At 33.5% G+C, this 72,089-nt stretch overlaps 6 protein-coding genes, 1 long non-coding RNA gene and 2 pseudogenes across 13 annotated transcripts in view; 6 read left to right on the top strand and 3 right to left on the bottom strand.

Moving 5' to 3' along the window:
* The first annotated feature begins 3,930 nt into the window (after window positions 1–3,930).
* LOC123921520 (glycerol kinase-like) lies at window positions 3,931–6,971 on the top strand. The gene is made up of 4 exons (XM_045974103.1): window positions 3,931–4,220; window positions 4,693–4,914; window positions 5,427–6,384; window positions 6,548–6,971. Exons 1-4 carry the CDS (start codon window positions 4,087–4,089, stop codon window positions 6,791–6,793), a joined length of 1,560 nt encoding a protein of 519 aa, XP_045830059.1. The 5' UTR covers window positions 3,931–4,086; the 3' UTR covers window positions 6,794–6,971.
* Window positions 6,972–7,556: 585 nt separating this feature from the next.
* Window positions 7,557–19,296, top strand: LOC123921522. Of its 4 annotated transcripts, none has more exons than XM_045974106.1 (11): window positions 7,557–7,801; window positions 8,096–8,527; window positions 12,226–13,261; window positions 13,538–13,647; window positions 14,942–15,118; window positions 15,713–15,839; window positions 17,163–17,224; window positions 17,500–17,589; window positions 17,974–18,087; window positions 18,185–18,313; window positions 18,889–19,296. In XM_045974106.1, exons 5-11 carry the CDS (start codon window positions 15,116–15,118, stop codon window positions 18,961–18,963), a joined length of 600 nt encoding a protein of 199 aa, XP_045830062.1. In that variant the 5' UTR covers window positions 7,557–7,801; window positions 8,096–8,527; window positions 12,226–13,261; window positions 13,538–13,647; window positions 14,942–15,115; the 3' UTR covers window positions 18,964–19,296. The 4 variants fall into 4 exon arrangements, with proteins under 4 accessions (XP_045830062.1, XP_045830061.1, XP_045830063.1 ...); XM_045974105.1 differs by having other exon boundaries at window positions 8,096–8,415; XM_045974107.1 differs by lacking the exons at window positions 7,557–7,801; window positions 8,096–8,527 and adding an exon at window positions 8,584–12,115.
* Window positions 19,297–19,828: 532 nt separating this feature from the next.
* Window positions 19,829–23,945, top strand: LOC123921983 (annotated as a pseudogene).
* Window positions 23,946–24,191: 246 nt separating this feature from the next.
* Window positions 24,192–27,307, bottom strand: LOC123921984 (glycerol kinase-like). The gene is made up of 4 exons (XM_045974737.1): window positions 26,868–27,307; window positions 26,104–26,307; window positions 24,533–24,745; window positions 24,192–24,405 (listed from the first exon to the last, which is right to left on the bottom strand). Exons 1-4 carry the CDS (start codon window positions 27,002–27,004, stop codon window positions 24,192–24,194), a joined length of 768 nt encoding a protein of 255 aa, XP_045830693.1. The 5' UTR covers window positions 27,005–27,307.
* Window positions 27,308–31,406: 4,099 nt separating this feature from the next.
* On the bottom strand, window positions 31,407–32,397 carry LOC123921985. The gene is made up of 2 exons (XM_045974738.1): window positions 31,947–32,397; window positions 31,407–31,533 (listed from the first exon to the last, which is right to left on the bottom strand). The coding sequence occupies exons 1-2, from the start codon at window positions 32,395–32,397 to the stop codon at window positions 31,499–31,501; spliced, it is 486 nt and encodes a 161-aa protein (XP_045830694.1). The 3' UTR covers window positions 31,407–31,498.
* A 5,386-nt stretch (window positions 32,398–37,783) lies between these two features.
* Window positions 37,784–44,171, top strand: LOC123921525. 2 transcript variants are annotated; one of them, XR_006814116.1, is made up of 5 exons: window positions 37,784–37,907; window positions 38,103–38,255; window positions 39,932–40,071; window positions 40,298–43,685; window positions 43,855–44,171. It is a non-coding gene; the product is annotated as an uncharacterized LOC123921525 (long non-coding RNA). The 2 variants fall into 2 exon arrangements; XR_006814117.1 differs by having other exon boundaries at window positions 40,677–43,685.
* A 721-nt stretch (window positions 44,172–44,892) lies between these two features.
* LOC123921986 lies at window positions 44,893–47,422 on the top strand (annotated as a pseudogene).
* Window positions 47,423–61,164: 13,742 nt separating this feature from the next.
* On the top strand, window positions 61,165–62,155 carry LOC123921526 (VQ motif-containing protein 11). Its single transcript, XM_045974110.1, has one exon. The coding sequence runs from the start codon at window positions 61,329–61,331 to the stop codon at window positions 61,926–61,928; it is 600 nt and encodes a 199-aa protein (XP_045830066.1). The 5' UTR covers window positions 61,165–61,328; the 3' UTR covers window positions 61,929–62,155.
* A 7,464-nt stretch (window positions 62,156–69,619) lies between these two features.
* Window positions 69,620–72,089, bottom strand: part of LOC123921527 (protein REDUCED CHLOROPLAST COVERAGE 3) — an 11,983-nt gene continuing 9,513 nt past the window's right edge. For all 3 annotated transcript variants that reach the window (XM_045974111.1, XM_045974113.1, XM_045974112.1), the window contains 3 exons: window positions 71,961–72,073; window positions 71,792–71,873; window positions 69,620–71,357 (listed from right to left, as the gene is read on the bottom strand). In XM_045974111.1, coding sequence (XP_045830067.1) covers window positions 69,861–71,357; window positions 71,792–71,873; window positions 71,961–72,073 — 1,692 coding nt within the window. In that variant the 3' untranslated portion in view covers window positions 69,620–69,860. The remainder of the gene's footprint in view (window positions 71,358–71,791; window positions 71,874–71,960; window positions 72,074–72,089) is intronic.

The raw sequence follows: 72,089 nt of genomic DNA on the forward strand, positions 1-72,089 counted from the left end.
CTAGGAGATAGAGATGTGAGAGAAGGAGGGAGAGAAAATCTCTTAATTTTGTTGAACTGGAAACAAGGAATGGGGAGTACTTCCCATCCCACTATGCCTCTGTAACATCCTTAAACATATATCGTATTTTCATACTCAAGTAAATTAAACAAAATCAATCTCATAAACAATTGAAAGAAAAATATATACAACATTCAAAATAATATAAAATGAAAAATGAAATAGACAACCTTTCAAAAAATAAAAAAACATAGGAAAATAAATATTATTAAAAAAATGAAAATTATCATGTGGGAGAGATGTAAAAATAGAGAGTGAGAGAGAGTGAGAATCTCTAACTGGTGTAGAATGAGAAATGCAAAACACTTTCCACTCCACTATTAAAAATGATCCTTGACTAATTAAATTTTTATTTGAGAATCGAGTTTATAATTATTTTATATTTATAGGATCACTATATAGTCCCGGTCTCGGTAATGAAAATAAGAGAAAGAATCTATCTCATAATAGTGTAGAACGGGACGGAAAATAATAGTTTTCATCTCGCTATATTCTGTAACATCGTTAAATCTATATCATGCAAAACCTATCTTAATTTTATCGTAAAATTTTAAGACAAATTACTCAAATAATATATCAAAATAAACACATAAATAATATTGAAAAAGAAAATAATCCCGTGCATGACACGGGCTAACATACTAATAAAGTGTTAAACCTCAATTTTTCTAAACAATGTGAAATTTAACTCACACTTGCCACAACACCTTTATCTCGCGCCACTATAACAAGTACTCCCTCCGGACACAAATATAAGAAAAAAAAAACTTCAAATTTTGGACACAAATATAAACAAAAGTCAACTACTTTTAAACTAATTAATACTATTGTTCCTAATATACCCTTGTTTAATCATTTCACTTTTTCAAAAGTTTATGTGATTTCCAAGACATAAATCACTTTTCAAAGGGTAATATAGTAAACTTAACTCATGTTTTGCATTAAATCAAGAAAATTAACTACAGTTAACTAAATTTCGTAAACACCGCGTAAACAGTTATTTTTTCTTATATTTGTGTCCGGAGAGAGTACTCGCTTGATGCATTTATGGAGAGGTGCAATGTTTTTAATTTTAATGTTATCATTTTCATTAATTTTATTTCTAATCTAAATGCGATTTACGAACAAACGAACTTCAATGGGCAGCCGATTGGGAGCACGAGTATGTTGCCAATGTTATTTAAAAGAGAAATGTTATTTCAACACAATATTTTAACAAAAATACATCAAAGTTTCACTTTATGCTTTTTTAATATTTTTTGCAATCTCGATAATTGTGTTGTGAGTGGAGAAAAGTTGTGTCGTATTTTTGTCCGGTCTTTTTGTGTTCATATAACACTAATCTATTTAAAATGGTTGTCATATTCAACCGTATCTTTTTTACTTTCAAATAGCCACATGACATCCAATGTCTAATCCCAGTCTTTTGAATCGATGCTCATAGTTTTGAAACATGAAGTTACAATTGTAGTCTTGTGTGGCCATGTCTTTGGTCCAAAATTACCATCCCCATTACCAAAATTTCTGTAGTGATTGTATAAGTAAAAATTAAACTCTAAAAAGAAACTAGTCATAAATAAAACATACAAAAGAAACTTTTTACTAAAATGTTAAGATCCGCTTTCTTTTTTCTTTTTTTAAAAATAAATAAATTGATATCCGGTCCAAGGGCCGACTAATTTAAGAGGGTCAATCTCACCGTTTATTTGTGAAGCCCTATTTAAAACCAATTTTTTTTGTTCTGTATAGACTAGCCCACCAAAATTGGTACAAAAAAGAATCAAATCCAAAACTTTAAAATGAACGCACTTCAAAACCTCAAGCGAACACCGATACACTAAGTGAGCTTTTATCCAGCTTCTTTAATTTTCTCATTTTATTTATTTTCATATATCATACGAACTTCCTTAACAACAAAGATATATAAAAAAGTTAGAGGAATGCTACATATTACATTCATCTTTTTCAATACACGGGGGTATGTTATATTATATATGATGATAAATATTTGAAGTGATTAGGTTTGGTGATAGATTTAAGTAGTATGTACGAGGTTTTAGGTTCGGTCTTTAGCTTCATTGTAAAAATAAAAATAGACAAAACACACAAAAATTATACTATCATTTTTTTGTTTACAATATTGACAATGAAGATCAAACCTATGACTCAATAAATACTACTCAGATCTCCCACTACTAGACCAAACCAAATGATTTAAAATATACGGAATATATCATTTAATTATTTAAAAAATATATATTATTAAATTCTTTTTGCTTTTTTTTATCATTTTACAAATGTGTGAGCCAAACTAATCGAGCTACTCACTCCCCCGACCCCTTCATATAATTAAATAGTTAACAATTTTTTAATAACAACAACATCAATATTTTACTAAAAATAAAACAATATATAATACCCCTTTTTGTTCAAAAATATATATAATACCCCTTTCTTACTAAAACATTTAGAAAAATATATACTTAAATTTAGGCTTTGTTTAACATGGAAGATTTTAGTGCACAAGTTTTAAATATTATTATAACGAATACAAATTTTATAAAATCTACCGTTGAATTGAAATTTTATATCATATAGATCATCCACAATTTTTTTTAAAAAAAATTAAAAATTATTTAATATGTTATTGAAACTCGTATATTAAATTATTGTCAATTAATCTTGAGAAAATTGTCGAAGCAACTTTGATGGGTTTTTGAGTCCGTGAGGTGAGGTGTGGTCCATGTGAAAAGGGTGGTGACCTGTGAGCCAACTACCTTAACGGTCAATATGAAAATGAAAAAGTAGAGTAACATTAGTAGATAGTTCCTATATATCCTTCCCCAACCAACAACTATGAACTTCAAAGATTGGAATCAGGCAAATTTTCATGGTTTTGTTACTACTTTTATGGTTTTAAATTTTAATAGAGAAAGGAGAACAAATGATCATGACATTCATGCCCACGAAGACAATCAGATTAATTCCAAACGAAGATTTTTATTTTTTATTTTTAAAGTAGTCTAGAAAGAAAATTTTATTTAGGCACAATATATTATGATTATAAGTCTTTAGATATAAAATATATAATTATTTATCCTAATTTTATTCCTATTCATCCGAAAAAATTCAGAATTTAGAGAAACACTTCTACTTTGAACAATTTGAATTACCAGTAGTGATTAAGAATTTATGAAGATAAATATCTCTCTCTAGGTTATGGACAACCAGATAGAGAAAGTCTAACCTAGACACAAACTCAGCACTTTAATGTTAGGCACACTCACATAAAAATAAAAAAATTAAAGAGATATAATTAAATTAATATTGATTGATTTGACTATGTATTTTTCTTTTAATTTATTAAAATCATGTGTGCGTGCCTAAATAAATTTGATTTGTGATTGTGCTTATAGAAGAATGTTTTCAAAGAGATAACATAATCTAAACCACTATGTTTGATTTAGTGATAAGAGGTTAGGATAATATGCTAGAGGTATTGTGTTCGATTTCTAGTCATTTTAAATAAATAAATAAATATAAATAAATGAAAAATTAACATAATCTTTTTTTTGAAGGAAAAAATTAACATAATCTGTTATTTAAGGAAAGATTGTGAAACAAATCATAAAAACGTATATTGATGTTTTTCGGATAAACTCTATAAAACAAATATTTTGTTATTTAAGGAAAGATTGTTTTTTAAGGAAAGATTGTGAAAGAAATCATAATGGCTAAAAACGTATATTGATGATTTTCGGATAAACTCTATAAAACAAATATTGATGTTTTTTGGATAAACTCTATGATCGTCACTTTTAGCTAAAAACGTGGATTGACATCAGCACTCCCAAAAAACAGCATTGATTTAATATTTAAAATCTAATATTAATTAATAACAATCAACCACGATTCTGTCAAAAAAAATAAAAAAATCAACCACTATAAATACAAGGTTCCTAGTTTTGCTGATCAAATCACACTAACACAATTCATTCAGACAACAAAAACAATAACAAAACAAAGATGTCAAAAGAAGATGTTTTCATTGGAGCAATCGATCAAGGAACAAGCAGTAGCAGATTCATAATTTATGACAAATCTGCTAAACCAATTGGATCTCACCAGGTTGAGTTCACTCAATTCTATCCGCAAGCAGGGTAATTATCTCCAATCCATCTTTGTTTTCATTCTAAAGTTTTGTTCTTTTATTGGAAATTTTGATGAATTTTTAATTATGGTCGCGCCCCTCTTTGTTTTCATCGTAAAATTTTGTTCTTTTATTGAAAATTTTGAACCCATCTTTGTTTTCATCGTAAAGTTTTGGTCTTTGTTCGAAAGTTTTGATGTGTTTGTAATTTGGTCAACACCCTTGCTTTGTTTTCATCGGAGTAAACCATCGGTTTGTTGAGGCTCTGTAACGATAGTCTTGAATGTATATGTAATTTTGATAAATTCAAAGACTATCATAGCAATGTCTCTGAGATTATAATAATGATTTACTCTTTTCATTGTGATGTTTTGATGAAACTTTTGTTGGTTTTGTAGCTATTTTCACGCTCCATCTTTGCTTTCATTGTAAGTTTTGTTCATTTATTGAAAATTTTGATGAGTTTGTGTTTGATTTGAAAGGTGGGTTGAACATGATCCAATGGAGATATTGGAGAGTGTGAAGGTTTGTATCACTAAGGCAATAGATAAGGCAACGGCGGATGGATTCAATGTTGATAAAGGTTTGAAGGCTATTGGTCTTACTAATCAAAGAGAGACCACTCTTGTTTGGAGCAAATCCACCGGTGCTCCTCTTCACAATGCTCTTGTTTGGATGGATGTTCGTACGGCCTCTGTCTGCAGGTTCTCTCTCTTTTTTTTTTTTTTTTTTTTTTTTCTTTTCAAATTTTATTTCCTTTCCTGAATTGATGATTGATTTTAGTTACATAAATAATTTCATTATGTTTTCTTGCCTATATAAATGAATCTTTGCATGTTTAAGAGTACAATTCATCGGGCTAGGAGACTATAAAATGCTTACATATACATGGATGCCAAACACAACTTACAATAATTTAAGAAAATGTAAGCGATTGAATTCTACCATGTGTAGATTAATGTGGTGGTAATTCCTTCTTTGAGCCAGAAGGATCTCATATGATTTTATTTCAAATGAACTCATCATTGTAATGTGGTGGTAATTCTATTTTGAGCTATAAGGATCTGTTTGTTCAATGTTTTGATCTCTATCAATCTATAAGTCTTCAGCTTTTGTTGTTAGTTCCATGGTTGATGTTAGTGCACTATTTCATTCCTTTGTTGCCTTTGTTTCCATCATTAGAAATGTCATTGATGTTATTATTATTTTGAAACAGGAGACTTGAAAAGGAGTTATCTGGTGGTAGAACTCACTTTGTAGAGAGTTGTGGTTTGCCTATTAGCACATATTTCAGTGCTTTGAAACTTCTGTGGTTGATGGAAAATGTGGATGCTGTCAAGGAAGCTATAAAGAAAAAGGATGCATTGTTTGGAACCATAGACACTTGGTTGATATGGAACTTAACCGGTGGGGTGAAAGGAGGTTTACACGTTACTGATGTTTCAAATGCATCCCGAACAATGCTGATGAACCTAAAAACCCTAAGCTGGGATGAATCTACCTTGAAAGCACTCGCAATCCCTCATGAAATTTTGCCCAAAATTGTCAGTAATTCTGAGGTCATTGGCAATGTTGCTGCTGGATGGCCAATTCCCGGTATTCCTATTTCTGGATGTTTAGGCGATCAACATGCGGCGATGCTTGGACAAGCCTGCCGTAAAGGTGAAGCGAAAAGTACATATGGAACAGGTGCTTTCATTCTACTGAATACCGGAGAAGGAGTAGTTCAATCAAAGCACGGCCTTTTATCAACTATAGCGTATAAGCTTGGTCCAAATGCTCCAACCAATTATGCTCTCGAAGGATCTGTTGCTATTGCTGGAGCTGCGGTGCAGTGGCTTAGAGACAGTCTTGGTCTCATTTCTAATGCTGCAGAGATAGAGGGTCTGGCATTACAGGTTGAATGCAATGGCGGTGTTTACTTTGTTCCTGCTTTTAATGGACTGTTTGCTCCTTGGTGGCGTGATGATGCTCGCGGTGTTTTAATTGGAATTACGAGGTATACTGGTAAGGGTCACATTGCTAGAGCTGTGCTTGAGAGCATTTGTTTTCAAGTGAAAGATGTCATAGATTCAATGAACAAAGATTCTGGAGCAGATGAATCCAAGAAAGATGAGTTTTTGCTTAGGGTTGATGGTGGAGCAACTGTTAACAATCTGTTGATGCAAACTCAGGTTTGGACTTACCTTGAATTTTGTTCTTTGAAACTCTTTCTTTAATGTAATTCCATATTTTATAACTTTTGACATTGTTTAACATAACCAATGCCTTATTTGATACATAAACTTGGTCTCTTTTCACATAGATAATAGATTTTTTTTTTATAATGTGTTACAGGCGGATTTATTGGCAACTCCAGTGATTAGACCTACTGACATTGAAACCACAGCACTTGGAGCAGCCTATGCAGCTGGATTAGCAGTTGGGGTTTGGAAAGAAGAGTACATTTTTGATTCAAAGGATAAGCTGAAAAATGCAAATATTTTCCGTCCTTTAATGGCTGAGGATTTGAGGAAAAAGAAAGCAGAGTCTTGGTCCAAAGCTGTTAATAGATCTTTTGACTTAGCAGATCTTAGTCTTTGAATGTGCTCTTATGCAACTTTTACATTTTTAATTTCCTCGGTTCTTGGTACACATTTTACTTTTTAGCTTTGGATATGTCAATTATGTATTATAATTGACATTTTGTTTGTAGTTTGTTACATTGTTATAATAATTGACACGGATTTCTGTTACAGTGGAACAAAAATTTGTTTATGAATTTTTCCCACGTTGCTTGGCTTCCTATTCCCGTCTAATAGTGGCTGGAAACTTTTATGATGGAATCAGTTTTTTGTGGAAAAATATTGGTCTTACCCCCACTCTCTAAACACGATATTACTTCCACATGCAGATATAACTGTGCCCTCCTCTCTGTTTAATTGTGTTCTTGGTTCATTTTAATTGAATTTGATAGTTTTGATAGAAATAAAAGTACCGACAAAGAAGGGCTATATTTTTTTATATCGTATGCAGTAGATATTATTTGGAATTCTAAAATCTAATTTTCAAAATATATATTGCTCAAACACTTTTTATAGCAAATTTATCCTGTGGAATGTTATGCCTGAGAAGTGAGAAAGTTATTCCTTGGATTTTTTTTTATAAGCTATTCCTTGGATTAACTTTTGATATCTTGAAACAAACGTGCCCTAATCTAAAGAAGAAAATTTCAAGTGTATGTGTAGTACTAGACACTTAGTCTTGTCACCATTCTCATAAAATATACATCCTATATATATATATATTTCGACAAAAAAATTGTAGATATCTTTGTTTGTCCACTATTGTCTATTATTAAAATCTCCAAACTAGATCAGGTTTTAGCACGAGAAAAAGCCACATATAATTGATCATGTGTAAAATGAATTCTTTTAGTGCAAAGTCAGGAAAATATTTTCTAGAATTTTCTAGATGTTTTAAACGAGATAAATTTGGAGGGTGGGAAAAGAAACCATCGTGTAAAAAATAAGCTTAAGAAGATACAAACCCAACAACATGAGCTTTATGAACCTTCTGCTGTACATGGCTCCAAGTGCTCTCACTCTTCAGGTATGGCTCCCTTTTTCCAGTTTCAATTTCATAACTAATTCAAATTTCTTGGGGGCGTTCAGGGATTGCTGCTGAAATTTTTCTGTTGGATTGGATGGATGGATCCCCTTTAGCTAGTCCTAGGACAGTATTTTCAATTTTTACTGAAATTTTGTCTGCAATTTCATATTTTCGACCTACAGATTTCTGATTTTTACAAGTATCACTTAAATGAGGATAAGCAAATTGATATGCATTTTGCACATTGTCTAAAATTTTATATTTGCTTAAAGAGATATAAATTGACTCATATAGGTACTTGGGAATGCAAAAAGGAGCTGCAGGCTGCAGCAGTTGTAGTTTCAATTCTGATATTTAAAAACCCAGTTTCAGTCACTGGAATGATGGATTATTCTCTCACAGTACTCGGAGTTATACTGTATAGTGGGGAGCCAAAAAGATATATGCTTCAATAACCTTAATTTTTTTAGGCGAATCATTCTATTTTGACTGAGGAAGATCGTGTTAAAATGGAAATGGATCCGGCGAAGGCACCGGTGGATTTTATGACTCTGCAGCTTCATAATTTGGTGTATGAGAAGAGTCACTATCTTAAAGCGATTAAGGCTCATAAGGTATCCTGACATTAAACTTGTGTCTGAGGAAGAATTTTTCTGTGATGCTCTTAAAATATATTAAGGATTCGGTTTTGTCGAAAGATAGTGCTCATAATTTGAGCTATACCAGGTGATAATTAGATATGTTTCTGTGAAATTCTACCTAGTATATTTAGTATTACGTAATTAGATTGATTTTATTTTGGATAACAAGATGATAAATGAAAATAGGGTATGCATTATATGTATCGTGTATAACTGTATATTTAAAAGGGAATGAGATATTGGTTTGCTGGATTTTGGAAAATTATATCATGCTTTGGTGCTTGCCAAAAGATTTGTATTGATAAGGTAGAAGTTACCGCCCTTGTAGTAAGAAAGAATTGTAGGATGCATAGATAGGCTTGTATTAGTTCATATCTATGTTTTGGTAGAATTGTATAAATTTGATCATCTTTAGGGTAAAGTTACTTGATATTTTGTTGTGAAGTTGATAGAGACCAGAGAAACAACAGTAAAAACCAAAGAATAAATGGACACTGAATATGATGAATTGACTGCTTATTGGTATGAAAACTGAGGGAGAATTACAGTAAAGGAAATATCCTTTTCCTGACACAGATCTCTGCTCTTGTAAGAAGCTTACAGACTCGTTTTTTTTTTTTTTTGGTTTACAATGAGCTGGGAATCGAACCCAAAACCTATAGCATACTACCCAAATCCCGCACCACTAGACCAAACCTAGTGGCTTAGAAGCTTACAGACTCTTACTCATAACTAACATTTAGCAAAATACAAGATAAGATCTATTTCCTCTCACTACCCCCCTTATAGTGTGAAACGGTTACAGTCAAGAATCCAAGGAATGCCACATCATCAGGCACCTCAAGGTTTGCTACCCTCCTTCCGTACCCTTCTAGAATATACTATCCACTGCTTGGGCCCACCCTGCTGATTGTGAACGAGATTACTAGCTGCACCCCTATCAATACCTCCTTCTAAACCAATTGCCTTGTCCGCAAGGCAGAACTGAGGAAACTGACTCTGCATAGTAATCATATCTTCCCAAGTAACTTCTTCAGCACTTTTCCCTTTCCATTTGACTAACACTTGTTGCCCCTCCTCTCCCTGTTGTTGCACCGTACGATTAGCCAATAACTGTTCTGGTTCCACCATCTCATTTCCATCACCACTCAAGTTGTCAGGCAACTGTTCTTCCACCTGATACTCACCAACATCTTTCTTTAGCAACGACACATGAAAAAGTTACAGAAGTCGAGACCCCTCTGGTAGCTTAAGTTTGTAGGCTAATGCCCCAATTCTCTCCAGCACTGGATATGGTCCATAGAAACGCGCAGCAAGCTTAGCATTGATCCTAGTCACTACAGACTGCTGACGATGAGCTCTTAACTTCACAAAGACCCACTCCCCTATCTCAAAACCCCTATCCTTCCTTCCCTTGTCTGACAATCCCTTCATACGTTCCTGGGCACGTAGTAAATGCTCACACAATGTTTCAGTGCCTCATCCCTATCCAGCAACTCTCTTTAGACCGCTTCAACTCTAGTTTCTCCTTGCCCCCAACGTGTGATAGTGGGAGGTACTCTTCCATACACAGTTTCAAACGGAGTCCGTCCTGCTGCTGCATGATATGCGGTGTTAAACCAGAATTCCGTCCAATGAACCCACAATAATCATGTCTTTGGTTGGTCCGCAATGAAACATCGTAAATACATTTCTAAGCAACCATTAACAACTTCCGTTTGACCATCCGATTCGGGACTCTATCACTAACGATTGATGCAGGAACTCCATGCAGTCTCACTACTTCTTTGGTGAAAATTTCTGCCACCGTACATGCTGTATAGGGGTGCTTAAGAGGTATAAAGTGACAATACTTCGAGAGCCTATCCACCACAACTAGAATGGCCTCAAATCCTCTTGATTTAGGCAAACCCATGATGAAATCAATCGAAATATCCTCCCAAATTCTGTTTGGAATTGTCAGTGGCTGTAAAAGTCCTCCTGGAGAAGCAGCCAAGTATTTTTGTCTTTGACAAATATCGCACACTATAACAAACTCCTGCACAACATTCTTCATTCCCAGCCAATACAAATTTGCTGCAATTCTCCTATAAGTCCTATAGAAGCCGGAGTGACCTCCTTGAGGTGTTGTGTGAAACTCTTGCAACAGTTTCGCAATTAGGGTGGACTTACTAGAAAGAACCAAACGTCCTTCATAAAACAGCTTACCATGTTTATATTGAAACCCTTGATTACCTTCAGTGCCCAGTTGCAACTTCTGTATAATTTCGAACAGTTTGGCATCTTTATGGACCTTGTCACGTACTACCTGCCACTCCTCCTACACTGGGTAAGAAATCAACGTCTGTAACGTGCTTCCTTCCCCCATTCGTGATAGTGCATCAGCCCCTCTGTTCTCTTTACCCGGCTTATAACGAATTTCAAAATTGTATCCCAGCAGTTTAGCGGCCCAATTTTGTTGTTCAGCAGTCACTATTTTTTGTTCCAGCAGTTGCTTCAAACTTTTCTGATCCGTTGACACAACGAATCTCTTTCCAAGAAGATAAGGCCTCCAATGTTGAATGGCCATCACCACAGCCATCAATTCCTTCTCATAGGCGGATTTTGTCAAATTTGCACCCCCAATGCCTTGCTAAAGTATGCTATGGGTCGCTTCTCTTGCATTAGAATAGCTCCAACACCACATCCTGATGCATCACATTCGATAGTAAACTCTTTAGCAAAATTTGTTAACGCTAGGACTGGAGCTGTTGTGAGTTGCTTCTTCAATGCTTCAAAGCTGTTTGTGCTTCCGGTCCCCATACAAATACATCCTTCTTTGTGAGTTCAGTCAATGGCCGTGCTATCTTCCCGTAATCACTTATGAATTTTCTATAGTAGCCGGTAAGACCAAGAAATCCACGAACTCCTTTCACATTGCTGATTGTTGGCCAATGATTCACACTGACCACCTTGTTAGGGTCTACAGCCACCCCCTCTGCAGATATGAGATGCCCCAAGTATTTCACCTCTTTTTGAGCAAAACCTTTCATGTTGCTGGGTGTTGGCCAATTTAGTCTTCTTTTTCTTCTATCTTGTGCCATCTATAAGAAAACTTGGTTGAGTTAATTTCCTGTTGTCGTGATAGTTTTATGGTTATGGTCTTTAATTGAAATATTAACTTCTCATTTGTGATGCTCTGCATGTCTGCCTGGTAATTACTGTATGCTTCTTGTAGTAGTAACTATCCAAATATCACAACATTGAACCACTGACTACAACAAGTTCAGAGAGAATCATGATAAGTTCAAAAGGGGATAATGTTATTTTAATGGGATTTTGCTCACATATTTATAACTGAAACATGATTAACTGTTCAATAGATTATGAGTTCCTCTAGTTCATGATTTGGGCATAGATTGACACATAGGAGCATAATGTCTTTTGGATTATGATCAATGTTCTAATTACGGAAAATAGACTTGTGTATTATGAATGTATTACTTCAGGAGCTTGTTTTAAAACCTGGAATGAAATGATGAATGAGGATTTAAAATTCTTCTTCTGTCTCTTTGGATTTATGATTATTGATTTGTGGTTTGTTGATACTTTTTCTCACATGAACAAATCAGTAATTAAGTAACTTATATCACAAAGGTTCAGCTTGTACATAACTCTGTTTAGGGAATGCATGGTGAGTTGTTGGCTCTAAGTGCAATAAGCATCTGTTATTTTGCTTAGGGATGTAGTGGATCGGTTGACGCTCATTTATATTTTTTTATGCCTGGTATTACATCTATGCAGTTTCTTTTTTGGTGCTGGCTGGTTGCGAGTTTGGAGTTCAATTTCTGATTGGATGTATCCAATTGGTTCAGTTCCGCAACAAGTAATTTTTACCTCTGCTGAATTGCAACCAGCTCCTGCAAATTTGCAAGGCTAACGATCTAATTTATTTCTTTAAATTTCTCTAGTAAGAAATACCTTAGTCTTAATGTTAGCTTATTTCACATTGAAGTTATCTTTCTTATTCGATTGTTGTTATTTGATACAAAAGTTTTCTAAAATACTTGATTAATATTGTGATTAAAAATTAACTTAATTGTTGAGTGCCTTAACTTTTGTGCAGGTAATCAAGAATGTATATCATGGAACATGTGGATTAGAGTCTTCTAGAATGATACATGATGTTTATAGGAGATTTATTTAATTATTACATGCAAATGCTAATGCTTAATTGATTTAATTTTATTATGTGCAAGTTTAAGCATGATTTTAAATCAAGTCGTGTTGTGATTGTTGATATTATGGGGGATTTTTGTCAAATGTGGTATGATATTGCCTTAATTTTAGTCTCGTTGTGGTTGTACTTGTAAGTAGTAAAGAAGTTGTGTGAGATTGAACAGATATTAGAGAGGTGTGCAATTCTCCGCGTAAGATTATTTTTAGAATAGATCGATAGAAAGCATAGATAATTGATACGGAGAGTTGTTATGGAGAATTGCAGTCAAATGTGGTCTGATATTGCCTCAATTATAGTCTTGTGGTTGTAACGAGTAAAGATCTTGTGTGGATATGTGGAAAAAATGACGCGCAATAGAGTTGTGAAATTTTGCCATGTGTTATTGCAGACTAAATTAAAGTTGCTTATCCTTTTTTTAAGTACTTATTGCATTTCCAATTTCTGTAATTTTTTGTTGGTGGAATGCTATTATTGTTGTAGTTCATTAATTTGCAGGAAATGAGTCTGTTGGAGGTAAAACATGGTTTACTTCAGATAGCAGAATCGTTGGATTTTCTCCACAACCATGCTCATCTTATTCATCGAGCTATATCACCTGAGGTGACAGCTCTTTTCACTTCATTTTTTTCCTCTATAATAATCATTTTAGTTAATTTGATTTTGTTATTTTTGCGATTTGCCTTCATCTTTTTGTCATGCGACGAGTAATTTTTTTCTTTTGGCAAAAGTATTCTTTTTGTCAAGTAATGATAACAGTGAAAGTGAGTCCCATTGTAGTTAGAAATGGTATAAAGCATGTAAATTGTGTTTCTAAATTGTGAGCAACATCTATGAATTTCAGATTGGTTCATTGAATACAAACTTTATGCTTTGCAGAATGTTTTTATCACATTGAGTGGAGCCTGGAAACTTGGTGGATTTGGTTTTGCAATTTCTTCTTCTCAGAACCCTGGTGCTTGTCTAATCTGCATGCCTTCCATTATGCTGTGAGTGGAAGATCCGATAAGATTAGAATTTTCTGTATTGACATTTTTTAGTTGACTGACATATTTGACCTCTAAAATGCCATTATACTATGATGAAGAAGAAGATATGTTATGGATATTCTTGAAAAATATAGGATGTAATATACTATCTATTATATCTAGGATACATATATCGGTAACGTGAAAAAATTCATAAAATGTAATATACATCGAAATGCAATTCTTAAAATACAAATCAAGAACATACTACTTTTGTCGCTTTATATAAGCCCTTTTGACCCTTTTGACACTTTTCACATATTTTACGAAAAAATTGGTCATATAATTAATGCGGACATTTTGTGTATGAATATCGCTTAATTTGTATCTGTGTATAGATGTGTCTAATCCCGACTTTTCATCTCCCAAGACAAATTAGTAGTATTAATAAGGGGTATATTTGAAAATAATAATAAATTCATCTAGTAACTTGAAATAGAGCTTTTAGATAGAGTAGAGACAATAATTTATTTTTTCTTTCCAAATGAGGCTTATATTAGGGACATGGTGAAATTGTAGACTACTTTGAATGAAAAGGTCAGAGCCTTATCAGAACCTCGTTAGCTGTATAATAAAGACTGTCGGCCATATCAGAACAAATAATGTTTTTTCTATTTTGAGAACAGAAGAGCTTGATTTGGTCACCAATGAAGTATCCAAAAGTATTAGATGCATATTCTATTATATACCAGAGTGAAATGTAAGGGTGCATTTCATTTGGTTAAATCTGAGAAACAGGACATGAGAAAATTTACTTTCTTTGTTTGTCTTTTAAAATAGTGATTTAGAATCTATGTTGTCAATAATGGCAAATATCGTCACTATTGTGCCTGAGCATCGCGTCACGGTGGGTGGCTGCGCCCACCTTACTTTCTGTTTCGTTTTCATTTGAGTTTTAATGTTTAGTTTCTTTAAGCTTTAGAGGCTTAACTTGTTTGTTTCCTTGAATTTTGTTTGTATTTACAAGTATGTTTTTCTTAAGACTCGTGACTTTTATTTCTAATTATGAATATTTCATGAATTTTGAGTAGTTTGTTTTATTTTCAACTAATTTTTTTTAATATTAAGTGTATAGTATATCTGAAATATCAAATAGCTGTCACCCCGCACCCTATCCCGCTCGGCTGCTCTGCAACTGCGATATGGGACTGATAACATAAAACTATGTTATATTTGTATATCCTTCTAGTCCTCTGGAGGGAAATAAATTTTGCTTAATTGGTCTGCATCTTATTCCACTATGGCTGTTGTACAGGAGTATGCCGTTGAAGACTCTGTTTTGCCACTTCAGCCATCGATTAATTACACTGCACCGGAGATAGCGAGGATCACTGCTTCTTCAGCTGGGTGCTATTCTGATATTTTCAGTTTGGGATGTCTTGCCTACCATTTCGCAAGCCGTTGTTTGACTGCCACAACAATTGTCAAGATGTTAAACCCAAATCCCTGTCTTCCTTTTTCATAGACTGGTAATGGCATCTGAAATAAATGAGCTTCATATCGCATAAGAAACTTGAACCAGGAAAACTTATGGAAAGAGATTTCTTTTGGTCCAGATTGAATCTTGTGTTTTTGTATAGGAGTTTAATTTCTAGGAAGATATTTTCCATCCGAGTTCCATTTCAGCTTGTTACTTGCAAATTAGGCTTTCATGTAGCTACTTCACAAGATTTTCTAGTACAATATATTCAAGGTTTATCATTTTCAGTATGCAGAAGTACTAAAATACTACTAATGTAATAATCAAAGCCGATACTAACAATACTGAAAATAGGTACTGTAACTTTAAAAGTTTTTTAAGTATGCAGTTGTAGGCTTGTGGCTGTGGTTGCATATGTCTACTCTCTAGATGAGAGTATATTTTTTTCTCAATGGTCGAATACATTTCACTAGATAGATAGGTTATTACTCTATATGTATTTAGGTTGACAGAAAAAAAGTCTACAACTTTATTACTTGATAACAACAGGCTTCATTAATTATTAATTATAAATTAATAAGAAATTGTGATTTTGTACTTATGCAGTACATGAATACCTTGACTTACTTATCGAGTGATGCTTTCTCATCTATCCCATCGGATCTGGTTCCTGACTTGCAAAGGATACTCTCTTCAAACGAATCTTTCAGGCCAACTGCAATGGATTTTACTGGTAAATATAGCTTGTTAAAACAATACATTTTCTTCATTGCTTGAACGAAAAGGAAAACAGTCTTGGCACATAACAATTGACGGGGTATCTTGGGGAGTTTTATTCCAGCAAAATTTTAGTGGTGTCTGATCTGAAGAGGAAGGTCTCAATTATGTCAGGTGTGATGATGAGTGATAGATCTGTACTTCACAATTTATTGCCTGTGAGTTGGTTACATTGACATGAAATTGTTAGGAGCTATAACTTTGGAATATCAGGATCATTGTTATGTTATTTGCTTAATTGGTGTAGGCTAGTGCTAATAATTACACGGTAACAAACGAGTATAAATAGGTGTAACTTTGTATCATATCACATCCAATAGCAATCTAATGTCACCCATGCAGAATGTTGTTGCCATCCTCTCTTTTCTTCCTTTTCTACCTAAACTTTAACTCAGTCATGTCAACATGGCATCAAAGATCTTCAATGATATATCTTGTCAATTTTTCATCATTCATAAAAACATAGCTTCCAAGTCTAATTCACCTATAGACAACTATGAAAATTCAGTTAGTCGGTCACCACCAGTATAGTTAGGATCGAGATCCGGTGCGTAGGGTCGCACGACTTTACGAGCTACCGGAGGCCAAACGAGCTTCGACTTTGTTCCGGTTCTTTTTTGCACATTTGATGGTAAGGGTCGAGTTTCTGAAGCAGGATTGTAATGAAAAATGAGCAGGATCGTTTTTGCTCCTTTTTTTAGTTATTTTATCATTTTATAAACTTGGTACTTGGTTGTTATGAACTTTTGGAATGATGATTATGAAATATTAATTAACTAAGTTTAATGTTGTGATTTGTAAGTTATTTTGTTATGTATTATAATTTTTATGTGTTTGTGCGTATATGTATATATGTGAAGTTACAATTCCCCCCTTGAGTAGGATCTTACGAACCGTGCTACGACCCTCGTGCTTACGATCCTTCACCACCATGACCATCAAATGGATCATGTCATCTCCACTCATACCCCACAGCCATGTGTCTCTTTTTTTACATCCTCAACATGGTCAGTAGATAAAGGAGTATATAGTCTGATTCCACTCACAACATGATCAACAATCAAACCTCTTCCCACTAGGTGTGGTCAGTTGAGTAGATCAAATGACGCCATAATGCTCTATTAGCTATCATATCTTTATCCAAACCATTGTCTTCAAGGTCTTCATTGATACAGAAGGGGAATACCTGCCACAAAGTAGTCCTAAAATAGTGCTATTTACATTATTTACAACATTTATTATGATTATCTTTATAGGATATATGCCCCTCATTTTGCAGGCTCACAATTTTTTCGCAATGACACTAGGTTACATGCTCTGCGCTTCCTGGACCACATAATCGTAAGAATTTTAATTTAGCTTTGTTATCACAAATTCAATAACATGCAGTATATAATTCAGTACACTCTTGCTCTGTCAATCATTTGGTAGTTGGAACTGTGCACTATGACTTCAATGATTTTGGGTTTGACTTGAGTATGTATGTCAATATGGTTTCCAGCTTGCTTTTTGAAATCATGTCAAATATGTTGCAGTCATTGTATTTTTCCTTAATATGTGATTAACTTACCTTTTCTTCTTTACTCTGAATGTACGGAAAATTAAATTCCATGTAGGTCCTTCCACCACTTTGTGCAGAACTTAGGAATAATGTAGTTATACAGCCGATGATTCTACCAATGGTTCTAACCATTGCAGTGTCTCAGGTACTGTTATCTCTTTCTTTTCAGCACTTTCATGAAGTTCCTTAATATGTGTTGACAACATCGTAAATAAAAAACCAATGCTTCAAGAAATATTATTTTGTAAGTGAATGTTTAAATCAAGGCATAGTGTGCTTTATAAACCAAGGCTAAACATTAACCATTTGATTACAAATAATTCGAAGGTCCAGATCCTTGAAATTCTTTGCCTAATTACTGGAATTACAAGATTATGGTTAGCCTTGGCCTATATATAATAAACCTAGACACTATTTACACACATTCCAACAATTAGCATGAGAATATAATGGATCCATATTGTTTTTTAATAAAAAGAAATTCATTAATATGAAGGAAATAAAAAATAAAATAAAAACTACTTTTTAGGACAAGAATGATTTTGAGCAATCAACACTTCCAGCTCTTTTCCCTGTCTTAAGCACTGCTTCTGGTGATACAATGTTACTACTTCTAAAGCATGCCGAGCTAATAATTAACAAGGTATTTTTGAGTTAAAATGTGGTTCCTTTATTTGAAGATTGAAAATCTTTGTATCTAATGACTATGTTTTCACTTATGCTATTCTTTGTTCATTTAGACTAGTCAAGATCATTTAATTTCACACGTTCTTCCAGTGATTGTTCGGGCCTATGATGATAATGATGCACGTTTACAAGAAGAGGTCCTGAAAAAATCAGTATCCCTTTCCAAGCAACTTGATGCCCAGGTGAAGGCTATACTCTATCATACAGGAGTTATATATTGTTTAGCAAGTTTCGAAATGTTACATATTTTCTGCCGAGTATCTTTTCAATTGCTACATTTAGTAAAACCATAAACAAAAAGAGGCAATCGGTACTCCTCGTGAATCACCAATCTTGGTATTGCCTTGGGTAAATAACTCCTCAAAGGGTCCTTACGTACTTTTGGCACATTACCATGTCATACCACCCAGTAAAATAAATAGGGTCCTTTACTACTGTCATCGACAGTCTTCAATCCACAAACCCTCGAAAACAAAATACAGAAGCCTAGAGCAATACTCTCCACACATACCACATAAAATTACTCCCAAAACTTTAGAGAAAACAAAATAGAGGCAGGTCAGCATGTCCTTGCGGTTTATATGTTACCTCGTCTTACCATCCCCTTGAGGTTTATATTATCATACAACCCTGCTACTGTTCAGCCTAATATGATATCAGATAACCCTTTTTTCCCTGTGTTCACATTAAATGTCAGGTATTCCGATACTAAAGCATCAACTTCTATGATGTTTCTAATACATTTTTTGTTCTTCAGCTGGTGAAACAAGTGATTTTGCCCCGTGTTCATGGACTAGCACTCAGGAACAGGAACAAATCAGTAATTAAGTGATAGAAATGTGAATCAAGTGGGCCCTAAGCCCAAGATTTGGAGGGTGTATGAAAGAATACGTGGAAGACGGTAAGAATGATGATGTGGAGGGAATCATGCGGGGATGCATGGAATGTGTGATGTTGAGTCTTATATATATATAGTGGGTTAGAGGAGAGAGATTGGGTAGCTAAGTTGATTGTTAGCATTGGGTTCACATTACGTGAATTGAGGAGCACTTGCTCTTGAGGGCTGTTAGCTTGCTAATAGTTTATTATCTTTGTTATTTTCATTTTCCATTTTCACAGTGTAATTGTTCATCGGTTTCAATCAATACAATTACATATTTCTTCATTTCTATCTTATTTTCATTCTTTGAGATCTAGAGTTCTATCATTAAGTAACTTATATCACAAAGGTTCAGCTTGTAAATAACTTTGTTTAGGGAATGCATGGTGAGTTGTTGGCTTTAAGTGCAATAAGCATCTGTTATTTTGCTTAGGGATGTAGTTGATCGGTTGAAGCTCATTTATATTTCTTTATGCCTGGTATTATATCTATGCAGTTTCTTTTTTGATTCGTAACATTTCCTCCACCACCTCCTAAACCACCGGAGTCAGAGTTGTCCGCTCAAAGCCATGGCTCGTCTCAAACCACCACACCTCGTTTAAATAAGTCACCAGAAAACCATTCAACTCCATGGAAACCGCCTAAACCATCATATTGTATCTCTATTCTGATTTCACCGTCACTACCAACCTCCGATATCACTGCTAAAACCGTGTCACTCTTGGACCCTTCATCACTGCCTATTTCGACGTCGGTGCAGATTCACTCGTATCAGCCCTGTGTTAAGATCACAGATCATGTATCTGTAACCACTCCCATGACCGAGCTTCATTCCGACCGTAGAGGCTTTAACGATGATGTGGATTTTGCGATTCCACCAAAACCACCAGATGGTGCAGTGTTACACCATTTCCTACCACCTGAACCACCTAATGGTGTGGACGTTCAGAATTACTTAATGTTGCCACCACCGCCGAAACCACCGGATTTTAGTTTTCAATTGAAGCAAGGGAACTCCAAGTGAAGTGGGATCTCACCTGGAGTTATCTAAAATCAACGGTTGGGATTATGGTTGTGATTTTGTCTCCTGTGTTGAAGAACGAAAATAGTTGAACCGGTTATGGTGTTGCATGATTCTAAAATGATGGATCCAGTTGAAGTTATCTCAATGGAGCCACTTTAAGTTGATAGTTTGAATTCTCAAATTTTCTTCACTCATTACCATGACTACTGTATAGTTGGTAAGGGTACATGGTGGCAAATTAAAGCTAAAAATATGCTTACACAAGGTCAATTCGAAAAGGTTTGTGCTCGGGATAATCCTTGTGGTGTTTCCTTTATTATTGGTACTGATATTAATGATCTAGTGAGAAGCTTATTGCTATTATGTGTTCTTCTGTTTATGAGGAGGATGCATGCCACTCATTCTTTGAAGCTTGGACAAGTTATGTGGTCTTCTTTTTATTGTGTGTTTGCTAATATGGACCAAGTTAACAATGGCAGTGAACTCAATGTTAATTGCACAAACTCAAAGGTATTAACAAAGGTGGGGCATGCATCCACTTGTGATTTGTTTCCAATTTCTTGTGCTCACTTTGAACAATGGGATCCAGGTCAACAATTGGGTTTGTCTACAACAGGGAGGTCCTTTCATATGAAGCAGTGGGATCCAGGAAAATTTATCTCTTCAACATTGTTTTTTTACAACCTTGAGGACAAGGTTGATTTTGAAGGGGTGGGTAATGTTATGATCCTAGAGGCCCAAAAAGTGAAAGGGAGTGATGACTCATCAACATTCTAGAATAAGTTTGTTAGCATTTTATTATTATTTGGTTACTAGTTTTGTTATGGAAATATTCCTATATAAACTTGTATTGGCTTATTCAATCATTATGAAAAACAATAAATTAGTCTTTTCTTCTTATCTTTTTACTAGGAGGCTTCTCTGCCCTCGAAGTAGAGTTAATCTATTTTCCCAACCCTAACAGAAGTTTGGAGTTCAATTTCTGATTGGATGTATCTAATTGGTTCGGTTCCGGTGCTAGAAACTCTGTCATTAAGTGTGAGTTGCTTGGTTATGCTTACTTATAAACATGTAATTGTTTATATCAAAGGATGAATTGCAAATGTTACTTTGTTGTTTTCATTATATCACCTCAATCTAACCTATATATCAACTCAATGGCACCCGCCTATAATTTTATGAATGTTATATGCATATGTATTTTTATGTTTATGGTTCTTGCACTTTTCAAAAATATTTTAGAGCCATATATCAACTCAATTGTATTTTTAGAGCTGGAAACAGGGCATTGGACCAGCTATTTTATTTCTTATTATTTTCTTGTTAAACTGAACCATGGCAACAAGTGCTTCATGTGAATCTTTAGGTCATTCTCATACACAAAATGGGGCCTGCTATCCTTGTCACCGCGAACTGTACAATGTATCCAGGACTGAACTGTACAAGGTGACTCTGTATGATGATAGTATCTGCAACAAGTAATTTTTACCTCTGCTGAATTGCAACCAGCTCCTCCAAATTTGCAAGGCTAACTTTCTAATTTATTTCTTTAAATTTCTCTAGTATGAAATACCTTAGTCTTAATGTTAGCTTATTTCACATTGAAGTTATCTTTCTTATTCGATTGTTGTTATTTGATACAAAAGTTTTCTAAAATACTTGATTAATATTGTGATTAAAAATTAACTTAATTGTTGAATGCCTTAACTTTTGTGCAGGTAAGTGTATGGTATCAAGAATGTATATCATGGAGCATGTGGATTAGAGTCTTCTAGAATGATACATGGTGTTTATAGGAGATTTATTTGTAATACTAACTATAGATAAAAACATTATTAGTTAAGCATAAAAAGTGTTTAATATTATGCTAAGTTAGGCTAGGTATAAGATATAATGTAATAATGGAGTACATTTTATGCATGATAATTTTTTATTTATGACATTTATATCAGTTTTTAGTTTAAAAAGATTATATTTTTTATTATTAATTTTTTTTAGCCTTAAAACAAGTTAGAGACCGATTTAGTGACTGAAATTTTAATAACTTGATAGCATCAGCCTCTAAATCGGTCTCAAAAACCGGTTCATCAACATGATGGTTCTACCTCAAAGAGGAGTTATAGAAAATGTGAAAGGTATTTATCGGGGACGGGGTGAACCAAATTTCGTCAACTCGAAAAATGGACAATTGATATAATACTGAGTTATCATTTGTTATGATGACAGAAGGAAAACTTCAAGTTTAGAATGAGAAAAGTTCATCAAAGAGAGCTAGATATTTAACAGACTTCAGACTTGATGAAAGATGGGATGTTTACAACAAAATTATTTCATCATAAATCAAGTACCCTGAGGCTTGTTAAATTGCTAAGGCAATGAGAAAAATAACCACTCATTCTATTTTTGCTGAGGTCTAGTTCCTGCATATTCTTCATTCCACATACTAGTCACTAACTTAATTAGTTTTTGAATTATGAGTAAAATAGTGAGTCACTAACTTAGTTCTGGAAATTAACAATTTCATTTCTAAAATTAACGAAATTTTAAATGATTATATTATACATATAATCCTCGACCATACTAATAAAAGCATGAAACATGTTTACATATAGCCAAAAATAGAAACAAAACATCAACAATCCACGGACACAACAATGTAAGGTAAGTTTAAAGTTTCCTTTATTGTATTACAAGCTAAATGTAGGGTTATCTCTGAGACTTTGAGTGTCTTGTACAACATAAAAAGTTGGTATCCAATTGTTTTTATAATAAAACGCACACGCGCGCTTGCATGCATGCATGCATGCACACAATAGCATACTAAGTTATCTAGCGGTAGAACTCTATTTGTAGAGTTGTGGTTTGTCTATTAGTACACATTTCAATGCTTTGAAACTTCTGTGGTTGATGGAAATTGTGGATGTTGTCAAGGAAGCTATAAAGAAAAAAGATGGATCGTTTGGAACTATAAACACTTGGCTGATATGGAACTTAATCGGTGGGGTGAAAGGAAGATTACACGTTACCGACGTTAATGAACCTAAAAACTCTAACTTTGGATGAATCCACCTTGAAAGCACTCGCAATTCCTCCTGAAATTTTGCCCAAAATTGTCAGTAATTCAGACGACGTTGTTGATGGATGGCCAATTCCCAGTATTCCTATCTCTTTAGGCGATCAACATGGCAATGCTTGGACAAGCTTGCCGTAAAGGTGAAGCGAAAAATACATATGGAACATGTGCTTTCATTCTACTGAATACCAGAGGAGTAGTTCAATCAAAGCACAACCTTCTATCAACTATAGCTTATAAGCATGGTCCAAATGCTCCGACCAATCATGCAATCGAAAGATTTGTTGCTATTGCTGAAGCTGCGGTGCAGTGGCTTAGAGATAGTCTTGGTCTCATTTCTAATGCTGCAGAGATAGAGGCTCTGGCATTAGAGGTTGAATCCAATGGTGTTGTTTACTTCGTTCCCGCTTTCAATGGATTGTTTACTCCGTGGTGGCTTGATGATGCTCGTGGTGTTTGTATTGGAGTTATGAGGTATACTAGTAAGGTGCATTTGTTTTCAAGTGAAAGGTGTCATAGATTCATTGCACAAAGATTATGGAGCGGATCGATCTAAGAAAGATGAGTTTTTGCTTAGGGTTTATGGTGGAGCAATTGGTAACAACCTGTTGATGCAGACTCAGGTTTGGACTAACTTTGCATTGTGTTTTATGAATCTCTTTCTTTCAAATTACCTAGTTTCTAACTTTCATCACTCCTCCCCCAAACAAAGAATATACATTTTTTTAAGAATTAAATGTACAATACAAAGTGGAACATCATAGTTTAGACAATATGATAAGTTAAGAATAAGGTTTTCTTTGTCTTATTATTTGCTTTATGCAGGGTTATCCGTGAAACTTTGAGTGTCTTGTACAACATAAAATGTTGGCGCCCAAATGTTTGTTGTAATAATATACACACACACAATAACATACTATAACGCTTGTATGCGCACGCACGCATGCACGCACACAATAACATACTATAACGCTTGTATGCGCACGCACGCATGCACGCACACAATAACATACTATAACATTCTTGGTTCAAAATTAGACGATTTTTTTAAGAAAGTATAATGATAGTTGCATAAGATCACATTCAAAGACTAAGATCTGCTAAGTCAAAAGATTTATTACCAACTTTGAACCAAGAATCAGCTTTTTTTTTCTTCCTCGAATCCTCGTCCGTTAAAGGACGGAAATCATTTGCATTTTTCAGCTTATCCTTTGCATCGAAAACGTAATCTTCTTTCCAAACCCCGACTGTTAATCCAGCTACATAGGCTGCTCCAAATGTTGGTGTTCCTATGTTTCTTAATTACCGACAAGTTTAGGCAAACTTTCATGAGGGACTGCGAGTGCTTTCAAGGTGGATTCATCCCAATTTTGGATTTTTAGGTTCATCACCATTGTTTGGGGTGCATTTGACACACGAGTAACAGTAATCCTCCTTTCACCCCGCCGGTTAAGTTCCATATCGACCAAGTGTCTATGGTTCCAAACAATGCATCCTTTTTCTTTATAGCTTCCTTGACGGCATCCACATTTTCCATCAACCACAGAAGTTTCAAAGCACTTAAATACGTGCTAATAGGCAAACCACAACTCTCTACGATGTGAGTTGTACCGCCAAATAACTCCTTTTTAAGTCTCCTGTTTCAAAATAACAACAACAACAACAACAACAACAACAACAACATTAATGGCATTTCTAATGATGGCAAAAAGGAAACAAAGGAATGAAATAGTGCACCAAACATATCCTTATGGCTCAAAGAGAGAATTACCACCACATTAATATGACACATGGTTAAATTCAATCACTTACATTTTCTCAAATTATTGTTCATGTTGTGTTCAGTGTCGGTGTAAGTATGTTCTGTTCTCAAAAGAAAAAGGTTATTCCTTTTAAAACTTTTGCAAAAGATCAATTGCTCCAATGAAAACATCTTCTTTCGACATCTTGTTCGGTTCTTGTTCTTCTTCGGACCAAAGACTATGATGATGACAATGTTGCTTTTATTGTCTAATGAATGAATTGCGTGCGTGCGTGCGTGCAAGCGTGCTTGTGTGTGCGTCTTTGTGATAAGTACATTTTTAATGCACTTTCTTTTATTTGTGCTACGGAAATTCTATGATTTCTTCCGCTATTTTTATTGTTTTTAATATGTTTTCTAAGTTTAGTTTAATTTTCGTTTATTTTATTTTCGTCACTTATTTTAGGATGCTCTAAGTGTTGTTGTTTCGATGTCAGCAGGTCTAATTTCTTAATTACCGACAATTTTAGGCAAAATTTGAAGAGAGATTGAGATGCATTTGAAACATCGGTAACGTGTAATCCTCCTCTCACCCCACTGGTTAAGTTCCATATCAACCCAGTGTCTATGGTTCCAAACAATGCATCCTTTTCTTTATATCTTCTTTGTTAGCATCCACATTTTCCATCGACCACAGAAGTTTCAAAGCACTGAAATATGTGCTAATAGGCAAACAACAACTCTCTAAAAAGTGAGTTATACCGCCAGATAACTCTTTTTCAAGTCTCTTATTTTAAAAAAATAATAACATCAATGGCATTTCTAATGATGGAAAAAAGGCAATAAAAGAATGAAATAGTGCACCAACTTCAACCATGGAACTAACAACAAAAGCTGAGCACTTGATAGATTGATAGAAATAATCAAAATGTTGCACAAAGACTGAATTAACACCATGAGATCATTTTGAAATTTGAAATGAAATCATATGATCCTTATGGCTCAAAGACAGAATTACTACCACATTAATCTGACACAATGTTAAATTCAATCACTTAAGTTTTCTCAAATTATTGTTCGTGTTGTATTCAGTGTCGGTGTGTTTTATAGTCTATCAACCAAATGAATTGTACTCAACATGTAAAGTTTTGTCTATATATGCAAGAAAATATAATGAAATTATTTTCGTAACTCAAATCAATCATCAATTCGGGAAAATAAAGGGAAAAAAAAGGAGGATCTACAAGTCAGTACGAACATCCATCCAAACAAGAACATGGTGAAGAGGAGCACCAGTGGATTTGCTCCAAACAAGAGTGGTTTCTCTTTGATTGGTGAGACCATATAGCCTTCAACCCTTCATCAACATTGAATCCATCAAATGTTGCCTTATCTATTACCTTAGTAATACAAACCTTCACACTCTCCAATATCTCCATTGGATCATGCTCCACCCATCTTCGAAATCAAATACAAACCTATCAAAATTTTCAACAAAAGAACAAAACTTACAATGAAAACAAAGATGGGGTGTGGCCATAATTACAAATGTTTTCCTTAGCAGATTCTTGGTTCAAAGTTGTTAATAGATCTTTTAATTTAGCAAATCTTAGTCTTTGAATGTGGTCTTATACAACTATTATTATTAGTTTTTTTCTTAAAAAAATAATTTCTTCTAATTCTTACCTATTGAGATCTACCTCCATATATCTTAGTATGTTATTGTGTGCGTGCGTGCGTGCATGTAAACGTGTTTGTGTGCGCGTGTATTTTATTTAAAAAACTAATGGAATGAAATAACTCAGTTTTTCAAAAAATAAATTTGTCACTATAATAGCTTTCCTCATTTCTTCAACCATCATTATTGTTACAAAGCTCAATGAAATTATGGTTCTCCAATGAACTCAAAGATGGGATTTGTCTATAATTACCAACCCATCAAAGTTTTGATAAAAAGAACTAGACTTTACCATGAAAACAAAGCAAGGGTATAACAAAGATCGGGTGGACATAATTACCCTGCTTGTGGATAGAACTGAGTGAACTCAACTTGATTAGATCCTATTGGTTTAGCAGATTTGTCATATATTATGAATCTGCTACTACTTGTTCCTTGATCAATTGCTCCAATGAAAACATCTTCTTCTTTCGACATCTTGTTTTGTTCTTGTTCTTCTTCTTCTTAGACCAAAAACTACTATGTGCTTGTTTGGTTGCGCGGTGGGGAGCTTCAAACGTGAGTCTAGACATTTCAAACGTGATTCTATTATAAAACAAGTGTTTGGTCACTCCAAAAGCGATTCAATTCGAAGTTGGTATATGTAGCTTCTGCAATACGTAGTGAAAATTGATTGACTTAATGTGTATAACAAAAATTTACAACAAAAACAAAGATGGGGTGGACATAATTATCCCGCTTGTGGATAGAACTGAGTGAGCTCAACTTGATGAGATCCAATTGGTTTAGCAGATTTGTCATATATTATGAATCTGCTACTATTTATTCCTTGATCAATTGCTCCAATGAAAATATCTTCTTTCGACATCTTGTTTTGTTCTTGTTCTTCTTCAGACCAAGGCCTATGATGATGACAATGTTGCTTTTATTGTCTGATGAATGAATTGCGTTAATGTGATTGATCTATAACAAATTAACTGGATTAGTCTATTTGCCGTTTTGCCCCTTTCAACAACCTAGTATGTGATTGTGTGCGTGCGTGCGTGCATGTAAACATGTTTGTGTGTGTATATTTTATTTAAAATCCTAATGGAATGAAATAACTCAGTTTTTTAAAAAATAAATTGTCACTATAATAGCTTTCCTCATTTTTTAAACCATATAGGACAAATTTGTCATGCAATTGGTTAATGGTTACCCATTATTTCACCAGTTTCATTATAAATGTCAATTTAAGATAATGAATGTATTCTTGTTCCAATAACATTTATAATTTTTAAAACAAATTTTTGTCATGAAATTAAATGTTAATTGTATTTAATTTACTTTTTCTCCTATTTTTTTTATAGCCAATAAAAATTGTTTTTACTTTTCTGATTGCAACTTATTTGAAGAAAAATATAAATAAAAAAAAAACTCAAAATCATTATATTTTTTTAATAAGTGATTTTTTCTTTCGCCTTATAATTTAGGACGGAGGAGTACTACTAATTAATAAAATTGTATTGCTGATTTTTATAATAACATAATATGTTAAGACTAAAATATTTATTTTAATTAGAGTGATTGAAAATAATAGTACAGTTTACATGAGATATTTAATTCAATGATAGTACTATTCAACAAAGTGTTTATTAATCTATTTATTCAACAAAGTTGATATTTTTACGGTAGAAAAAAAAGTTTATAAAAATTGTTTTAGTATTCTAACTTCTAAGGGAGAAATAATTGAAATATGACATTTATAATGAAATTATGGTGTCTTTGAGAGAGAGCATTTAGTTCAATCTAATTAGTTGTTAGTTTGACAAGAACAATAATATGTAATTAAATTATTAAATAGAAATTAGGGTCTCTTTGTTGGTTAACATACCACTCCACGTTAATATTTTCCTTGTTACCACCCTTAGCAATCATAGTGTCCTCCACAAACAGGTCTTATGATTAAATGTTCCTTTGGCTTCATTCACACAAAATAGAATGGAATTGAAAACGATGGTTTTTTTTATAAGTGCTCCTTTTGACTACAAAAAGAAGGGTGCTAATAATATTAATTATCAATTTTCCTATATACTAATTTGGGCATCATTTTATCTTATGAAAATTCCAATCGGGCCAAGAAAATTCGATAACATGGTGTGAACGATGTGCAATGTACACGTCGTCGAAGACAGCAGCTGCCATAATACTGGCCAGAATTGAGGCAGAGCTGACAGCGTGCAACCATTACCGAACTGGACTTCCTAAACATACTCTAGGATTCAAACACCAATGGGCCACATTATACTCTAGATTACTAGCTTTAAACTTCAGCCAATTCCAGGATAAAATCTTAACAGATTCTACAATTTTGTCAATTTGCACCTCCATATGCACCAGATACCGGCAAACCAAATCACACTGACTTGATCAGCAAATACTCTACCATGACCAATCAGACCTTCAAATTGTTCCAGATGTGATAAGCCTTTGTTATGAAATGAAAACCTTTGATACTCAGTGATGAAGATGAACTGAAAAACAATCCTTTGCCAGGACTATTCTTAAGGTATTTGAGGACATGAAGCCCTGCTAGCATATGTTCATCTGTTGGTGCAGATAGGAATTGACTCAGTTTGCTTACCGCATAAGCTATCTCAGGTCTTGAATGAGTTAAGTACAAGAGTCTACCAACAAGTCTTCTATAAGTTGTAGGGTCAGATAGTGGGTTACCAGAAGTTTTGTGAAGCTGCAAATGTGGTTGCATTGGTGTGGTGCATGGTTTTGTTCCAAGTAAGCCAGCATCAGTTAACAAGTCCAAAGTGTATTTTCTTTGACACAGAGAAATACCTTTGCTTGTTCTGTCCACTTCAAATCCTAAGAAATACTTGAGCACACCCAAATCCTTAATACTGAATTTATCATTTAGTAAGGTCTTAAGTGTAGTAATTTCATGCATATCAGTCCCTCCTAAGACCAAATCATCTACATATACTAAAACCACTGTAAAACCAGAATTGGAATGTGTAGTAAATAAGGAGTAATCAGATTTTGATTGAAAAAAACCTGAAGAGAGAAGTGTATCTGTGAGTTTAGTGTTGCATTGCCTGCTAGCCTGTTTCAAACCATAGAGTGATCTCTGAAGCTTGCATACTAAGTCGGGGTGAGGAAGTTCAAGGCCTGGTGGTGGATTCATATACACTTCTTCGTTGAGATCTCCATGTAAGAAAGCTGTATTAACATCTAATTGAAATAAAGGCCAGTTTTGTGATGCTGCTATTGCCATAAGAACTCTGATGGTGGTCATCTTAACAACAGGACTGAATGTTTCAAGGTAGTCAAGGCCTTCAGTTTGAGTAAAACCTTTTGCAACTAAGCGTGCTTTGTATCTTTCAACAGTTCCATCAACATGGAGTTTAAGTTTGAAAATCCATTTACATCCAATAGCTCTTTTATGTTTAGGTAATTGAACAAGACTCCAAGTGTTTGTGTTCATCAAGGCAGACAATTCAGTTTTAACAGCATTAGTCCATTTTTCATTATTCAATGCCTCTTCATAGGATGAGGGTTCAGAAATGGTTGACAAATTCATGATGTAGTGTGTGTGTGCAGGAGATAAATTTTGATAAGACATAAATGCTGATAAAGGATACTTACTTGAAGACGAAGTATTGGTTCCAGAAGAAGCTAAAGCATGAATTGCATGATTTGGTAGGCTATAGTGATAATCTTGAAGGTATGCAGGTGTTGTAGTTGGTCTAGTAGACCTTCTAAGTGGTGCTGGTTGAGGTGAAATTGTAAAAGAAGGAGTAGGTAGGTTAATAGATTGGGAAGAAGAATTACAGTTAGGAGAAGATGATGACTGTGTATGTGTAGATGTATATGTATGTGGATGACTGGGAGGAATGTGATTAGGGAATGGCTGAGACGTATTAGCAGGAGGTGGTGTGTCATAATCAAACAAGTCATCAAGGGTTAGGGATGGGAGTGGTAGATTTGGAATGATGAGAGGAGTCATTGTTGTAAGGAAACAAATGTTCAAAGAAAATGACATCTCTGGACAGAAACAATTCTTTATTATGTAAATCAAATAGAATGTGACCCTTAACACCAGTTTTAAAACCTAAAGAGATGCATTTTCTGGATCTAGAATCCAATTTTAATCTGTTGGCCTTCAAAGTAGTAGCAAAACATAAAGAGCCAAAGACTTCTAAAGTAGTAATGTCAGGTAATTTGTCATGTAAAATTTGATAAGGAGACTGGTTAGTCAAGAAAGGTGTAGGCAATCTATTGATAATATGAACAGCATGACTGACAGCATGTGCCCAGAAAATTTTAGGTAACTTGGATTGAAAAAGAAGGGCTCTAGTGACAGCAAGAATATGTTGATGCTTCCTCTCAACAATTCCATTTTGTTGAGGGGTAGCAACACATGAAGTTTGATGCAAGATGCCAGTTTCATGATAGAAATCTCTGAGTAAAAATTCATTACCATTATCAGATCTAATGCATTTAACGGTAATGTTAAATTGAGTTTGAATCATTTTGACAAAGGATTTAACAAGATTTGAAGTTTCAGACTTGAATTTCATTAAAAAAATCCAAGTGTATCTACTTTTATCATCTACGACAGTGAGGAAATATCTGTATCCAAGCATGGATGGAGATGCAATGGGACCCCAAATATCCATATGTACAAGATCAAAAATGGATTTGGAAACATTTTGACTATGAGGGAATGGTAATCTTTTCTGTTTAGCATAAAAACACACATCACAAGGAGACAAGGAAGATTTAAAGGTAACAGAAGGAAAAACTTTATTTATTTCAAACAATTTTTCATCAGATACATGTCCAAATCGTAAGTGCCAAATGTTATGATCATTTGGTTTATTTACAGGTATAGAATTGACAGAATTAACTATGTGTGCTGGTGGAGTGTGTGGCAAGCTAACTGCTGGTGAGGTTAAGAGATACAATCCATGCTTCAGTTCAGCTGTGCCAATCATCATCTTGCAGTGAGAATCCTGTATGAGACATTGAGACTTATCAAATATCAAATGACAAGCAAGTGTATGGGTTAATTTTGGAACAGATATCAAATTATAAGAAAATTCAGGAATATAAAGCACATCTGTGATGTGAAAATGTTGGTAAAAAATGATGGATCCTGCAAAACAAGCTTGAGCAGCAGATCCATTTGGCAAATTTATGATAATGGGCAATGGGTCCATGAGCATAATTTGGGATTTAACTGTGGAGTACTGGTCATTAAGACCTTTCAGAAAACGAATCACTTGATCCCCATCTCTGTAAGAACGAATTTTGCCAATAGCTTGACGAGTGACAATGCAGTCACATTGGGGAATAGGACGAAAATTATCTAATTCTTGCCATAACTTCTTGAGTTTAGTATAATAAGAAGAGATTGAAGAATCACCTTGTTTAAGAGAAGATATTTCATCTTGAATATCTGAGATACGAAACACATCACCTTGATAAAATCGATCTTTCAATTCTTGCCACATTTCTGATGCCACATCCATCCATAACACACTCTGAGCAATTTCTGGTTCAACAGAATTTGTGATCCATGACATGATCATGGTGTTGCACCTATCCCAAGCCATACAATCACGATCATCATCTAAAGGACGAGGAAGAGTTCCATTGAGAAAATGGAGCTTGTTCTTGGAACGAATAGCGACAGTCATAGACCTTGACCAAGAATGATAATTGCCTCCATTAAACAACGGAGTAACAAGAACAATTGCAGGATTTTCATTGGGGTGCATGAAATAGGGGTTGAGTGTGTCGTTTTGGTAACCTTTATTGGCATTGTTGGTGAATAAACCTCCATGAAAGCTACTAGCTGAGCTTTCACCAGACATAGTGAATCAAGAACACAGAAAAATCAAAGAACTGAAAAAAATGGTGATGAAAAAGAGAAAGGAAAAAGCAATTGAAGCTCAAAAAAGAAAGGAGATTTGTGAGATATGCAGCGGAGAATGATAAGGCTCAATCACAGGTCGATGATACCATGTGAAAACTGAAGATAAACTCCATAGCTATAAGCTTGGAACTAGCTTATGCAGAGAAAAGAAGAAAAATCATAAGCAGAGAAGAAAGTAAATTTTTTATATTCACAAAATCTAATGAGTTTATGATACAATCATCAATTATATACAAACTATGATTACACATAAGCTCTAACAACTAACTAACTATATCCTAACAAACTTACTTAGTTACAAGCAGTTGTTGACAGTTAGAATCTAACTGACTTGTGATACCAACAACTGAATTTCCTTCTATGTCCTTATCATTAACAAAGAGAGGCACAACATTTGCAAGATAATCATCTGAACTTTTGCCTTAATTTGGAAGATAAGATGAGTTTGTAAGGATGGAGAGTTGTTCAGTAATAATCAATTTGAGGAGACCCAGAGAAATAAGACATTTGATACACTTTTCCTTCGTCAATGTTAGGTTGAAACATATACAACAACCGCTTCCTAATAGTTGTATGAATTTTTCCTCTCTGAAGATCATACAGAACATGAAATATAAATAAGCTACTGAAAGCCGACTTTATGCTAAAAGAACAGGCTTAAAGCCAAAAACTGGATATCCATGAATAAAAAAGAACATTTTTTTATAATCTATAAAAAAATAACATTAATTCTTAGAAAAATTGTAAATCACCAGTTTTTCGATTCTATATTGTGCTTGAATAGGCCACTAGAAGGCTTTCTCCATCTTATGTTCAATCTCTGTCTGCTGCACTGTCGCAATACCTCTAGCTTCCTGAACAGCCCGCCACTCTGTCAAAACTGTAGCAGCACGCGAGTACATGAAACTCTGTGCATCTGTCACACTGTTCCATATGCGGTTGTTCCTCTGTTTCCATATACTCCAAACAACACAAGCCATGAATGTTGCATGTTCAGCAGTGAGCTGCTGCAAGAGCTCAAAAATCAGTTCTGAAGCATCTAAATTGCGCCGCAAACCTGCTAGAACAACATTATTAAAACTGCACATACTCCAAATATTTCTGCTGCTCAGACAGTCAAAGAAAATATGGCGCCTATCCTCTTCGTCCTCGTTACATAAAGCACAAATATCAGTAGAGTTCACTCCTCGTTAGAGCTGGGTATGCGGGCTAGCCCGCCCCGTTTAACCCGCCCCGCATAAGCCCGCATATTAAACGGGGCGAACAAGCCCGTCATCAAATATAAACGAGTTTTAAAATTAAGTCCGAGTTCGGTCCGCGTAAACCCGCGGGTTAAACGGTTAACCCGCGGACTATTACAAAGAAAAACTTTTTTCAAAAAAATAAACAAAATTAGTAAAATATTGATATGATAAAAGTTAAAAAAAACTATATTATTAATAATTTTATGTTATAATTTGAACTAACAAATAAAAATAAATAAAGTTTGTGATATATCATTGAGTTTATCTATCTTCTATATATTTGAAAGTAATGCAACTAAAATCAAATTCAACTTGTTTTTATCGTAATTATTTCTCCACACATACCTCAAATCCATAAAATAAACCCAGATGATATTGAATAAGAACTTTAACTTGTTCAAAATATAAAAAAGAAATTTAATAGTCCAAACCAATATTAAAAGTACAACCAAAAATCTAATACAACCAACCGATTCAAAAACAAAACAGTAATGTATATAATTAACTAATTGAAAACTGAAGGAAAATAGTCACTCCTGCTTGATACCTCCATTGTAACACTTAAAATCCCTACATTAAAGTATATGATTAAATTGTGTTATTTTGCATTAAAACAATAAAAGATAAACTGTCTAATAGTTAAACAAGAGGGCTTAAGATTACAAACCCAAAACAACAGACGGCAGATCTCATCAATCATCAATAGTTATACTTGGTTCATCTTTCTCATCATCATCACATTCATATTTTTCTACAATTCGTCACATCATAAATCATAATTCATAAAAGTGTTCGATTTGGATATGGACCAAATTATTTATAAATGGTAAATTTTGTAATTAATTATATATATAAAAAAAAAATGTGGGTCACGGGCTAACCCGCGAACCCGCGGATTTAACCCGCATAACCCGCGGTTTTAACGGTCCAACCCACACGGGCAAAAATATAAACGGGCCAAAAAAAAATGGTCTTAAGACCGTGCGGGCTGCGGGTTAAACGGGTTGGCCCGCGGACCTTGGTCCGTATACCCAGCTCTACTCCTCGTGTACGAAGATTAACACGTGTGGGCACACACCGTCTGCAGACACGCCAAAGAAGATTCTTGACCTTTGGAGGTACTTTTAATTTCCACAATAAACTCCAGTTACCATTCGTCTTTAAATGGGACGTATCCAATAATTCTTGATAGAGAGGTATCAGAATATATTCCATCATTCTCTTTATGCCAAATGTACTTTTCATCCTTCACACACTCATATAAAGGTGTATTGGCAATTTTTAGCACAATACTGGGTGCAAATAAGGACCTTAGAAGTGGCATATTCCACGTTAATTTTCTCTTCGGGTAGTATAATATCTGTCACCAATAGATTAGCTACAAGATTTGTATTAGAGTCTTGTATACTAAGTGTTGAAGGATCGTGCAGCAAATTCTCATTTAATACAGGAAAGTTAATAATACTACTACCTATTCTCCACCTAGTACCAGCGGAGAGTTAAAAATACTCCTCCAAACAAAATTAGGATTATGGGCGAGTTTCGAATTGAAAAAACCACAATGCGGACAATACCTAGCTCTAAAGAGTTTAGAAATCAACAAATCCAGAGTAGTCATCATGATACGCCATCCTTATTTACCTAACATGACAAAGCTGAAAACGGAGAGGTTTTTAAAACTCATTCCACCATCATTTTTGCCAAGTCATTGTAGGCCCAAAATTTAGAAATATCGATCATGTGACAAAGAATCATAGAGAGAGATACAGAGGTGTTACATAAGAATATTTTATGTTCAACAATATCCATTATGGGAGTAGTAACCAAATAAATAATCTCAAAATTCACAGTCGCAACCAAAATTCATCAAATCGTTGAATTTCAGCCAGAGATCTCAATCGCAACTCACAATCACAATCAGTAAGGAATGGTAGGTTCTGACGAAGAATAAGGGCTGGTACTTGGCCGAATGATGCCGTCTTTGAGCATTTCAGCAATCATTGATGCCATTGCCTCCTTTTGAAAATGGGGATAATGGTAGGGTTTAATGTTGACAGGGGCGGTGTCGGGTTGGAGATGTATGTGGTGGTCATGTGGTCGATTTGGGGGCAATCCGTGGGGAATAGAAAAAAATTAAGAAATGGCGTTGAAGTATTTGGTTAAGGTCTGGATGTACAGTATCAAATGTGTTAGTATCCTGTGTGGTTTCATGTTTAATTTGTGGGTCTGTAGGTAACATGGTAATTGTGTGAAGTGTAGAAATTGAGTCAGTGTGAAGCATGCGGTTGAATTGTGGAAAAGTGGCAAAAGACAAAGATCGGGAAGCCATACCAGTAAGTGTTATCAGTTGTCCATTGTAGTAAAACTTCATATATGGTATTTTGTAGTCTGAAACAAATGGTCTTAATGTTTGTAACCATTGTACACTGAGTACAATGTCAGCCCCTTGTATTGGTAGGACATATAACAATACTGAAAATGTATGTTCAGCCATTGATAATGGTACATTTGTGCACATTCCTGCACATTTTAAATGATCGCCATTACCCACCATAACAGAAAAAGATGGCAGGTTGTGAATAGGAATGTTTAGAAAGGATGAAATTCTAGGTTGAATAATGTTGTGTGAACTGCCTGTATCCACTAGAACAGATACATCATGACCACGAATGCGAGCATAAAATCGGAGACTCCTTGGTGAGGATTGGCCTGAAACCGCTTGGAGTGATAGGTGAAATTGTTCAGTGTTGTTTTCTGTTGGTGTTTCAGATTGGGTCAGATTTGGCTCTATGTGCATCCATTTCAGTGCGTGATAAGAGGCAAATGGGTGGGGAATTTTCGGTGTTGAAAGGAGGGACTGGTAATTCTAGGCTTGATTGTGGTAAATTTGTACCAGGTTGTGGCGGTGGTAGGATAGGCAGTAAGTTTCTGATGGAAGTTTGGCGTGGCGCATAGGCTAATGTACATTTTGATGCCAACATTTTTGACTCAACCAATTTTGCTAATCCAATGGCTTGAGAAATTGATGTAGGATGCAAAATTGCGAGTTCATTCTGGATCTCAAAACAAAGGCCAGAGATGAAACAGTCCAGAATGGAATGGTTTGCTAACCCAATGACGCGGTTACAAAGACGTTCAAACTCGTGTTGATACTCCGAAACTGTTGTTTGTTTCAGTTTGAACAATATTTGTTGATGATTTTTATAAGCGGATGGTCAAAAGCGGAGTTCCAATGAACGTTTTAAATTCGTCCCAAGTAGTAAGCAAATCATTTTTGTGCATCCATTGATACCAACCAAGTGCTTCACCTGTCATATATCAATAAATTCGAGAAAGACGGTTATGGGCATCGTTTGAGTAGTGGTTGATATATTGGTCAGCTTGAAAAAACCAGTTGAGTGAGTTAGTTTTTCATTATTTGTTTAAGAAATTTAATGTTACTGGATTCGGATGTTAGGTGAATATGAAGTTTAGGAACATATAATTATTATCAGCTGTAGTGGCAGCATCACCAATTATTGTTCTTCTATTAATCTTTTGGATATGAAAGGAATAACAAATTTAACTTCATTTTAATAGAATGATAAGTAGCTAAGTCTTAGTATTGATAATTTGAATAAGTCTTAACATTAGTTTTATTGTATTGGAAAGGTGAAAGACACTTTGTTCAAGTTTCAACACCAAACATGGCCTCTTCTACTTTAATTTCAGGGGACACTAAAATAAAAAGGGGTTCTTACTCATGGTGGTAAATGATTGAATGGTAGTTAGGGGACACTAAAATAAAGGATTTCTATTTTTCCACTTGATTATGATTGAATCTCATTATTAGCTGGATTTATGAATCTTGAAGTTACATACATAACGAGCCGTGTTAGCTCAATGCTAACTTATTCCTCCCATGAGGCATGATAATTCCAAAAGTTGACCACCACGTCTGCATTGACCAGGTCAAAGTTGACTTTTTGCAAAAGGGGTAAAAGTGCTATTTCTAAAATTAGGGGGCCAAAATTGCAAGTTTGTTAAACTTTGGGGGCCGAACGTGCAATTTAGCCTTTTTTTTTTTATTTATATATTTTATTTTGTTCACTGTGATATGAGGGAACCATATATTGAGGATAATATTTTAAATAAACGAGTGATCAGAAGAAAGGTTGCCATGTTTTAGGCGACTGGTCTGTTGACGGTATGGTTGAAGTTTAAGGTAAACCCACTTGCCTTCTTGAAATTCCTTTTCTCTTCTCTTTGAATTGGCTTGCTGTACCATGCGTTTTACTTGCTCTAGTGAGGTTATTTTTGAGCAATTGCAGTAAACTCTTGAGGCTTTTATGATCCGTATAAATATGAAATGTATTGCCTACTAAGTACTGACGCCGTTTTTTTATTGCCTCTGTGACAGCAAGTAATTCCCTCACATAAGCAGAGAATGAACACAACCGAGGGTACATTTTCCGACTGAAGAAAGCAATCCGATGTCCCTGCTGAGAAAGCACAGCTCCTATGGCGACGCTAGATGCATCAGTGGTAACCTCAAATGGCGTGGAAAAATCTGGTAATGCTAATACTGGTAGATTAGTCATAGCATTTTTTACTCTGTGGAATGATGTTGCTGCTGTAGAGGTCCACTTAAATGTTCATTCTTTGAGTAGATCATTCAAGGGACTTGCAATAGTGGCATAATGTTGCACATATCTTCTGTAAAAACCTGTCAATCCAAGAAAAGCTCTTAGTTCTGTGAGTGATTTTGGAATAGGCCTTTCACCATTCCCTGTAATAATATGTCCTAGATAATCCAATGTCATTGTCTCCTTTTGAAAATGGGGATAACGGTAGGGTTTAATGTTGACAAGGGCGGTGTCGGGTTGGAGATGTATGTGGTGGTCATGTGGTCGATTTGGGGGCAATCCATGGGGAATAGAAAAAAAAAATTAAGGAATAGCGTTGAAGTATTTGGTTAAGGTCTGGATGTACAATATCAAATGTGTTAGTATCCTGTGTGGTTTCATGTTTAATGGCTAAATTGCACTTTTAACCCCTAAGTTTCACAAACTTGCGATTTTGGCTCCTTAATTTTGAAAATAGCACTTATAGCCTGCTATCTTTAACCCTTTTGCAAAAGGTCAGTTTTGACCTGGTCAATGCAGACGTGGCGAGTTACTTAGATGACTTAGCTCCCGTTTCATAATTTTTTCCACTTAATAATTAACTAAAAAGAATTGAAAAAAATAAATAAGAACACTAGAAGGAAGTCACCTGATAATTAGACAATTCAAGTGTTTTCCATCGTGAATTCGTGATAATTAGACTACTTCTCTGTTTCTCTTCAAATTTGTTTCAAACCTACTCCTCACAAAAAACAAAAACTTTGAACCTGGGTTCTACTATTTTTTTCAAAATTCAGTGTCTTTTATTCTCTTATATTGTTTTTCCGAGCTTAATTTCATATGGCTGTTTAGTTTGGAAGAAAATTGAAGTTTCATTCAAAATGAGAGTGTTTTTTGTATGCGTGTTCTTGCTGTTTCTGCTGATTGTGAATGCTGTGAATCTGTCTTTAAACGATGATGTTTTGTGTTTGATTGTGTTCAAAGCGTATATACAAGATCTGCATGGGAAAGTAAGTATCTTGGAATGAAGATGATGAACGTGCTTGCGGTGGTAGACTGGTAGTTGGGCTGGGGTTGTGGAGGTTAACCTTAATGAGTTTTCTTTATCAGGAAGAATTAGTCGTGGTTTACAACGTTTGCAAATTTTTTAATTATTTTTTTATAATCAACATTTGCAATTTCTCCATAGGCTTTATTTGGCGAATACTAATGCAAGAGCCTTTCAACTTCAAGTGTCTTTATTTTATTTTTTTCAATTTTTTTTGGTAATTATTAAGTGGCAAGCAGTGATGACATGGCAGCTGAGTCACATAAGTGACTCGCCACGTCTGCATTGACCAGATCAAAGTTGACTTTTTGCAAAAGGGGTAAAGTTGGCCATAAGTGCTATTTCTAAAATTAGGGGGCCAAAATCGCAAGTTTGTGAAACTTAGGGGGCCGAACATGCAATTTAGCCTTTTTAAATTTATTTATTTTATTTTGTTCACTGTGATATGAGGGAACCATATATGGAGGATAATATTTTAAATAAATGAGTGATCAAGAAAGGTTGCCATGATTTATTTCAAAATGTTGTATGAGGCTGTGAGTTGGATGTTTTAGACCTTCTTCCTTAATTTTTCAGCAAGACCATAAATGGAAGGATTGCTATTGGACTGGAGATTAACAGTGGGGTTTACATGTGTTGGGAGTTAGGAAAATTGAGCTTGAAACCAAGTGGAGCAAAGCAGAGCTTATGCTGGAGTTGAGGCATGATATCACCTGGTATAAACCAAAAGGAGGTGTTGCATTTGGCAGAGCTCATTGCTAAACTTATTAGCTAATGATATCTAATGCTAAAGTTTCACATTGGAATTGTTTTCCATCACACACACACATATATATATATATATATATATATATATATATATATATATATATATATATATATATGTACTGCCAAGTGCCACATCTCTTTCTTTTAATTTATTCTTTTATTTTTTGTTTCTAGACCAAATCAGCCCTCTCAGAAATGGAGTCTAATTTTTCTAACAACCACACTAGTAATAAGGCGTGTTCGTGAGCTAAGTTGTAATGGTGATAAGTTTCAGTCATGTGTTTTCCATCCAAAGTATTCTTCATTGTTGGTCATTGACGCATCCTTTTTTATAATTCCTTTCCTTTTTTTAGAAATTAGTTAGAGTTGGTACTCTAATAGTTACTAGTTGAGTTCTATAAATAGAACTAATAGGTACACATTTCATCATCTTTTAATCAATAATTCAATATGAATACTCAAGGTTTTTCCTTCATATCAAGCTCTCAAGCTTATTTCTCTTATGAGATTCATCATCAACTCTTTGATCCTGTGATTTCTAACATGGTATCAGAGCGATACTGTGATTACGCTTCCGCGGATGAAAGTGATGAAGATTCAACTTCTGTTGACGTGTCTGATTCAGTTTCTGTCACCATTGATCAAGATTCTGATTTTGCAACCATAGAGAAAAGGAATTCTGAATTCTTTTTCGGATGTTTCAGTCAAGATTCAAAATTTGAAATGGTGCAGATAATTCTTATTGAGACAGTCAAGCCTTCAATTAAAGGAAGATCCATCAAAATTGGAGAAATGGATTGCTTCCTTTTGGTCTCTGAATCTGAACCAGTAGCAAACAGAAAAAGCAAGAATCTATTTTTGAAGATGAAGAACTTTATTTCTTACCGTGAAGAAAGTTTCAGTGAACAAGATAAAGAGTTTCATCCATCTCTGCATCAAGAATCACCATTCCAAGAATTTATGGAGGAGGATTGTGTTTCAGAGATAAAGAAGAAATCAACTTCTAACTTCCCTTATTTCCTATCACAGCAAGATTCATTTCTTGAATCTAGAATCATGGAGTCTCAATATGATATCGTTTTTGGTAAGAAGATTCTACGATTAAGATTCAGGAAATCACCATTTCAAGAACCACTGCGCCCATATTCCTCACTCCAAATCTGGTTCATTTTTCATCTTCAAAGCTTGAGAAATTGGTCTCAGCAACAAGCACACTGAGGCACGTCAATTTCTTCTTCGATCTATGTGGTGTCCACATCGAAGTCTTTGATCCCGGTGGAATTTACACGAGCATCTTCAATCTCCATCTAAATTTGAAATTGCGGTATTTCGTTTTCCCATTTTCTGTAATTTTCTTGTCGATTTCATTTCCACATTTCTGCATCACCGTCTTTGATCCCGGTGGAAACTTCACCTTCATTATCTTCTTCATGGTGCACTGTCTCTCCACGTTGTGTATCAACCCCATCATATTATGTGTTCTGGTCAACACCGTGTCTTTCTCAGTAATCGATTTATCATGAAGAGAAAACAATGGCCAAAAATTTTCAGGTCACTATCTTTTGTTGAACCCTGGTTATCCAATTACATCTTCAAGGTTCAGGTCATCAGTTTCACTATGGTAATATGAATTTTGCTTTGAATTGCCAAGAAATTAAGTCACATGATGATGCTTCCAGTTTCTGATTTCACAAATATGGAAATGTGCAGTTTGGTTATTGAAAGATGGTGACTTAATTTACACCCTGGTTTATGCATAGTTATGGAAATTAGACATTAATTCTTGATTTTTGGTGGAATTTGAGGTTGCAAGTAGGTTGTCATTGTGAGTAGCTGGTAATTGTGGTTTGATTTAATCTCCCAATATTTTCGATTAAGTGGTTTCTGCAAGTTTCTAAATGGTATTGGTAGTTTCTGCAAGTTTTGATTTAATCTCCCAGTCTGGTACACAGAAGCACTATGCCTTCAACATTATAAGCTTTCAAGTATTTGATGGATTGGAGATGAAGGTTTCATTTAGAGACTAGCATATTGAGGTCCAATCTAATGTTGATTCAAGAACTTGCATGTTGTCCTATTTGGAATCAATTCATTAAGGCTTGGAAGCAATATGCACCAGAAGCAATGTTTAGCCTTAATGGCTTCCTTTGTTTTTTTGGAAGGTGGTTCCAAATTTCTCAATGGGAGAGAGATCATCGAACTATGGGACAAAATTTGCTCCAATATCAGAGCAAGTCAAATTGCAGTCGAAGCTTTGGTGTGATAGAGCAAAACTACCTAGAAGAAGCTATTTTATTTCAACATTATTGACTTAACTCTATTAACCTCCATGATCCTATCATTACCTACCCCTTCAAGATCAACCTTGTCCTCAAGGTTGTAAATATAACTCATAGAAGTATGTTTCCCCTGGTCCCAATGTTTGAACTGGCATGTTTGTACCGTTGTGGTATCCAAAAGTATGCCTAGGTCCCATTGTTGCTTGTTTCCAATTCTCACAGAACATGTTGAAATGAGTTGTTGCTGAAGAAATAATGGTTGCTGCATAATATTGACACAATCGTGATAATTGGCACAAAAATAAACCACTCTAAGAATTGTAGAGCAAATTTGTTGCAACTCCTCCCCTGCACTTCCCCTTTGTTTCAGTACTATGGCCAAACTAGTAACAAGGTTCCATAATGTAGCAATGCCCTGAGAGTAATTTCTAATAATCATGAGGTAACAAAGATCCATGTGATTCAACACATCACATACCTTGTTGTGTAACTTGTGCAAGATAAGCAAATAGACTTTGGCTTCCAAACTTAGTTTTATTGCTGCATTTCACCAGATTGCAAAATGGCTCCAGGTTGCGTTAAGGCATACAAGGACTGCAATTAAACTTGCACAGGGTCAGTTTAGAGAAATACTATTCAGTTCTGATGTGAAGCGTCAGTTTAGAGAATTACTATTCAGTTGTGATGTGAAGCTTGCAGACTTTCCTGGGTCTTGGTATCTCCTGTTTCTTTATATGAAGCAAGTTGACAAGGTAGTGAAATTTCTAATTTGGAAGAACAAACAGTTTCAATTGTAATAAGGTGTGTTCGTGAGCTAAGTTGTAATGGTGATAAGTTTCAGTCACGTGTTTTTCATCCAACGTATTCTTCATTGTTGGTCATTGGCACATCCTTTTTTATAATTCCTTTCCTTTTTTTCTTGTCTCTGCATCCTTAGTTTGTTGTTCTAGATTTCCATAGGAGGGCATGGTTAAAACGATACCAATTGGGTCAGCTTACCCAAATATAATTGTCTTCATTGATAGGAAAAAATAATCAGTATTTTGTGTTTTACATATCAATCTTCTGCAGATCATTAGAAAGGCTTGTGGCCAGTCACTAAATGTTTCATTGAACCTTGAAGTCAAATAGTTTTACGAATCGCCTACCCAATTGTGTTGTTTAGTTAACTTCTTATTTCAGTTGCTTTCATCTCCCATGTCATAAGCTTTAGGTTGTTTGAAGTTTGAGGAAAGTTGTATGAGCTTCTTATCAATTGCAGTCCTCCAGAAATCATGTCGAAGGTAAATGCATTTCTTTCTTTTATCTCCCTAGGTAGGTTTTTCTTTTCTTTCATACTTAACTTTGACATTATTTTATTGGCTGAGAGGCTACTTTATGAACGATTGAGGAAAACTAGATACAAAACTAATTTGTGATGTATATATGTTGATTATTTCTTTATAATTGCAGTTGGCAGTGATATGCTTTTTTGGAGCCTGCTGCACATATCTGAAGGGAAACATAATCTAAAATATGAAGAGCAGACGAACATTCTTAAGGGAAACTTATTCTTGCAGCCTTCTTTTTTAACACAATAAGGCAGTGTTATGCTTATAGATACATGTTTTTCTAGGGAAATTTAAGGGATCTAAATTGTTGTATTGTGATTTGCATGGATTGTATAAAACATACTTGCTATGTAAATTTTAGATTCAATAATTAGATGAGTTCACTAGCATTGTTTGTCAAACAAAAAGTTCATAAATGAATATTTTCTTGAAAGACTATTTTAAGTTACTCATGACAGGTGACATTTATTTAATGTTACTAATAACAATCTCAAGTGTTAAAAAAACCTAAATCGGTATTGACGGGGTGAACCTAATTATGTCAACTCGAAAAATGGACGATTGATATAATACTGAATTCTAGCATTTTGAGTTATCATTTGGTATGATGACAAGCAAAATTTCAAATTTAGATATTCAAAAGAGAGCTAGATATCAAAAGACTTCAGACTAGTGATGAAAGATGGGATGTTTCCAACAAAACTATTTCATAATAAATTAAAGTACCCTGAGGCTTGTTAAATTGCTAAGGCAATAAGAAAAATAATCACTCGTTCTATTTCTGTTGAGGTCCAATTCCTGCAGATTCTTCATTCCACATAGTCCTGTCAATAAATATATGTTTGTAAGTTTTTGAATCATGAGTAAAATAGTGAGTCATTAACTTGTTCTTGAAATTAACAATTTCATTTCTAAAATTAACGATTATATTATATATTAATTAAAATCCTTGGCCATACTAAAAAAAAAGAAGGAAACATTTCTAAATAGAGCCAAAAACAAAACAACAACAATCCACATCCACAACAATATCATAAGTTAAATTTAAAGTTTTCTTTGTTGTATTTAGGAATATCAATTTTATTTGTAAATGGGGATCCCGCGGGTTTTCCCTATTTGAGGATCCGAGGATGAGGAATTTTTCATCATGGGCACGGAGATGGAGGAGAATTTCCCCCGAAAGACGTTTGGGGATGTAAAAAGTTGGTGTCCAATTGTTTGTTATGATAACATGCACACGAACACGCTTGCATGCACGCACGCACGCACACAATATCATACTAAGTTATCCAGCGGTAGAACTTAATTTGTAGAGTTGCGATTTGTCTATTGATACACATTTCAATGCTTTGAAATTTATGTGGTTAATGGAAATTGTGGATGCAGTCAAAGAAGCTATAAAGAATAAGGATGCATTGTTTGAAACCATAGACATATGGTTAATATGGAACTTAACCGGAGGAGTGAAAGGAGGATTACATGTTACCGATGTTTCAAATGCATCGCGAACAATACTGATGAACTTAAAGACCTTAAACTGGGATGAAAACACCTTGAAAGTACTCGCAATACCACATGAAGTTTTGCCTAAAATTGTCGGTAATTCAGAGTTTATAGGCAACGTTGCTACTGGATGACCAATTTCCGATATCCCTATATCTGGATGTTTAGGCGATCAACATGCAGCAATGCTTGGACAAGCATGCCGTAAAGGTGAAGCGAAAAGCACTTATGAAAAAGGTGCTTTCATTCTGTTGAATACCGGCGAAGAAATAGTTCAATCATAGCATGGCCTCCTATCAACCATAGCGTATAAGCTTGGTCCAAATGCTCCAACCAATTATGCACTCGAAGGATCGATTGATATTGCTGGAGCTACGGTGCAGTGTTGGTCTCATTTCAAATGTTGTAGAGATAGAGGCTCTGGCAGTTGAGGTTGAGTCCAATTATGGTGTTTACTTCGTTCTCGCTCTTAATGGGCAATTTGCTCTATGGTGGCGTGATGATGCTCGCGGTGTTTGTATTGGAATCACGAGGTATACCAGTAAGGGTCACATTGCTCGAGCTGTGTTGGAGAGCATTTGTTTCCAATTGAAAGATGTGTGATGATAGACTCAATGCACAAAGACTTTGAAGCATATAAATTCAAGATGTGTACACATTTGTTTGAACATTTGTTTATATATATATATATATATATATATATATATATATATATATATATATATATATATATATATATTTATTAATGTCACAAGACTCACAATAATATTTTATTTTTTTTATTTGTTTTGTAATTAAACTTTAACAACTAGTTTGATTGAAAATAATAGAAATTTGATATTTTTTTAAGGTTGTTTATATATTTGTCTTGTACAATGTAAAAAGTTGGTGTCTAATTGTTTGTTATAATAACATGCACATGAACACGTTTGCACGCACGCACGCACTCAATAAGTTATCCAGCGGTAGAACTTAATTTGTAGAGTTGCGATTTGTCTATTGATACACATTTCAATGCTTTGAAATTTATGTGGTTAATAGAAATTGTGGATGCAGTCAAAGAAGCTATAAAGATAAGGATGCATTGTCTGAAACCATAGACATCTGGTTAATATGGAACTTAACTTGAGGAGTGAAAGGAGGATTACATGTTACCGATGTTTCAAATGCATCACGAACAATACTGATGAACTTAAAGACCTTAAACTGGGATGAAAGCACCTTGAAAGTACTCGCAATACCACCTGAAGTTTTGCCTAAAATTGTCGGTAATTTAGAGGTTATAGGCAACGTTGTTGTTGGATCGTCAATTTTCGATATCCCTATATCTGGATGTTTAAGCGATCAACATGCAGCAATGCTTGGACAAGCATGCCGTAAAGGTGAAGCGAAAAGCACTTATAAAACAGGTGCTTTCATTCTGTTGAATACCGGCGAAGAAATAGTTCAATCATAGCATGGCCTCCTATCAACCATAGCGTATAAGCTTGGTCCAAATGCTCCAACCAATTATGCACTCGAAGGATCGATTGCTATTGCTGGAGCTACGGTGCAGTGTTGGTCTCTTTTCAAATGTTGTAGAGATAGAGGCTCTGGAATTTGAGGTTGAGTCCAATGATGGTGTTTACTTCGTTCCCGCTCTTAATGGGCAATTTGCTCTATGGTGGCGTGATGATGCTCGCGGTGTTTGTATTGGAATCACTAGGTGTACCAGTAAGGGTCACATTGCTCGAGCTGTGTTGGAGAGCATTTGTTTCCAATTGATGTACGAACACGCTTGCATGCACGCACGCACGCACGCACACTTGCATATAAAAATAAGTTGAAAACAAAACAACTTGATATATAGAATGATGCTGGAAATGTTTACCTCGATAGAATGATACATAAACTTGGTTACATTTTTTCGCATTGATGATAGAATTTTTTTTTGATAATATTGAACAGGCGAATTTGTTGGCAACTCCAGTAGTCAGAACTGCAGACATCAAAACAACGACACTTGGAGCAGCCTAGGCAGCTGATTAGCCGTTGGCGTTTGGAAAGAAGATTATGTTTTCGATTCAAAGGACAAGTTGAAAAATGCAAAGGTTTTCGATCCTTTAATTGCTGAGGATTCAAGGAAGAAGAAATAGGATTCTTGGTCCAAAGCTGATAATCGATCTTTTGACTTAGCGGATCTTTAGTCTTTAAATTGAGCCACTATCCTTTAATTGTAAATTTATTCTAGGGAAATAACATATTTTTTGAAATATTGACGTTTTTATGGTATTATATTGATATTATATGTCATATACATAAATTTTTTAATATTATTTTAATTTTTGGTAAACTCATACGATTTACGAGACGAGTTTACGTGTCGAGTTTACCTAGGCAAAACGAGTTGAGGTAAAAACTCGATCATGTCAACCTTATTAACGACAAATGATTATATTATATATTAATTAAAATCCCCGGTCATACTAAAAAAAAAGAAGGAAACATTTCTAGATAGAGCCAAAAACAAAAACAAAACAACAACAATCCACATACAAAACAATATCATAAGTTAAATTTAAAGTTTTCTTTGTTGTAATAATTTTGTTTCATCAAACATTGTATAACATGTTGTTTAACTCCTTAAATGTGTGTGATGTACAAATGTTTGATGCAGGGTTGTCTCTGAGACTTTGAGTGTCTTGTACAATGTAAAAAGTTGGTGTCCAATTGTTTGTTATAATAACACGCACACGCACACTTGCATGCACGCATACGCTTGCATGCACACACACAATAACATATTAAGTTATTTATCTACTGGTAGAACTTAATTTTTTGAATTGCGATTTGTCTATTAGTACACATTTCAATGCTTTGAAACTTATGTGGTTAATGGAAATTTTGGATGTTGTCAAGGAAGCTATAAAGAAAAAGAATGGATCGCCAGTAGATTTGCTCCAAACAAGAGTGGTCTCTCTTTGATTAGTGAGACCAGTAGCCTTCAAACCTTCAGACACATTGAATCCATCGGCTATTGCCTTATCTACCGCCCTAGTAATACAAACCTTGACGCTCTATAATATCTCCATTGGATCATGCTCCACCCACCTTCCAAATCAAACACAAACCCATCAAAGTTTTGAACAAAAGAAAAAAACTTTAAAGTTAAAACAAAGATGGGTGTGGACATAATTACAAACCTAGCAAAAGTTTCACCAAAACTTACCAATGAAAAGACTAAATAGTTATTTACAACGAAAAACAAAGATGGGGTGGAGATAATTACCCTGCTTGTGGATAGAACTGAGTGAACTCAAACTGGTGAGATTCAATTGGTTTAGCAGACTTGTCATAGATTATGAATCTGGTACTACTTGTTCCTTGATCAATTGCTCCAATGAAAACATCTTCTTCTTTGGACATCTTGTTTTGTTCTTGTTCTTCTTCTTCAGACGAAAGACTACTATGTGCTCGTTTGGTTGCGCGGTGGGGTGCTTCAAGCGTGAGTTTAGACATTTCAGTTGCTGAGGTTACTTTTCTGTGTTTTCAAACGTGAGCTTCAAACGTCAATATTTTCTGTGTCTGACCAAATAAAATTAGAACCTTAAACAAATTCTTCTTCGGAGTTACTTTTCGTACCGCTGTGATAGATGAAAATGGTGGTGGTGTAATGTGGAATGTGGATTGTGATTTGATCAACAAAAACATACTAGATTGGATTTGTCTGATTTCCCGTTTTACCCCTTTCAACAACCTAGTATGTTATTGTGTGCGTGCGTGCGTGCATGTAAACGTGTTTGTGTGTGCGTATATTTTATTTTAAAAACTAATGGAATGAAATAACTCAGTTTTTCAAAAAACTAAATTTGTCATTATAATAGCTTTCCTCATTTCTTCAACCATCATTATAGGACAAATTTGTCATGCAATTGGTTAATGGTTACCAATTATTTCACCAGTTTCATTATAAATGTCAATTTAAGATAATGAATGTATTCTTGTTCCAATAACATTTATAATTTTTAAAACAAATTTTTGTCATGAAATTAAATGTTAATTGTATTTAATTTACTTTTTCTCCTATTTTTTTTATAGCCAATAAAAATTGTTTTTACTTTTCTGATTGCAACTTATTTGAAGAAAAATATAAATAAAAAAAAACTCAAAATCATTATATTTTTTTAATAAGTGATTTTTTCTTTCGCCTTATAATTTAGGACGGAGGAGTGCTACTCTTCTTGTAACGAAGAGAGTTTTCAAAACCTTGCACGATCAAGGTTTTTCGTATCTAGAAATTGTTATTATTGACAAAGTTTATTGTGTAGTTATTGTAAAGAGTGAAAGTGTTAAAATAACGAGAATAAATTTATCTATCTAGAAATTATGGTTCCTTTGAGAGAGAGAGCATGTAGTGTAGTAGTTCTTAGTATCTAGCTAGTTGTTAGTTTGACAAAACAATAATATGTAATCAAATTATTAGATATAAATAAATAAATAAATTAGGGCCTCTTTATTAGTTAACATACCACTCGATATATCCACATTAATATTTTTCTTGTTACCACACCCTTGGCAATCATAGTGTCCTCCACAAACAGATCTTATGATTAAATGTTCCTTTGGCTTCATTCACACAAAATACATAGAATGGAATTGAAAACGATGGTTTTTCTATAAGTGCTCCTTTTGACTAATAAAAGAAGGGTGCTAATAATATATATTAATTATCAATTTTCCTATATACTAATTTGGGCATCATTTTATCTTATGAAAATTCCAATTGGGCCAAGAAAATTCGATAACATGATCTGAACGATGTTCAATGTACACGTGGTCGGTGCTTAATTAAATATCATATGTGTGCACATATAATATTTACGTATATAGCTAGCCACTTATATAGCTAGGATGATTCACATGCAATTTTGAGACAAATACAAGACATGTTATTCTTACTTATTCTTTATTTTGTTTGTTCATATTATATGTTTGTTAAATTTAATGAAGCATGAAGCATATATTCTTGGCACCTTAATTATCTTTCCCCAAAAAGATGAAGTGTTGAAATTAAATAGTGAAGTCTAAAGTCCAAGTGTGATGAATGAAACTTTTAATGTGGATAAGAAATTATGTTCTTTATATCTCATGTCTCATGATGTAATACAATTGGTTGAGAATTGTGGTTTATATATCAAAAAGGTGTTTATATACTTAATAACTAATGGATTTAATTTAAATACACCGACGGTGTAAAAAATCAATACCAACTATGTTTTCCGCCACATCACCCCACTTCATCTCATTTTCTTGATATGACATGGCAAAATGGTAATTGTTTATTGGACGATTGTATAAAACTATTTTACACTGTCGGTGCATATCAATTAAACTCATAACTAATATAGAGTGAAATCTTTGGTTGATAATAAACTTCTTAAAGTATATATGTGCGAAAGGATAACTCTTACTATATATGTAACCGAAAATCTCTTAAATAGTCTCTGTATTAATAAGAGTTACTGTTCTTAAATAAAAAAAAATAAAAATAAAAATAAATAATAAGAGTTAGTGTTCGACTCTGATAGAAAATATTATGGATCAGTGGTATAAATAAATACATATTCATGTCAGACCCGATCAGAAACCTGATAGCAGACGATCTAATGGATCGTGAAAAGCGATGATACAATCTTTAAATTGGGAGTCATTTCATAATCGATGAGATTTCTTAGCAGTTGTTCTGGACTGGGATTAAAAGCTCGGATATTGAAGGACCACGAGCAACGGCTTCCGAGCAAGCCCTAACACAAGGACGCTCGGCAGCGTATTCAATCCACCAACGACCACCATGCCAACGCGTATTGTAACGGTCTTCACCGGAATGATGAGCATTAACTGCTCATCATGGCTTTTAAGTCGTTTTCCGGCAGCCACTTGATGGCAATTAATGTCATCAAGGACCTTGGCCCAACGTTGGGGCTATATATACAAGACTCTTTGTCATTCTCAAGGTACGTATTATCTAGCTAAGAAAACCACACTCCACACTTAAACTGGCTTAAGCGTCGGAGTGTTTGCAGGTACACAACCCTCTCCGTTTCAACAGGGGCCTTCGAGAACAAACGCCGATACGGTCGCACATTTCTGATCAGGTACGATCAACAGTTACATTCATTTCATGGATCCAAAATATTTGTAAATAGCAAAAATCACAAATTTGTTGGGGTTAAGATACTCGAATAGTTTAATTTTGTCAAAATTAAAATGTAAGTCTTCTAATCTTCATGACGATTTTGAATATTGGTTAAATTTGCAATCTTCCAATTGAACATAACTCAAGATGCTACTTTAGAGATATATACTGTACTAATAAAGAAAACAAAAGGTTAATCATGCTTAACTTGAGAAATCCAACAAATAAATCATGTAATTTTTTTTTTTTTTGTATTATAAATCCAGTATACTGAAATTGGAACGTAATATTTTTTATATATGAAATCCAGAGATATATACTGTACTAATAAATAACTATCTTTTTACTACTAGACTAAACCATTGGAGTTAAAATTAAAATGTAAATTATGTAGTCAATTTTGAGCGGATAGACTAAATTGTTATGACAAGTGTGAAAAGAGTTAAATTTTACACTACTTGAAAAATGAAAGTCGAATAATAAAGTTTTGAGTAAAAATATAATATTATACTCACTTGTACAATTACTTTTAAATCTATTGTGAATGATTCACAAACAGCAAATAATTTAAATCCACATAAAATACTTAAAAGATTACTCACGATTTTTAGACTGCACATTATTAAACACATAAGGTACGTACGTAGGGGTATTAATCTATGCCTATACTACAAGCAGATTCCTCTGTGTCTTATCAAGGATAAATTATTAGATAATATGTTCATTTTGTATTTCACAATAAAAATTAAGGTATGTTTTATTTGGGCATACCTTAAGTCTTGCGTTATTTCATTATTTATTTTAAATGATTTTATTTTTGTGTAATTATTTTAAATATATATATATATATATATATATATGGGGGCTGCTAATTTAGACCCAGTTGGGTCTAAATTAGCAAGGTGCACCTTTTGAGTTGGACAAAAATACCCATTTTTTAATTTTTTGGAAGAATAGAGCAACAGGGGCATTTCTGTAATTTTATGCAACAGTACGCGCGCCCCCACTTCTTTTTTCCCCCCCCAGGACACGTGTCACGCTGTTATTTGACAAAACCAAAGCGCGTGTACCACACGCGCCGACAGGCGCGAGTGGCTGAAGCCCAATCGCGGAGAGAGAAGCCTTTTTAAAAAGGCAGGCCACGTGTCACTCTTTCATTGGCTGCGTTAATTTTTTTTCATTTTATACTTTAAACTCGATTATTTCATCGTAAATTAATTTTTTATTTTTTAATTTTTATACCAAAATTCATAATTTTTTTTTCTCTACAAATAGAGACTTGGTTTGTTTGATTTGGACACCGAAAAAAAAACGCGATTTTTCACTACTTTAAACTCGATTATTTCGTCGTAAATTAATTTTTTATTTTTTATTTTTTATACCAAAATTCATAATTTTTTTTTCTCTACAAATAGAGACTTGGTTCGTTTGATTTGGACACAGAAAAAAAAAACCCAATTTTTCACTACCTTAATCTCATCAAATAACTAATAATCAACTTACTGAAACCATTTTACCAGGAAAATGGTTTCAGATTACAACTCTCTGAAACCATTGTACCAGATAAATGGTTTCAGAAGCAAACACAATTAATAAATTACTCACTGAAACCATTCTACCAGTAAAATGGTTTCAGAATACAACTATGTGCAACCATTCTACAAGCTAAATAGTTTCAGAAGCAAATAACTAATAATCAACTTACTGAAACCATTTTACCAGGAAAATGGTTTCAGATTACAACTCTCTGAAACCATTGTACCAGATAAATGGTTTCAGAAGCAAACACAATTAATAAATTACTCACTGAAACCATTCTACCAGTAAAATGGTTTCAGAATACAACTATGTGCAACCATTCTACAAGCTAAATGGTTTCAGAAGCAAATAACTAATAATCAACTTACTGAAACCATTCTACCAGCAAAATGGTTTCAGATTACAACTCTCTGAAACCATTCTACCAGATAAATGGTTTCAGAAGCAAACACAATTAATAAATTACTCACTGAAACCATTCTACCAGTAAAATGGTTTCAGAATACAACTATGTGCAACCATTCTACAAGCTAAATGGTTTCAGAAGCAAATAACTAATAATCAACTTACTGAAACCATTCTACCAGCAAAATGGTTTCAGATTACAACTCTCTGAAACCATTCTACCAGATAAATGGTTTCAGAAGCAAACACAATTAATAAATTACTCACTGAAACCATTCTACCAGTAAAATGGTTTCAGAATACAACTATGTGCAACCATTCTACAAGCTAAATGGTTTCAGAAGCAAATAACTAGTAATCAACTTACTGAAACCATTCTACCAGCAAAATGGTTTCAGATTACAACTCTCTGAAACCATTCTACCATATAAATGGTTTCAGAAGGATTTCGGTGTCCAAATCAAACGAACCAAGTCTCTATTTGTAGGAAAAAAAAAATTATGAATTTTGGTATAAAAAATAAAAAATAAAAAATTAATTTACGACGAAATAATCGAGTTTAAAGTAGTGAAAAATCGCGTTTTTTTTTCGGTGTCCAAATCAAACGAACCAAGTCTCTATTTGTAGAGAAAAAAAAATTATGAATTTTGGTATAAAAAATAAAAAATAAAAAATTAATTTACGACGAAATAATCGAGTTTAAAGTAGTGAAAAATCGCGTTTTTTTTTCGGTGTCCAAATCAAACGAACCAAGTCTCTATTTGTAGAGAAAAAAAAATTATGAATTTTGGTATAAAAATTAAAAAATAAAAAATTAATTTACGATGAAATAATCGAGTTTAAAGCATAAAATGGAAAAAATCACGCAGACCCAGTCATATGCTGACACGTGGCTGCCTTTTTCAAAAGTAAAATTTTCTCTCTCCAGCTTATAATCTAGTGTGGCGCAGACAGGATGGTAGGATGATCTGGGCTGTCTGATCAATCAGACAGCCTTAATGAGATCACATCTTGGCTGTCTGATGGATATCAACGGTGTGTAACCATGGTCCTTCCGTACGCGCGCGACACTGGATCCACGTCTATTAATTTTTAAGAAGGTGGGGGCGCGTGTCATTATTTTTTTTTTTATGTAAAATTACAGAAATGCCCCTATTGCTCTATTCTTTCAAAAATTAAAAGAATGGGTATTTTGGTCCAACTCAAAAGGTGCACCTTGCTAACTTAGACCTAACTAGGGTCTAAGTTAGAAAACCCCTATATATATATATATGAAAAACATATTAAATTCATAAAAAAAAAAAAAGACTTCACTATAAAAAAATACATGCCTCAAAACATATTGGATCGGTCTTGTTACTCTTCAATCTATCCATGTCAATCGAACTCAAGTAAGTTCAATCATCCCACCATGGTTTCATACAAATCGTTAGTCAGTCCAGTGATGATTGATGTTGAACTTGATTTGCACTTAGCAGGAAGGATCACAGTTCAATTTCCGACAACTACGATTGGGAGGGGGCTGAATGAAATCATTTGATGTCAGAACTGAATTCTGAACCATATTAGATGGTTCAATAAACCGAATTGAATATTAGTGGTGGAAAAAAAATCTTCATTATCATCGAGAGTTTGAACGGTAAACTATAAAATAAAAAGATTACTATTCTAAAATTTATAGTCTCAAATATGTTGAAAAGTGATTCTAGATTATGAGAATACTTAAATCTTAGCTATATCTATCTAAATGTCTAATGCAAGTCAATTACTTAACTTAGGTTACAGAATAAGCCAAAAGTAGAATTGGTCCTAATAGTAAACGAGTTGAAAAGAATGGGAAGAAAGAAACTAAAATTGTCAAAAAGAGAATAACCAAAACCATCCAAGCAAAGCAATTTGAAAAGAAGAAAGAGTAAAGCAAAGAAAACTAAAACGAACAAAGCCAAAATTAAGGAAGCATTGAGACAACTTTGTTGTCATCAAATGTCAAAGTGAAATTCCTCACGCAAGTAAGTGTAGGGAAAATACGCAGAAACACAAAATTTACTCGTAGTCCCACTAGATTTGCACTCAATAATAAAAAAAATATATAAATTGGAATTGGAATAATAAGAGAATAAAAGAAAGACAGAATCACACGGCATGAATGAATTTTTTTTTATAATTTAAAGTTGAAATTTAGAGCTTTTGTGTACATAAATAATTCTGGAATTTTTTTAAAGGTTAAACATGTTTTTTTTCTATAAAATTACCAAATTTCGTTTTTGGTCTTTATGAAAAAATACATGTTTCGTTTAGTGTCAGGGGGCAATATGATTGCTTTTACAATTTTAGGGGCTATTTGCCTATTTCCAAATTTCAGTGGAATATTTAACGAATTTTAAAATTTCAGAGGGTATTTAACAGTTTATTCCACTATATTTGGTCCAGTGGTGAGATATTTGAGTAGTATGCACGAGGTCTTGAATTCGATTATCAACTTTATTATAAAAAATAAAAAATAAATGTATTTAACTATTTTCTGAGTCAACAATATACCCCTAAATATAAGACATACTATTACTAATGAGACCAAAAGTACAAAATTCAAAGTCTTATAAAATTCAACAAAGACACACTTACATCCTACTTCAACTCCATCACTACAACCATACACAAGTATAACCATATACACCAACAGACCAACTCAACCAAGCCAAACAAAAACTATAGCCATTGCATAACCAATGTGTACCATTTTGCATAAGCAAACATTATTTTACGTTGATTTCACTTTATTTATTTTTTGTTATTACTACACTTTGGAACCTACTTCAAGGGTAGAAAAATCTCCTAATATAATATGCTAAGAAACTTATTCTCATATGTAATTTAGTCACCCATTAGTTTAGTTTTTGAGCTTCCATGGTCGTATTTTTACATATGTGTAGTGAAACTTGAACTTTAATATTTGAGCTTTGTAAAATTACGGTGGAAAATGAAATTAGGTTTATTATACTTGGACATGCAAATCAGTGTAAGATTGATTTTGACATGAATGATATCTTGATTCTTGAGTAGAGTTATTTTCTCCTCAAAACTAATATATTCTTACTCTTTTTTCTAAAAATTAACTAATATAAATTTTTCATCAAAAATTAGCTGTTCACTTTTTTTTGTCACCATAATATTGGTATAAAATTTTCACTACTAATCTCCGTCGAAAAATTCATGGGGCACGCAATACAATCGAATATAAATGGTTTATGTTCAATTCATATTCAACTAAATTAAATTTATAAAATCATTTTTTTTTTGGGTATAAAATCAATTCAAAAAATGGACATTGTATTCATGTGATAAGCTGACAGAAAAATTTATCAATAGAATAGAATTGTTCACGTCCAAAGCCAAAACATTGATTTTTCTGAGACTCTGACCAAAGCTCAGAACGGTGCCTCTGATTCAGATAGATAGTTTACCACTTTCCCTATTTTTTTCTTTCGAAAATGTCTTATCAAATACTAGTAGCACATTAGAGAGAAAGAAATAGAGAATATATGTAAGATAAGAAGATAAATAAATGGATGGATAGAATGGATGGATAGATAGACAGGAACGTAGTTGGAAGGGGAGCGGCAGAAGTCACGGTCCCTTCTAAATATTTTTGAATTTTTTTTTATACTGTTATGTTATGATATTATATTATTGGCTTAATTTTACTTTTGATTCTTCTATTTTATTAAACTCATAAAAATTGTCCCTTTTTTATTCAATTTTTTTGTTCTGTTTTTTATATTTGGTGTATATTTGATCCTAACATATGTTTTTCCGACTAAAAATAGTATTTTTGCACCAAAAAATGTGATTTATTGCCACAATAATGAATTCAATAAAAAAAAACTTTTTTGAGATTAGAACTCGCATTTTTTTATGTAAAAAGTCGCAATTTTTATGGCAAAGTGCATGCATAGATCAAGACCAAAGTTATAATACATATAAAAATAAAGGCCAAAAAATTCGACTTAAAAAAATGGTCTATAAAATATGATTCACAATATTAGCTTTAAATTTATCTTATAACTTGTTATATATATATTGTGCTTTCAAAATTTAGTTTTTTCTTTACTAACTTATATTTTTAAACTCAGCCCCCCTTGAGCTAAATTTCTGGCTCTGTCCCTGTGGATAGATGATAGGTAGAAAATTTCAGACCACCAAAAGACACCAACCCAGCCCTAAAAATTGTAGTTGATGTCAATTTTGTTAGAAAATTAAAGGTTTATAAAATGTAAGTACCGTAACCAGTACATGATAGATTAAGATATGATAAAATTTAAGGTATTGAACAAACTTTATCTTATATATTGTTTGGTGGACAACATTTGGCCTCTAATTTATCTAGTCCCAAAAACAGTTTTAAAATTAAACACAATATAACTTCTTTTTTTTAAATGATTAAACACAATACAACTGAAGTTCATATATGAAGTTCATATCTGGTCATTATTGTCCGGCCATTATTAGCGGATAAAACGCATCCTAAAATAGAGTGGGGAAGTATTTTCCATTCTCCATCTATGCATGTATTGATGATTCTAATTTCTTATACTAGTCCTAGAGGGTAGTGCAGCTTGTTCTGTGTGTTTTTGTTGGTTCTTTGTTGTTTTTCAATGCCCTGCTGACCCCGCAGGACTGATTATTGAATGCCATATCATTCATTTATTGCTTCTTTTTTTTTGAAATTCAAACTGGACCACCGTTCAGTCGCTCTTGCACTAATTTTCCTTATTTACTCATTCATTCATTACCCTTTCTTTCTTACATTCAACTCATTCAAGTACTAACCATTGACGATGCCTAAGTTGCTATTATTTGCATTATTAGCAATCATGTTTTGAACGAAAAATAACTAAAGACGTAGCCAAATTAGATTTGCCTCGAATGTGCATTGCCATAAGATAAGATTAATTACTTAAAGCCATAAACTACTTGAGGCTTTAATTAAAATGTAAGAGTTGGATAAATGGGGCACGATGCACAACTTGTCAATAACTTTATAATAAAGACGAATTTTACAAAATTTATAGTTATTGCATTGAAAATTTATATTATATAGATTATACATATAAAATTTATAATCTATATAATTCACAGTCTGACAAATAATGCTTCAATTTGGTGGCGGGATATGTGGAAAACAGGAGGCGCGGAGGAAGGGGGCTAGTTTGTTAATAATATTAGTAGCATTCTCGGGGACGGTAACAATATTGCTTTTTAGAAGAAAAAATGGTTAGGAATGATACCGTTAAGTGAATTGTATTCATCTTTGTTTCATATATCAACTCATAAAGATGCTTGCATTTCAAATATGGGGATATGAAATAACAACATGTGGTCTTGGAAACTCAATTGGATGGCAGCACTTGATGATGCAGATACTGAATCCTTCAATGAGTTGCATTAATTGCTTGAACATGTTCGGCCTAACAAAGCTTCTAGCGATCAGCGTACATGGTTTTGCAGGACAAGCGTGTATGTACTTCTCTGGATACACATACAGTGACAACATTGAAAAGATTATGGAAGAACAATGTTCCATCAAAAGTTAGCATTTTCGGTTGGCGATTGTTACTTGAAAAATTACCGACCCGAAAAATTCTGACAAATAATTATATTAAAACTAAATTGACAAGTTGCATATATAAGTATAGCTTGATATAGACCAACGCAAATGTAGACCATACTAATTTTTAGTAAATTACAATAAATATTATTTTTGTTATCTATTTTTTATTAATAATGGTAAAGATTCACTTTTATATTATTTGTAAGGTTAATATTAAAAGATTTTTTTTTATAAGCAAATGATAGAATTAATAAGGAGTATAAGGGGTACTCAATCCCTTATAATTCACAAAATAAACACCCTTAAAAGCTACTCAGATATTTTAAGGGGTTATTACACCAATCAAAAAAAGTAGATTTACAAAGCCGACCTACTCTACCCGAGAACCAATACCAAGAGATATTTCTAATATGATCAAACAGACGCTGGAAATCTGCACCTTCACCTCTAAAAATGATATTATTTCTCATTCGCCAAATAAAACGCGTAGTTGCCAACCAAATTAAATGACGAAATTTCATTCCCTTTTGAGCTTTCACTGCAGCTCCAAACTGCATAAATTTAATTTATATACACTGTCAATGTAAAGTTAATTTACACATGCATTGAATAATATACAAACACATATGTATTATTTTTAAAAACACAGAATGTTCACGTTCATTAAATGATGTGGTAACACATCATTGGATACATGTGTAAAAAATTTTACACCGACGTTGTACAACAATTAAACTCATATTAAAAACATCAGAATTTCATATATTTATAAAATTTATAAAATACTCCTTAGCCATAGTAGATAATCATCATAATATTAAAATTAATTTTCTGAGTGTATAATATATATGTAGAGTACCACCAATTGAGGGATAACTCAGCTCTAGTCTCATTATCAGGATTTGAAATCTAAACATATGATTTAAGAGCTCAAGCTATACTAGCCATTTGAACCAAGAGCAATTGTAATTAACAAGATTTCCATCACAAAGCTTTTGTGTGGGACTTTTGCAGTAAACTATAGCTTGAGTAATACTCAAATTAAAAAGCTTACCCTCAATCATGATAATGAATTTTTACTTGCAACGATATAAAAGAAAAGATATCAAGTTCCACTCACCAAAAAGTTAATTAATTACCCCATTTTTTTGAAATAAACTTGAAGACAAAAAGCTCTTTTGTTAAGCCAAAGTTTCCATCTTACCTTTTTTTCATTATAAACATACCAAAGTGTGTTGTGTTGGGTTTGCAACTTCTTCTGAAGTCAAACACCAAAGGAGTGTTGAAGTGGTAATTACACGTTTTATGTGAGTTGTGTAATTTAAACACCCTATATACATGTACAAACTGCATGAGTGTTGATGTTGCCTCAAGAAGAGGTAACTATTTATAAAACTAAATGAGACATATTTACCATTTTTACCTTAAAATGACGAATTAAATAGCAAAAAGTTTCGAACACAAATGCAATTTAACATGTTGATTATAAAAACACTTTTTTATTTTTTCATATTTGATCACTTTCGTTGAAGCAGTTTTAAAGAACGAAAATCAATAGTCTTCAATTAGAAAACTCAAACAAGTTATTAGGTTTAAAGAACATTTTCGTTCTTTATAATATTAAGATAAGATAAGATAAATAATATGAAATTATGAAACAACTCCCTACTCAATAAATGTGACTAATCCCATTAAACACAAAAAAAAAAAAAAAAAAAAAAAAGTCGAATAACTTGACACGATAAATTAAATTAAACATTACCGTCAGAAAAACAAAATTAAACATCTTATATCTTTCATATAAAACGTTCCGAAAGAAAGTCGAATAATAACTTTAAACTACAAACTAAACATCTTCTTATAACTGAAGAATTATTTTAAATTACGATCTAACAATCCAATTCAAAGTAGGAGTATTATTATAGTAGAACTAAAAATGAAAGTTTGTGAAAATTTATAGTCTTAAACACTAATTAAGATGCCAAAAACTTTAATTACATTAGTTTCCTAGAAAAAGAGATGACAGATACCCTTTTGACAAAGATTAAATAATTTGTACAATGTCCTTATCACAATTTAAAAAAATAATAAAAATTGAGTGCTTAATTACTAAAATGAGAAAGGTAGTAAAAGTTTTCACTTTCTCTTTTCAATTTTTCTCCTTTTATATATCACTCTTTCAACTCACGCCACTCCACATTGTCATAAAGCAAAGCAACACACATTCTCAATCCTCTTACAATCTCTCTCTCTCTCTCATTCTCATTCTCTCTCTATAAATTCCCACACCTCATTCCTTTCTTCCCGCTTCCTCTCTTCAATACCATTCTCTCCCACTAACCCATCTCTCTCTCTCTCTCTAAGAATGCATTCACCAACATATGGATCCGACCCGACAACACCACCAAACACAACCTTCATACAAGCTGACCCATCAAATTTCCGACAAGTAGTCCAAAAATTAACCGGAGCATCACAAGACCCATCAGCCCAAAAACTACCCATCACTCTCCCATCTCGTCTAACAGCCCAAACCCAAGCCAACCGTTGTTCACCGTCAATCACCAACGAACCAATAATGGGCCTAAAAAAGCCCAACTTTAAACTCCACGAACGCCGTTCCAAAAAACTTCAACTCAACGTTTCGGAAACACACATGATGTTCCAAAACAACAATAATAACAACAACAACAACATGATGATGATGATGTTAATGAATAACAACAACAATAATATTAATCGAAGTGTTGTTATGGCTTCACCAGTTTCACCATTGGAATTTTACATGGCACATGGAAATAGTCCAAAATCACCTTATTATGAAGATGAAGAAGATGAAGAAGAAAAAGTGATAGCTGAAAAAGGTTTCTATTTACACCCCTCTCCTAGAGCTTCTCAACAACAACCACCTGAACTGTTACCACTTTTTCCTTTGCATTCTCCTTCATCTCAATCTCATTCTTAATTATATTAATGTTGTTGTTTTTTGTGGAAGTTGATTGTATTTTAAGTTTGTAATTTTTGCTATATTAATTAATTAACTACTAATTATATTTGCTAGTTTGTTTGGTTGTATTTTTCTTTAATTAGATATTTATGTACTTTTTTATTTTTATTATGTATTGCGTGTGTCAGTGTGTGTGTAGCTGTACTGTGAATAAATACTGTGGTCTGTTGATTCTACGTTGACAACTTTGGTTTTGCTCTTGATAATGATATGTACTACTGTATTATCTTATCTGTACCAAACTATTCTTTCTCCTATAGGACGATATTTCATTTTATTTTTCACAAAATTAATATTCTCCTACATTATTGTCTAATACTTCCTCCTCTCTTTAATATAAGAGACTAATGTATCTAGTTATGTTAAGTCCCGATACTCAAAAATAGCGAAGTATCATGTTCGATACGTCCTCGATATCGACATTCGTTCGATACTCTCCGATACGCGTATCGAAAAAGTATCGGAAAATAATATTATTTTTTTTAAAAAAATATAACTGATACGTGTCAGATACTTTTTCGATACATGTATCGAACAATTAATGCTCTTTGATGATGAAAACGTAAGAAAGGAGACTGATAAAATTCATGTTTTCTCTTAAGTATTGAATGTTAGAGTATGATGTTAACAACTATGTCTTTGGGTAATACGTATTTTTTTTATAAGCAAATTGTTAGTATATTATATTGTTATGTTAGTTATTCGCCTTGTCAAGACTTGAACCCTGAATCTCCAGCTCCTTAACTCTTAGCTCAACTAATTAACCAGTTAAGTTACTCATTTCACTCTCCTTTTTGGATAGTACTTAACTTAAGATATGTAATTGTTACTTGTTTGCTCAATTTGAGTAATTTGAATGTTAATTTTTTATCATTATCGATTTCAGTTATGTTTGTATATATATATATATATATATATATATATATATATATATATATATATATATATATATATATATATATATATATATATATATATATATATATATATATATATATATATATATATATATATATATTTAATTTTAAATTTAATTTTTGAATAACGTATCGCGATCGTATCGTATCGAGAATTTTGAAAAAAAATTCGTATCGCCGTATCAGTGTCGTATCGTATCGGTATCGTGTCACGTATCAAGGGTTTCATAGATCTAGTTTATATTATGGACAGATACAATAGATTCTCAATGAATCTAAAAAGTAAAGTCTCTTTTATATTAAGTATGTAAAAGTAAGAAAATAATTCATGTTAGCACACATTTGTTTTTATTCTTTGTCAGATTTTACTTACCTAATTCAGCCGAATGCTAGATTACCGAAGTCATTTTTCTAAAATTCAGAGGGTCAATAATAGACAAAAAACAATGTCACATCACATAATTTAAAATTTGTTGATTTAATAGTAAAAACAAATCTATGCATAGTAAGTGAGGTGTCGGGTACACGTGAATTTAACTCAATTGGTATAGACCTCGTATTATATATGCAAGATTCGGTAACTGTTCACTTATCTAATGATGTAATTTTTTACTACTAGACTACTTGACAAAAAATAAAAGGGACTTGTCGAAATTCGAACTTCAGCACTTATATATATAATGTAATGTCTCTACTAACTAAATTAGACTCAAGAAGATATTATATTGGTACTAAATTATTATTACTACTTTTCTCTCGATTACTTTGATATTATTGGGTATCAGCAAGCATCAAATACATGAACTTTTTATTTTTATTTTTACTTTTAATTAAAGAGGAGTAATATGTAATTTAATTAGGATTTGTTTGCGGTTTCATTTTCTTAATGACTTTTCCTAAACGGCTTATCTTAAACGTGAATGACCTGCTAAGAAATAGAAATTGTTGGAGACTAGAGTGTAGCTTTAAGAAGCAATTAACTGTTGAAACCTAAAACACGGATTATATCTATATGTAGTTTTAAATTTTAATAATGCATGACGTACAATGTGGTGATAATGTTTATATCAAGTTGTGAGGAGTATTCAATATAACTCAATGAGAAATGACAATATTGTTAACTTAATTGGTCAAGAGTCAAGACCTTAGGCAGCTTGATGCATATAGTTTTGGTCTTGCTAACCGACGACAAAAGAATGTTGGCCTTCCCATTAGCGGAGAAGGGAACCCCATAGAGATCTACATGGCCTCGCCAATCTACTAATTGTCCATATTTTATATTCTACAAGTTTCATCATTAGACCACTATCTATGCATATGTATATTAAACCTGGACTCTCGAATCTTTTGCTTCTCAGGTGGTGGCGAACAATGCAGCTTGCGTTGCAGGAGATGTCCGCCCGCATTTCCTTTTCTTTTTGTTTGAGGGGGCCAAAGAAACGTCTGACCGTACCAGACAATTCTACCATACTCTGTGCAGTTATTGTTGTTGATCCTGTAGAGCCTACCCAAAAGTTCAGGCCGGATTGTAGGAAGTGGGCTTACTTTTTTGTATTTTTATGAGAAGCTATACGACACACACGATGCCCAGTAAGTCATCGGCATACATGTTTCACGTAACAAATCCTTATGAAATAATGGGTGTTTGAATATTTTTATTCGAATTTAAGTTCAGAACTTCACAGTTGTATGTGAATTTTTGTGGTTCTTTCGTGTAAGACAAAAAAAAAGTAGATATTTAATATAACAAGCTTGTTTTTTGGTGAAATATAATAAGGTTATTTATATTTAATATGGAGAAAATAAATGTGTGTAACTTTTTGCGTAGGTATCTATTTGACATTTTTATACGGATTAAAATAATATATAAATGAAAGAAAGATAACAATTTTTTTTTTAAATAGATAAAATGAGTAGCTATCGGAAATTCACATATCGAGTCTGACCTGATATGGTTTGAATATCGGATACGGTGTCTGACCTGATAATTAATTAATATTAGAAATCATATGCGCGCAACTACAAAGACTAATATATCGAGTCTTGTGATATCAAATATGTGACAAACTCTTCTTAAAATTTTTAACGTTGCTGCATGTCCAAATCAAAAATCAAACCTAAGGCTTTGATTGCTTATTAAAAAAAAAAAAACTAAGACTTTGATTAAGGTAGAAGATAAATTCTAATTTTCAAATACTACCGAATTAATGACACAGAGAAACGTTATTATAGAATAGTAATGCTCTTTATATATGTTTCGATTTACATCATCACAACTATTTTATCTTTGTGATATATTACATCACACAATTTAAATCAAAGCAAATATAATTATGTTATATTATATGTCATATCAAAGATAATAATCATATACAAAGTACAACGAAAAATACTATACTAGTTAGAAGAAAAACACCACTAGAAATGGTTATTCAGACTTTTTAGCAACACTAATCTTTTGTGGTGAAGTTGATGGATCTTTCGCAACAATAATACGGTTGCTAAATAAAAAGTACAAACAAAGTGTACAATAAAAATGCAAAACATTCACTCTACTGAAAAATAATTGCAGTATTGACCATATTGTTTTTAGAAAAAATAGAAAACAAAGCACAATTTATTTATTTTTATTGAAAATGACATAATTGCTTCCCCAAAATTTCTGATTATGGCATACTACTCCGGCCTCTTTTGTAAGCAAAAAATCTTTTTTGCACACTTATTAAGGAGTACCTTTTTATCTTAATTTTATGTGATATTTCTATTAAAATTTCTAAAATGACCTTACAATATATTAAATATGCATCGGGACTCTACAATCATGTTAAAAAGTAGAACAATTAATAAGGGTACTTTTGGAAGAATAGCATTAAATGAAGTTGAATTTGGTAACTTTTGCTTATATTTGAGGCCAAAATATTTTGTTGACTTTTGCTTATAAATAAGGCTGAAGGTAGTACAATTTAGGTCGGCTGCTTTAATCCATCAGATAGAAAAAAGTACTAATACATAATTGTGCTCTTTTGTTATGCTAACATGATTTGGATGTGCTGGACTGAATTAATGAGATTAACACATTAGGCAAAATCAACTTTTTATTTCAGTTAGATTATGACATGATATCAAACCCTAATAGAGAAAACAATCCATGAACCGTATTCTTTCCCTGATTTTTTGGGTAACATTTCATAAGTTATGGTCCTACTACTAATCAAATCAAATTCAGTAAAATAGTATCATAGATGCATGCATACAAAACCCTTCTATAGTTCTATTCATTTACTTTATGTCACAAATTGATCCTTCTAGCATTTCAATTACCAAGTTGCATCATCATAATAATTATTAGAAGCCTGAATTTTATTTGTAGTCTTGCATTTCCATCTAAGTAATTTATAAGGGATGATGTAAGTTTTCATGCTTCACTGAAAATTGTTGTAGTTTTGTTAATTTGAACTTATATATCCAACTAATATTCTAATAATTTTATCTTAGAAATGGGTATTGGGTCTAACTTTATAAACACATATTCAGATCATCTCGCAAAACCGATGTGAGACTTTCAAACGATATTATGTTTACAATGATCCAAAGATAAAATTTCCACAAAAGAGTGTTTTGGTACACATTAATTATATATTGATAGAGTTACATTAACTAAGTTAACCTAATTGGATATTTTACATTCAAATACGACAACATTATTTTGTAAACTAAATTACTAAGGTATTCTCTGTGCGCAACTGTAAAAAGTAGTTTTTCAAAATAATCGAGATAACTATACCACAGCATGTTAATATAGTAAACTATTTTTTTTTTAAACTTCTTTCCCCAAATAATTGAATTTCAGTTTCTTAGTTGCTTGCAAGTTGGAAATGATTAGGAATTATAATTGGATACATGTTTGACTTAGATACACAAAGCAGAGGATAGGCATTGTCAAATGTTGCTTAATACAACCTATTGGTCTATGACATGACAATTTAATTGAAACGGCAAAGCTTATGATTTGAACCATTGTTATTGCAACTTAGTTTTCATGTCTCTAATTTGACAATAATGCACATGCTTTAATTAAAACATGATAGCGAAAACATATTCCTCGCTGATTTAGTTAAATGCTGTACACATCCATGCACAATAGTATTAACTAGTACTCCCACCGTCCCAAATTATAAGAGAAAAAAGTCCATTTTATTTGTCCCAAATTATAAGAGAAAAAATCATTTTCAAGAATGTTTTTTCCTTATTTTCATAAAATTAAATGCAAATTGCATTTAATTTCTTCTCTCTCTCATTTTCTCAATAAACAACAACCAATAAAAATTGTTTTTACATCTTCCTATGCAACTTATTCCAAGAAAAACCCACAAAAACATAATTCAAATTCTCATATTTTACTTTTTCTTAATAAATATGATTTTTTTATTTTCTCTTATAATTTGGGATGGAGGGAGTATTATTTTTCTGTATTAATTACATAGCTTTAATTATGTATCCAAAAAAAATTCCATAGCTTTGTTAGTAATGGAACAATTAAATAAGCACGTCCCCAAGAATCCAACAAAGAAAAGTGCATAACATCAAACATAGTATTCGTAAAAAAAAAACAAAAAAAAAAAAATCAAACATAGTAAAATATAAACAATTTTTCAAACATTCTCTTATTTTACCTAAGAATAAGGAGATAAGAGACTCTTAAAAGAGAAATAATTATCTACATTTTTTTTTACAATCACATGCTTAAAACATTTCATTAATCAAAATAGTTTCAATATACAAGTATGTAACATCTCAAGATAATAGTGACTAGTCCAAAAAATGGCCGCTCTAGCAAGCTTATGGGCAACCATGTTTGATTGTCGCTTAACAAATTTCACCTTAAAGTTAAAATTTAAAGACAAAATATTTTGAATATTACTAATAATGGAACTGAATTCGGAAACACCCCTATGTGGCTTTCGAGTTGCTTCAACTACTCTTTTTGAATCGGTCTCAAACATGACATAAGTGTTGCTTCAATTATTATCTACATTTTTAAGAAACAATAAAAATATCAGACTAATTATTTTCATTAGTTTAATTGAGATGCACTAACAGTGTAAAATAGTTTTACATTGTCATCCAATAAAAATTATCAGTTTGTCATGTCATATCAAGAAAATGAAATAAAATGAGGTGATGTGACAGAAAATATGATTGTTATTGACTAAATATATAAAATTATTTTACACACACTCGGTGCATATTCATTGTTTCTTCTTAAACTACCTTATCCTTAACCAACATTTTATCTTTTCTTCATTACAATGGTCCTCTATAAGAGATTTACATCTTCCTATTAACAAGTTAAAAACTATTTTACCAAAAGTAAAAGAACTCTAGAAATTAAATAAATCATTCCAATTACCCTGGTCCTTTTTTGTCTTTTCTATTTTTGACAAACAATAGTGTATAGAGAACCCACCATATCCAAAAGTCACAAACTGACATGATTCACCATGATAACCATAATGATTGCTCATTGTTTTCACCTTCAAGCTATTTCTTCAAGCTACTATGCAGTGGTTATAACACACTCAGATGTGATGTGCCTCAACTTAATCTGGTAAATTATTTAAATATATTCACAACTAAAGTGGAAGAGTTATAACTAAATGTGGTATTCCTTGAAATGCTTCACAATATTTGGATTGATTTCCACACTATATATAAGCTATACTTGAAGATATTATTCAACAAGCATGCTCCCTACTTGGAACTAAATAATAAGGTTGAAAAAATAAAACTAACAGCAAAATATAATATTAAATTGTGTCATTTTATGTTTGGTTCTATTTGTGAAGGAAGAACAATTGATTCCGTCGTCTATTCTAACAATTTCGAGCTATTGTCTTACAATTTATTTTTAACCTCATTTTTATTGTTTGGTCCACTTTTATATAATTTTATTCAAACAAGTAAAATACACTATCAAAAGATATCTTCTGATGAGATATTACACTATAGAAAATATCTTCTAGTAGAGTGCACGCTACCGGAAAATATCTTCCGGTGGGATGGGGGAATTATGAGCAATGTGGGAGAAGAGGAATTACCTTTTTATTTGGTTCACTCTCAGCACACAAAGAAGAAAATTTCTCATCCCACCTACTTTCTCACCCACTCCCTATTTTTCCATTTTTGCCCTTGATCAAAAAATTCGGAACACGTTTTCCGATTTTTTTTTGCCTTTAAAAACAACTTCGGAATGTGTTTTCCGAATTTTTTCCAAATTTGAACTAAAAAAATTCGGAAAACGCGTTCCGAATTTTTTGACCAAGGGCAAAAATGAAATTTCCAGGGGTGGGTGAGAAAGCGGGTAGGTGGGATGAGAAATTTTCCACAAAGAATGTAGGATTATTTCATGGATTACCAAAGCCCACGGTCTCACAGGCTAGGCTTTGTCTCCTTAAAAAGCCCAAATAAGAATGAAAGCAGTTCAAGTGTCTCCAGTTATTGTGTATAGCTAGTAAAAAGGGGTGCAAAATATATACTTTTCAATCACCAGATGCTTATAAAATACTTATAGATTACCTACCAACGAGGTTATCTCACATCGCTAAGAATTTTGAAACTACAACTTTGCGGGTATAAGTAGCATCCTTATCAACCGAATCAACTTTCGTTGATCCATACTTTACGAGTTTAACAAAACTATAGTGGTTATATAAAATAACAACAATATAATACTAAAGTGAACTTACCAATCAGCTTTTTATTGACAAAAAAACAAAATTTGCAAGTATCTTATTATAGAGAGAAAAAAAAACAAAACCCTAGTTAACTTATTATATAAACAAAAAACAAAATGAATGTAATGACCAAAATTTTATGAAAAGAGGTCATATACTATTAACAATATAATGTCAAGAGCTTTGGCCATACAAAGCAAACAAATTTGGATCATTGATGATTCGATTCATGACTCTATTCAACGAACCGAAGCACATATTGATGGCTGGTTGTACAATTCAGGGACTCCATTTGCAATTTTCTGTCTGTTTTTTCTCCTGTTTGTGACAACTACAAATCCTTCACTATTTTCTTGCTCTTCAATGTCATCACTGGAATTAACCACTGTCTTGTTATTTTCTTCAGTACCATACATTATCTTTATGACCGCGCTGTCTTTAGCTACTTCGTCAGAAGAGTTCTCAAAATTCTCAACTTTTATTTCACTAACTTTAGGCTCATCCGCAGCATCAGCATTTTGATGAACAGATTTCACTAGAAAACTCAGCAATATCTGCCTTGCTATCTCCGACTTCTCAGATTCTGAAAGACTGTTTTTTGAAGTACTATTCTTGACTTCACCAGTTTCTGTTTGAGAAGCGCTTCTTGGAACAAACTCAGGAGCATGTGGATTCATGATTCGTGGACCCCCTGATCCACTTATTTCCCTTATTTTCGTTGAACCGTGTTTCATGCGGAAAGTATAGTTGGTTCTGTAATACAGTGGTGATCTTGGCCCACAAGGAACTCGGGCAGCAGCAGGAGGAGGAAGGATAGGTTCCACAAGAATGCCTTGACTCCCATTTACATCATATATGCTTGCGAGAGGAACTGGATTTATATGGCGAGATGCGGACAATGTTCCTGGACTGAATGGTTTGGCTGCAGCCGAAAGCTTACTTCCATTTGTTTCTGAAGGCTTTGCCGGATCAGAAGAAAGGGAAACCTTCTCAAGTTCTGATGCAGAGTTTTCCTGTTCGAATTCATCTTCTTGAGTTGTTGCTTCTTTTTCATCTTGCTGTGGAACTGTATCAGCTATAGGACTTTGGATGGAACCTTCACTTTTTGGCGTCTCATTTTCATCATTTACCTTCTCTATCTCAGATTTTTCCAACAATGGCTTTAAAACTGTACCTGGTGGTGCTGCAGCGACTTCTTTGTAAGATATAGACTTTGAGGCCAAAGAACTCAATGACGCAGGAGTAGATGAAATTTTCGATGCCACAGCTTTTGGGGTGTTCGATTTTCTAGGTGGAGATAACATAGCTGAGGCTACTTTTGGAGCTCCTTTTTGGGCTAGGGAAGAGGTGTCATTCCTATAGCTGGCTTCCTTGTAAATGTGATTATCAGAACCGTTAACGCTGAGCTTTGATAGAAGAGGCCGTTGTCTGCGTCCAGACTTGCGGTTAGCAGCACTAGATGATCGCCCTTTTGAAATGGCTTCTTGCCAACCTTCATCAGATGATGTCTCGTAAACAGCTTCACTTGTAACCACTGGCTTCTGCCTGCTGAGATCAACAATTTCTTTTGGTTCCTTGGAATCACGTGTGGCTTTTGTTTCTTCTATATTTCCTTTTACCGTTGTTGGGGCTTCTTTTGTGTTGTCAACAAGAACGGCATCATCCACTGTTGCAGAATCATCCACTGTTGCAGCATCTTCATGTTCTTGACTGTTGCTATCACTTATTGGAAGTATCTGAAAAAATCACATATAAAAGTGACATACAAAACTTTTAGAATTAGTTTTTGATTTGAAACATATCAAACTCTAATAGAACTTCACCTAGATATATAAGCTAACTCCAAAAAAGAATGTATTAGGTTGAATGTCCTTCAAAGTTGACTTTAATAAACGTAAAAACTCCCAATCTTTGGAACATAGTCTTCCTTGTTTCCCTTATAAAAGAAGTATTTATTCAAGAAAAAAGCATATGTTACCTTAGCATACCATAAGAATATAGTATAAATATGATCAAAACAGAACTGGATCCCTTGTTTACAACTAAGTCCACAAAGGGAAAATCTAAAAACAGAACTGGATCCCTTGTTTACAACCAAGTCCACAAAGGGAAAATCTAAGTAGTTTTGTTTTTTAAGAACAAGTAAACGTAAAACTAAACATGTGCCCACCTTTGGACGTCTCTGTTTCCTTTGTGCGTCACTTCCCTTTGAATCGTTGTCAGGACTAATGAAATCCAGGAGATCTGACACGCTGCATGAAAAAATTCACATATTTTTTTAGCAAAAAATATAACCTATTTATTTGAAATACAGTAATGAAGGGACTCAAGGTCAGTACCTAAGGTGACCTTTACTTGCAATGGATGTATCTGACTTTGGAGTTCCATTTTTAGCTGCTTCTTGCTGCTCTATTGCTTTTGATTCAAAATACTCTAGCCATGCAGCAGCATCCTGCATTGGCGAAATT

The sequence above is a fragment of the Trifolium pratense genome, linkage group LG4 (genome assembly GCF_020283565.1).
Source record: "Trifolium pratense cultivar HEN17-A07 linkage group LG4, ARS_RC_1.1, whole genome shotgun sequence".
Lineage (NCBI taxonomy): Eukaryota > Viridiplantae > Streptophyta > Magnoliopsida > Fabales > Fabaceae > Trifolium > Trifolium pratense.

What these genes read in the sequence shown, in the direction of transcription:
- LOC123921520 (XM_045974103.1), top strand. Translation starts at nt 4,087, where the DNA reads ATGTCAAAAGAAGATGTTTTCATTGGAGCAATCGATCAAGGAACAAGC. An exon ending in CGTACGGCCTCTGTCTGCAG is followed by an intron (nt 4,915 to 5,426) that starts GTTCTCTCTCTT and finishes ATTTTGAAACAG; the next exon opens with GAGACTTGAAAAGGAGTTAT. An exon ending in ATCTGTTGATGCAAACTCAG is followed by an intron (nt 6,385 to 6,547) that starts GTTTGGACTTAC and finishes AATGTGTTACAG; the next exon opens with GCGGATTTATTGGCAACTCC.
- LOC123921522 (XM_045974106.1), top strand. An exon ending in AACTGCAATGGATTTTACTG is followed by an intron (nt 15,840 to 17,162) that starts GTAAATATAGCT and finishes CTCATTTTGCAG; the next exon opens with GCTCACAATTTTTTCGCAAT. An exon ending in CCAAGCAACTTGATGCCCAG is followed by an intron (nt 18,314 to 18,888) that starts GTGAAGGCTATA and finishes TTTGTTCTTCAG; the next exon opens with CTGGTGAAACAAGTGATTTT.
- LOC123921984 (XM_045974737.1), bottom strand. Translation starts at nt 27,004, where the DNA reads ATGTCGAAAGAAGAAGATGTTTTCATTGGAGCAATTGATCAAGGAACA. An exon ending in CAGTTCTATCCACAAGCAGG is followed by an intron (nt 26,308 to 26,867) that starts GTAATTATGTCC and finishes TTGATTTCGAAG; the next exon opens with ATGGGTGGAGCATGATCCAA. An exon ending in GGGGTGAAAGGAGGATTACT is followed by an intron (nt 24,406 to 24,532) that starts GTTACTCGTGTG and finishes TCGGTAATTAAG; the next exon opens with AAACATAGGAACACCAACAT.
- LOC123921985 (XM_045974738.1), bottom strand. Translation starts at nt 32,397, where the DNA reads ATGTCTGGTGAAAGCTCAGCTAGTAGCTTTCATGGAGGTTTATTCACC. An exon ending in AATATCTTCTCTTAAACAAG is followed by an intron (nt 31,534 to 31,946) that starts GTGATTCTTCAA and finishes TGTCTCATACAG; the next exon opens with GATTCTCACTGCAAGATGAT.
- LOC123921526 (XM_045974110.1), top strand. Translation starts at nt 61,329, where the DNA reads ATGCATTCACCAACATATGGATCCGACCCGACAACACCACCAAACACA.